The sequence below is a fragment of the Lycorma delicatula genome, chromosome 1 (assembly GCF_047948215.1).
Source record: "Lycorma delicatula isolate Av1 chromosome 1, ASM4794821v1, whole genome shotgun sequence".
Taxonomy (NCBI): domain Eukaryota; kingdom Metazoa; phylum Arthropoda; class Insecta; order Hemiptera; family Fulgoridae; genus Lycorma; species Lycorma delicatula.
The window spans coordinates 122091490-122163578 of NC_134455.1; the positions used below are offsets into that span (position 1 = coordinate 122091490).

General features: G+C 30.5%; 2 protein-coding genes across 3 annotated transcripts; both read right to left on the reverse strand.

Moving 5' to 3' along the window:
• Window positions 1-4843: 4843 nt before the first annotated feature.
• LOC142318173 (trypsin-7-like) lies at window positions 4844-28393 on the reverse strand. 2 transcript variants are annotated; one of them, XM_075354718.1, is made up of 6 exons: window positions 28309-28393; window positions 28048-28166; window positions 26484-26566; window positions 12953-13205; window positions 10335-10475; window positions 4844-5212 (listed from the first exon to the last, which is right to left on the reverse strand). In XM_075354718.1, the coding sequence occupies exons 1-6, from the start codon at window positions 28349-28351 to the stop codon at window positions 5048-5050; spliced, it is 804 nt and encodes a 267-aa protein (XP_075210833.1). In that variant the 5' UTR covers window positions 28352-28393; the 3' UTR covers window positions 4844-5047. The 2 variants fall into 2 exon arrangements, with proteins under 2 accessions (XP_075210833.1, XP_075210834.1); XM_075354719.1 differs by having other exon boundaries at window positions 28048-28163; window positions 28309-28379.
• Window positions 28394-46719: 18326 nt separating this feature from the next.
• Window positions 46720-55486, reverse strand: LOC142321799 (trypsin-7-like). Its single transcript, XM_075360202.1, has 6 exons — window positions 55345-55486; window positions 54728-54846; window positions 52478-52560; window positions 50302-50551; window positions 47357-47497; window positions 46720-46986 (listed from the first exon to the last, which is right to left on the reverse strand). Exons 1-6 carry the CDS (start codon window positions 55385-55387, stop codon window positions 46822-46824), a joined length of 801 nt encoding a protein of 266 aa, XP_075216317.1. The 5' UTR covers window positions 55388-55486; the 3' UTR covers window positions 46720-46821.
• Window positions 55487-72089: the final 16603 nt, after the last annotated feature.

Below are 72089 nucleotides of genomic sequence, written 5' to 3' on the forward strand. Positions count from 1 at the left end.
AAAAAACAAAAAAAACTGGATTACTTTTACTCTAATGCATGTTCTGCTGATGGATTAAAAAATTAACGAATTACATTTGAAAAATTTAAATTATTTTAAAAAAGAAGAAAATTCATAAATTACTTATGATTTTATATTTTTCATATACTAAAATTCCATGTTTAGGTGGTAGATATTAGGATTCTATTTGTAAAACGGATTACTGAAAGAATATATAATTTCACGATAATCTGAAGAAAAATTTTAATAAATACTCTCAACTTTATTTTTCTTGTGTTATTTTTTTTCAATATTATATTTATTTGTATGGTATGTTCATTAGATTTCATTATTATTTTCATTTTCCTTCAGTGAAAAATTTAAATTTTTCTCATTTTCTTACAGAAACAAACATTTTGTGTAATTATTTGTACGTTAACATTGTATAAAATAGAAATTGTGTACTCGCTAAATATTTAATAAAATTAGTTTATTTTATCTCATTTTTAATTAAGCATTTTCTTAATTTTCTAATTTTCTTAACCTGTATTTTTTGGATTGTGATGATTGATGAAAAAGAATATGTTTTACAACGGCATAAAAATATAATATAGAATTTTTTATTTGCTTTAACAGCATTCTTCTTGAAAACAAAACGTAATTTTCACATAATTTCTTAAACAATTTATATAATATTATATTGTTTTGGTGAAAAGCAAGTGAGATCAGCATAAAGAAAAACATGAGCAACGAATTTTTACACTACTACCCAAAAAGGAGTGTAATTTTTTTAGAGCGTATATATATGTATGTATTTATATATATTTGTTCCACCGTAGCAGCTCAACGGTCCAAACGATATAGATGTATGATTCCACGTTAGAATCCTTCCGTTACGCGTTATGTGATAGGCCATAAAATATGTATATAAGTTTGTTTTAATTGAAACCAAACGGCTACAATTGAAACAAAAGGCCACATGGAGTTTGATAACGGGTGATCATGTGGGAGGTCAGCTCCTGATAGCGGGGCTCCTCGGAGTGGATCACCTCCTGGAGACACCTTCCGGTCATCCAGATTTGGATAGTGGAGTGCCTGAGTGATCATACATTTGCTGTACGTACCGTATGGTTTAGATTCAGCCCCTGCATGATAAGACGGGGAGGTGTCTTAGCGGGGAAGAGCCTATACGATTCTAAATGAACAGTCTACGTAGTATTTTTAGTATCCATTTATTTGTGTCGAAAATCGTCATGTTTTTAAGATCTGCTACAATATTGAGTGACTGAATTATGGAAATAAAATTAATAATTTTTTTTTTAATAATTATTGTTACTTTTGTTGTTTGATGTGTTTTAAACAATTAATGATTTTAAACAACTTGTGATTTTTTGACGAGCAATATGTTGGATCATGTAAGCATTCTTTTTCTTCTTGCTCTTATTTTTTGGAGTTCCTTCATCTTATTGCAGCTAAATATTAATTCTAATACGTTTATTTTATTATACGACTTACACAAAGAACTGTAATGTATTTAGGGTTGATCTTTGGTCAAGAAAAAACCACGTTGATGTTGTTGAAGTGCCGGCTGACCAATTTAAGCCGAGCACAGGTTTCAATGCCCGGCCGTCCAATTAGTTATTTTTCTGATCAGATATACTTGGATGTAGTCTTGATAACGGAACGGAACGCAAGAATGGCGGGAGTTTCAATATTTCTTCCTACATACCGCAGAGCCTGGACAATGTCCCTTGCTGGTGTATCTTTCTATTATCGGGCGGATTTCATCGGTTATTTAATAGAGGTTACAAATTTTAAGTTTTATTTATGGACGGATTTGGTAATTTTCGTTCCTATCCATATGGACCATCGTGAAATTTATTTACTGGTTCTGACCGTGAGAGACTAAGCTTTTGAGCCTAGTAATCCCGGCTTGATTCCCCTTCAGTCCATCTGCTGAAGTCCTTTCGGTACCAGCACTTATGGGCCAGCAGGAATGTGCCTACCGGAGCCCTAGTTATTTGGAGGGAGAAATACGTCCCGTTCTCCGGAGGGAGTCGAATATGCTGACTAAACGAAATTGTGGTCTCTTCGTGGGACGGTGTAGGGTGTTGTCTAGGTTTTTATAATTTTAACAAAATTTAATTGCGAAAACGGTCACTATCGCGGCCGGAAGTTTTGTGCGGTTTCCATTTATAGGTTACGCAATATAGAGACTCATAAGCCTGGTTTATCATTTTTTTGACTCTCGTGCTGCCTCTTCACGGTGGGAATTCCTGATAAGAATCTTCGATTCAAGAAATACCTTCAATATTTTGCTAAGAAGGCTTTTGACGCCTTTTTTTGAATTTTAGAGTTATCCATTCCGATTGGGAGGTTGAATTTCCGTACCATGCGTATCCTCTAAAATGGTATAAGTAAGGCTATTATGTTATACGCTGCTCTTGTCTGAGCTCATCGCATGATCTTAAGGTGTTATACGAACATTCCTTTGAGACCCCAGCGTCACCTTCTGTTAGCTATTTTCAGCAGTTGAAGGACTGTGTGGTAGCAGGCAGTCTTTGTTATTGCTGGCATTAAGCCAATAGATATTCTTTCCGTAGAATGTGAGGAAGGTTATATTTCCAAACAGGATAGCCTTCTTATTTCGGAAAGTATGCGGGAAATCGAAGACCAAGGTTTTACAGCTTGGCAGGTCAAGGGAAATGACTTCCCTGTTGGTCATTACACGCATGGCATATTTCCAATGGTGTCTGATTTGCGCGCAGTTAGGTGGATTTCCCCCAATCGGTATATTACGCAATGCCTTTCCGGGCATGGTGCTCTTCGGGAGAGATTTGCTAGGTTTTATTTAGTAGATTCAGGTCTATGCCCGGATTGTGGAGTTGGTGACGTGGTGGACAACGTTCTCCACGTCTATCCCCGTTTTTGAGGCTGAACAAACCAGAGTAATTAGAGAACTTATGAGAGTGAACACTGTTCTGGATCTTCGTGTTAATTGTAGATCTGTTGGGAATGGTCGATAGATGCTGGTTTTCTTCGATCCCTTGAATTACATAGATCGACTGAAGGTGTTTAAACGGAGTAGTATCCCGGGTGGCTAGGGTTTCGGCGAGATATTTTATTGGTCGGAGGTAGCAGTTTTGGCAATGAGCCTCAGTTAATTCAAAAGCAGTGATTGTTGAAGTCGAGTAGCGGAGCCGCTGTCGGCAGCGGGGTGACTGCGTTACCAAGGGATGGTTATCCATAAAGCCGTGAGGTGCGGCACTGTATTGCCAGGGGCGATCTTTAAATGTCGTAAATGTCACGCGATTAATTAAAAGCAATTGTTGTTAATGCTGGGTGGGGGAGCCGCTGTCAGCCTTGAGTGATGGTGGCGGACGGGGGTGACTGCACTACCGAGAGCATGATAGTCCTAGCAGCCGTGAGGTGTGGCACTCTCTTGCCATGGACGGTCTTCAGGTATGATGTTTAGAGTGTGGGTGAGGGATGTGGGTTTTACATTGTAATGACTCGTTACTTAGTCAATAGTAGCTTCATTTACGGCAGCAATTAAGGGATTAAATTTGGCCTTGGCACGGGGTTCGCGTTTTCTGGACTTGGTTAGCTAGTTCAGATGGTGATATGTAGGAAAAAAATAGTGAAGATGTCCGAATGAAGCCTAAAGCGAAGGCGTTAGCTGAGATAATAAATTTTACTGATGTAAATGACTGCCGAGGCATTGCATCAATCGTATCCCGACTGAGGCCTGGATGGACTAGGAGATCTAATCAGTTACAGGGTCTAAAAACGATCTCCAGTAAAGCCCCTCAGGGATCAGAACGGAGAGGGTGGTGTGGTAACCCGAATCACTGCATGGTGGGGGGTGTCTTCCCAAACGGAGTTGGGATATATGTTTATATGTATGTTTGTTCCACTTTAGCTGCTCAACAACTGAACCTATTTAGATATATAATCCCGCGATGAAATCTTTACGTTACCGGGAGTGTCATTGGGTATATAAATAAGTGTATTTATAAATATATACATATATATAATATATATACACACACATATATATAAATATTTATATGTAGACGTGGAGATTATCCGGTTAAAGCACATGTTTTAATAAATTGATTTAATGAACTCTGCACTGTGAGCCTCTATAACTGTGTGAATTGGATTTGAATCAGTTGAATGAATAATATTTCAAAAATAATAGTAATAAATATAACAATATTACATAAATTTAAATAATTTAATTTTAAATAAATATATTTTTAACAATAATAATAATGAGCTTTCCGTTGAGGACTGCCTGTAAGGCTATGGTAATGGAAACGCGAGTACCATGTGCGAAGCTAGACCTAACAATACCAACTGGTAACAAACGGGGTGCCCATCGGGCGCTGTTTTGGGAAGAACAATTTCTTTTGCATGAATGTGCTTCACCTTCGATCTAACACATCACAGTTATTCATTAATGTTATACCAACCAATCTTCTTCCGATTTTAAAAATTCAAACGATAATTGCTAGTATAATATAATTCACGATTGAATCAAACCAGTACAAAAAGAGTAATGTTTGTCAGCAATGTTTATTTCTTTTTTCGGCAGTCGTGCTTTTTAATATTCATCAATTTTCCGTTATGGTTTCTGGAATCTGTTAACTTTTTTTTTTTTTTTTTTTAATAAAATATAATTAGAGTTAAAGTTAAAGGTATAGTACGCATATGGTTTTATTCTCCATTAATATGGCAGTCAGTATCGAAAAATGTATTGCTCAATACAGGTGTTAAACAAATTATTTTCGTAACATTTTTGGAATTTAAGAATAGCGTAATTAATGGAGAACATATTTTTTAAATAACTTACAAGAAATATATTTTAATTGAAAATATTTATTTTCATACTTTTTGGGTCTTGTACAAACATATCAAATTTATATATTTGAAAAACTGAAATATTTTATGAGAAAAGAGTCGATAAATTAAAAATATATAATTTTGTTTCTTTATTCATTAATGAGATTTTGTATTTAAAGAAATAAATCTGTCTGGAAAGGTTTTTGCATTTCTTTACTTATCATTCTTCTTTTATAATTTTTTCAATCCATTGTTTAAAAACTGTTAGATCAGTGAACAGTACAGGACAGTACTGTCTATCTAAACAGTATCCTAGGAAATTAAAATAATCAATATTAACACCAACCAACTTTCCATCTTGAACTAATGGATCACCACAGTCTCCCTGAAAAAAAACATATTGAGAAAAATTGAATGAGAAATTTTATTCCCACAAAATGACAAAAATCTTATCATTCAATGAATCCTGTCAATAGAAACATTTTCTTTGCATCTTCAAAACAAAAGAAAAAAATTTACGAAATTTAGATGTAATATTTGATCTATTGAAATAAATTAATCTGTTTATAAACTTTAATTTTGACAAGCAACAACCACATTTGTTTTATGAGAATGTTTTATCCATGGTAATATAAAATTTGAGCATTAAATAAGGCACACGGATTTTATTACAATCTAAATGAACTCAATTTATTGTTATATTCCGAAATAAATAAATAATTTTATCGTATATTTTAGCAGAAAATCATAGTGTGTAACAATTTATTATTTTATGCCGTGGATTTATTTTTCGTAATCTTTAAACGTGACAGTACTCTGTACTAGTCACAATGTGATATGTTTTCAAGCAAACATTAATAATATCTATGATGAAACGTTAGGTGTAGAACGTAAATATCAATAGATATCAAACAAACCTTCTGATATTATAAAGCATTAATAGTCCAGACGGAATCTTTTTTAAAATGGGGATATTTGGACTTTTTCTGTATGATCGCTAATTTTTGCTTTAATGTCGTCGGAATATCATCAGAAATAATTATTTCTTTATATGCTAATTAAAACGATGTGCTTACATTTTTTTGAACTAAATGTTAAATAAAAATCAATGTTTTTCTACTTTTTACCTAGATAGCTGGATAACTGTTCGTTTTAGAAAAAAAATATGAGAAAAGAAAGTTTTGTCTTTCAATATTACACACAATATGGTCATTAGTTGCAAATCAAAAAATACGTTACGATTGATGCTAAAATAGCGATAACTGTCAAAAAATAAAAAAAATATAAGATTTCTTGGAAATTATATAACATTATATTATACATAGGACCTATAGATTTTGCTTCAAAGAACTTTTTGGTATATAAAGCAACACCACAAATTTCAACAAATCCGTCCGACTGTTTTTCCACAATAATTTTGTAATCCTGACTAAAAGAAAACCATACGATTTTTCCAAATTGTTTAGAGCCTGTAATAATGTATCTAGATACATGAAAATATAATTGCATATAAAAGAGCATTGAAACTTTCAAACGTATTTTTAAACATTCAAATCGGTAAATTAATAGAGCCTAGGGATTTTTTCAAACATATTTGCAATCGTTAGCTTTTAAACAAACAAATCTTCATGAATTTTTATATAAATTAGATTTAAAAAGCACAATTTCAAAGTGCTCCGTAGTACACTTTTTTAAAAAAACGTTTCAATTCGTTTCTTCTCTCCGGAGATATAACCGATCAAATTTGACTGCCATTGGGCGACTTTAGGAATAAATTATCGATAAATTAATACACCAATATTTAGCTATAATTTGCGTTTCACAGTATTGTTAACCTTATAGCTTGTAAGACATCGATTTAAAAAAAAAATACGTAATTTTGTTTCTTAAAATTCAAATTTTGTTTAAATTGTAAGTATGTTTGAAAATTTCCCTAGGCTCTCCTAATTAACCAATTTAAATTATTCAAAATCCATTTAATAGTTTGAGTGCTTTTTAAAACAAAAAGGCTTGTTTTTTTTTTAATTTTTGGCAGTTATTGCTATATTTGCGTCAATAGTAACGATTTTTTGGTTTGTAACCTATGAATTTGTGTGTAAAATTTAATAACAAAACGTTTTTATTTTCTGAATTTACCTCTAAAATGAACACGTATAGATCTAGAGACAAATGAGAAAAGTAATGAATAATTTTTAATTTTTTCTATTTTAATTAAAAAATTTTAAGCGTACCTTTTTCAACTGGCGCAAAACGAAATAGTCACTTTTGATGATATTCCAGTGGCATTAAAGAAAAAAATAACGATTATACAGAAAATGTCCAATCTAAAACAGATACCTTCTGGATTATACAAGAAATAGCATTCACAGTTAAAGCATTGCTTGATACGTTATTCCTTTTTCAAAAAGGAAGATTATTGGTATTAATTCATTTTTATGTTAGAAAAACGAGGGGATTTTTTATTAGTCATGATTTTGACAAACGATGTCAAAATTACCTGTGAAAATTAGGGTCAATAAATTATCGATGAGAAAATGTAATGTTTAGATTAACTGATACGTAAAATTGAATGAATGAAACTTGTTTGTGTAATTTTCATTTTTATTAAATGAAAAGACTATATTAAAAGAACATGTACGTACAGAATATAAGTGTATCTACCTTCTTTTTACTGTAAATATTATTAAAAAAAAGCTAATAACACAGTTGTGTTCTCAGCATTTTTAACCGTCGCGCGTCTAAAGCCGCGTTTCGGGGAAGTCATACAACTCAGGGTTGTTTGTGTTGCACGGCTTACACACACAGTTTAATATAAAATATTTATAATTCATTTAAATGTAATATTTTCTTTGTCTATACTATTCAATAATTGTAACTAAAGTACGCGCGCATATAGTAATCAAATTTGCGCTGGTGTGGCGGTATCTATCACCATCAGCGGCGATGGTCGGCACTAATTTAACTAACGTAATTTCACAACTTAGAACAGATTTCGCTTGTACGGTCGGCAGACTAAAAGGTAGCCCTAATACGAGTAGTTTCCGCCTACCGCACGGTATCGTACGAGGCCCTCTGCGCTCTCGCTTCAGTTCCGCCAGTCGACTATCAAATGGGAGAAAGGTTGGATATAGCTCATGGGTCGAGCAGGAGAGACGCAAGAGAACGTATGGTGACCGAATGGAAAAACAGGTGGGGTGCAAGAAGCTTGACACAATGGACCAAGCGAAGTAAACATGACCTAGACGCGTGAAACGACAGAAACTTTGGTGAAGTAAATTTCTACATAGTGCAGATATTAATGGGGCATGGTAATTTTCAAGATTACCTGCATAAAATAGGCAGACGTGCGTCACCGTCATTTATGTTTTACCAAGACAAGGACTTAGTTGATCATACAGTCCTCAAATGTCGAAAGTGGGACATACAAGGGAACAAGGCGAGTATCACACAGTACACACCAAATACCCTTGTGAAGTAGATGTTACAAAGCGAGAAACATTGGAGGAGAGTCAATACATATGCCAAGGAAGTAATCAGGAGTAAAAATCAAGAGTAGCGGCGCCGGGCTATTAGTATAGGAACGGGAGGACTGTCCCAGAGGTGAGGGCTGGCATGCCCAGGTGTGCCAGTGCATATGATCCTCTCGGGACTCCAGGGGATGGTAGGCACAATAAAATAGAAAAGATTCGACGCTGTGTTTTGGGCAGATATGTCAGGACACGGCGTCAAGAAAGGGCATAATAAAGACTCCTCAAAAGAGCTGACCGGCGAGCCGACCTTCCATGCCTGACACAGCCGGTTGGTGAGAAGGCTTATGTTCCGTTCCACGTTGACCTGTCCGGTGTTGCAATCTAGTGGTTGCTACCGCTCACCGGCGAGTTAAGCTACGATCATTTTACGTCAGAATCCCGCGCAGAGCGGTTGTGTTTTCATTTCAGTCCAAGGGAACTCATAATTTCTTGATAATGTTTAAGTTCAATTATGACTAAAGTATCATACATTCTTAAGTTTAATGTAACTATTGTAATTCAGTCAAAATTTCAAGGGTGACAAGAAATTAAATATAGCGATTCAAGAACATAGCGTTGCTTCATTTCATCATCTACCATCCCATTAAAAATACAGTCCACACTAGCTCTAATTTCTACCAGCTCGTTAACCAGACACTCCTCTGGGTGGAGTTATACCAAACAGTCCGGACCAACCTAGAGGAATAGAGGAAAAAAAAAAGGTATTGAGTTAACCGCACGATTGATTACGGACCCCGCCCAAATTGAGTTACTATTATAACTTAAAATATTATTAATTTACATAATTCGACCGCTCACCAATAACGTCACAAATTAGAAGTAGTTTAAAGCATTTTATTGGACCGGTATGCAATCTTGAAAAATGTTTTGCAAATATTGTTATTTTTTTAATTTTTAAAAAGTTTGCTAGAAAAACGACCCAAATTAGTTGAAATATCGAGATACTTACGATGAGCTTACTCTAGTCTCAACCCTACTGATAATTTAAGTTGAAAATTTAATCGCATCAATGCCCCTTTATAGAAGCAATCTGATAAACTTTGGTAAAAATCTGTCCAGGATTTCTGGAGATTTAAGGTGTTTTAAACACCGAACACATGTACATACGATCATAAACATTCGAATAATTTCCAGCAATTTTTTTTTTGGTTGTTTAGTTGATAAAAGTGAAAATCCTGTGAAAACTGCTTGTGCCCAAATTGAAATACAATAGTTCCCTTCTAGTGCTATAACGCTATCTAGACGGGAAAGTAAAAATGACAGTGTCTTCTCGTATGTGTAAATTTCATAACATAGGTATTAGTACGACTCAACAAAAAAATATCGATTACTTAATTAGATATACAATTTTACAGACAACTTTAGTGATCTTTAAGGTATTTTCTTTAGTGAAGTGGTCTGAAAACTTTATTTATCACATTGAAGTACTAATTTTTTTGCAGCTACGAAATTACAAAAAAAGATCCATTAACATGAACGTTTAAAATTAATTAAAGTTAACAGATGGATTTACCAGAAGTTATACTTAATATGAATTGCATTATCGTAGATGTAAACTTTTGAATTTATTACTCGTAATATATAATAGTACCAAATGGAGTACGGTACCACTTTTGTACTTTGTAAGTTAAAATATATATGCTTTTTCCATAAAGTAAAATATTATGAATTTAAGGATTGCAGCGAAATCTGTTAAAAAATTATTAACCCCAATTAATTATTCGAGTTAAAAAGAAATATATTGTTTATTATGACATATATCAATGAACATTTTCCCAAATTTTTTTATGATATGATTTATTGTTTGATGTATCTACCCACAACTTGGTTAATGTAACGTAAGGAAAAATATATGTATTCCAAGTACAACGATTGCGTTTATCACAATCGAAAGCTTATAAATAACTATATGTATTCATATTGAATACAATGTGAGAAATATGTTTAAACAAAATAGTAACTAACAAAAATACTTACCTTATATGCAAAGGTAGTCGGGTTTTTGAATCCACAAATTGATGTGTTTGATACTAGTGATGCAACATATGCCTTTTTGCATGTTTCTTTGTCTATTACTGATAAATTTGCCTTGAGAAGGGTATTATGTAGATAAGGAGTCTACATAACCATAAAAATAATTATTAACACATATTTAAAGTTCATTACAAGAATAACATTTAATTAAATTTTTAAGTAATCATCATTACATCTGTAAATTGTAAAGATTGACTAGTTATTCAGAGGAGATATTTTGTTATATTGATATTTTATTTTTTAACATTAGGTTATGCAGTTTTTTATTTATTTTAGGCAAACGAAATAATGCCTTTGGCTATATCTAAAAAACTTATTATTTACTGGTAAATAATAATAAGTAAAACTTATTATTGGTTACTGAATGAGAATGACAAGTTTCTTGTTGTAATAAAAAGCTGTTGTTTTAAATCTAACTCATAAGATGTAATTTTATCTATTTAGTGTGTGCGTTACATATGATCCTAATAAAACTTAGACCATTAAATATTTCTACTCTGTCTGTCATATTAATATACAAATGTAGGACGTTGGTAAATGTTCCATTTCCATTTCCAATTTCAATAACCAACATCATTAATTACTTTACTGCTGAGTTTAATGCTGATTACTTTAGATTCGTTTATATTTCTTTCAAAAAATTAACTTTCTTCACTTTAAAACATTTATTCCCAAGTGCTTTATTGAAAACAGTTTAAACAACTTTAAGGAAAAGACATAAGGTAAATTTTTACCTGTAACTAATAGTTATTTCTTCAGTTTTTGGCAAACCCGTTTTATTTTTTTTTAAATAATAAATATATATTGCATTAAATTATTTTTAATTTTCGCTATTAATTTTTTTTTTAAATTAATTTTATATTTTGTTTTATGTCACGCATTTGATATATAACTGAATATATTAATTGTTTTGTATTTTAGTGTTAAAAATGTAATTGTAGTAAAGAAATTTGTACTTAATTATATGATTAAGTTAATTTTTTTTATTGTGTTGCAGCAATTTTTTTTATTTCATGTATATATTATAAAAAACGTCAGCTCTTATCTCTTTCTTACAGTTGTTTAAACATGTTTATTCAGAGTGAAATTTATTTTTACTTTCTGTTTCTAATTGTGGGAAGGAATTTATTATCAGACACTATAGAATTAATAATTTTATCTTCTCTATTGTGATAATTTTTGTTGTTAATACATAGATAACTTCTTTCGGTTTATTAAATGAGAGAACGATTTAGGCTAAACAACTTATTACCTAGTCGGTTGCTATAAAACCGCTAAGTGTTAGTCCTGGTAACAACTGTGAAATGGGGTGTGTTAACGCTTCATCAATCACTACGAAACGCGTCTTTTTAGTTTATTCCTCAAAGGATCCTACGAAAATAATCTACGCAAAATGATCAGCAATACCTCATTGAGAACAGAAATGGAATTTCAGGAAGTAAAAATGGATAGAATTTGCACATCATGATCCTTCAAACGTACACTCCTGAATGATAGATTCCTGTTTTACGCACAGAAAAAGCTAGGTGATGTTAATGACAATTTATTTCTTACTAAATTTTACGAGCATCTTCCGATGGAGGAGACTTCCACATCCGTTGAACAGGCAGAACATGTTAAAAATCCTCCTATCATGTTATACGGAATTGCTGACATCACAAAGTTAAATTAATTAGATCCTGTAGTGAGGAAAGCTGATATCAATATACGAGCTGTAAGTAGCAAAAGCATTTGTTCTTTCTGCAGACATAGAAACATATAAAAAAATAATACAGGGATCCGAGAAAATTATCTTATAAGTTGCAAATACACGAGGCGAAATGAAAGAGCATTCAGAGCAGTCTTGAGAAACTTTCGCCAATCTATTCCTTTGGTTGTAATGAAAGAAGATATTGAGAGTAAAGTCATTAAATTAGGAGTACTGTCAATGTCCTCCGTAGAACTACTAGAAAACCATTACCCACATTCTTTCTGATTTTAAAACCACAAAGCCACTACAAGATTTGTTTGCCGTATATTCGGGATAAGATTGACCGCTTCAGTTATGATACATTGTTAGGTTAATTAGACATGTACGTGTAGATGCCATTGTTCTGAATTTACTGGGTAACGGTGTTATAATAAATGGACCTGAATGATGATTGTTTAAGATACTATATTTAATTTGATTTTTTTTTGGTACTTTTTATCTTATCCATTTGGATAAGTATTTTAATATTCCTTTGTTTCAATTGTTACCTATTTACTTATTTTGTTTCATAGCTGTTATATTTTTCGTATTCTTGCTTTGGACACATGTGTTCCATTGAGTGGATAAGTTACAGAAACCAGTCATGATAGTGCTTATGATATAATATGTGAATATTAGTGCTTACTTTTGACTAGAAGTATGTTTATTGACCTAGACGTTTACTTATTTTATCCGTAGAATATCAATGGATGGCCCTTTCTAATGTGATATTTTATCCTATTATATACTAATTGTTTCGTCAGAAGAAAGAGGATTTCATTTTTTTTCTACAGCGAAAAAAAATAAAACATGATAAGTAAACAAATTTTACCCAGGTTGTATTCGTTCCCCAACCAGTAATCACAGCAAGGCTTTGGTTTTTTGGAGGTTCAGCAATCGTTATCTCTTGCACATTTTTTGAAAACTTCAGAGCTGTTTTTAGTTTAAATAGGGATAAACAATATCCCGTACCAGCAGTCCAATTGGGGTGAATTATAATTTTTTCTATTTCAGTCTTTTCTAATTGTATCTGTTCGTTGATTTTATTGATTCCAACTGCTACTTTCAGGAAAGTTGGATCAGCGCTGTAAAGTAAAATTCAATATTATTTGGTTAATAATAAATAAATATCTTCCTTATACCATATATATATATATATATATATATATATATATATATATATCCAGTTAACATTGTCCATAATGATTGATTGTGTTTTATTTAGAAATTTTATATTATCAGTACGGTACTAAGTCGGTCAAGACAAATGCAATTTTTTTTTCAGGTACAATCCATGGAGGTTGACCAATGCAAAATTGATCATTCCTGTGTTTACTTTATAATAAACTGTACACTTTCTTTATAATAAAATATATCTGTTACAAACATTTTCTTTAATAATGTAATAAAAGTTGTTACTAGATTGCTTCTTTTTGTGTCGCAATGTCTTTCTTTTTAAAATATGTAATAAAAAAGGAACCAAAATTAATTAAGGTGCAGATTGTAGTTAGATTTTTTACACGATTTCAATGCAATGATGGGTAAAAACAGTGGAAATGTATATGATTTATTTTATTATCACAGTGCAGTAATCTTACATGAATAAAATAATAGTAAAGTAACCACCGTTTTAAGGCATTGAATTGCTTTGTAGGAACACTGAAAAAATATCCTCAACCACAACTGAACGTGGTTCACTCAGTACGTAGTTTTCATAATTTATTTAATAATTATTGTAATTGCATTTTAATGCGGAGGATAACGGCAAAACATGATTCATATTTGGTTGGGAATCATTAGCACATTATTGTAATTACTACAATCGTTATTTTTTAAAATAATAATCTGCTTTGTTTTATTATTTTATATATTAATTATTTTATAAATACTTATCTTTAATAACTAATATTTATATTTCTTTAGTAAAACAGGAATAAGGATTTTGTGTTTATTAGGACTTTCATTTTATTGTAAATGACATGCACCTTATTTTGTAAGCTCCGATCACAAACCGCTTAGATGTGACAGTATTTTATAAGGCCATTTCACAAAAGCTTATGACAAAAAAGCAATGTGAATGTTTTGTGTGGTTTTCACTTTCTTCATTAATTAAAATTGAGATTATTTATTACTGAAATAAGTAAAATAAAAGGATAAAACGGATCAAGTAAAAATATTAAGTAATATCCATTAAAATATTAATCTTTATAAATACAACGAAACTTATTTTTATAGTTTATTGTGGATTAAAAAAACAAATAATTTTTTATAAAAATTAAATATTATGGTTGGTACTCGTTACTATTATTATTATTACAAAATATATAAAATTAATAATTTATTAACAAAATAAATAGTACTAGTATTTGGCCAGAATATATTTTAATTTCCTCTTTTTTGGGGGTCTTAAAAACTGACATGACAACGAATTTACCAGGGAAGGATGGTAATAGTACTAATGGCTAAGGTGCCAATACTATATCAAAATGTTCGAGGCCTTCGTACTAATTCTGCCGAGGTTTACGCAGCTTTTACTGATTTTGATTATCACTTCATTGCACTGACTGAAACTTGGCTGTCGGACGTCCATAGTAAACTTCTTCCCGGAGTCATAAAGAATTTCGTTCAGACAGAAACTATGAATCTTCCGTTACTGACCGTGGTGGAGATACTTTAATCACTTTAAAGATAATATCAAATGTGTTAGACCCAAAGGTCTGGATATGACTATTGAATTGGTTGGATCGAGATACCAAGAACAGCATCAATAAGCCTAATAGTGTTCATTATTTTCCACAACCTGTGTACCCATCTGTTTTGAAACACTATTTTAATGATTTAATTATACAAATAAATTTCTTGAAATACGACTATTAATAACTGGTGACTTCAATACACCCGATGTAGTTAGGGGTGATCGTTTTTTTCTTTCTGGTTGCAATTATAATTCTAAAAGTCAATCTAAGCACATTTTCATTCTTCTTGAATTTTGAACTTAGGATTTTAAAACCATAACTCTGCACGTGGAACTAACCTAGATCTTGTATTGGCAAATGTCTGTTTCATCGCTTTCTTTGCATGGTGTTCTGCACCCGGACAAACTGCATAATCCGTTTACGATAATCATACATGATTTGTCGTTCATTCATGATCATGTTATGAATCGTCCCACGTATAATTTTAGAATGGGAGACTTCAAATCTCTTTTTACAGACGTGACCAATGCCGATTCTTCTCTGTCCTAACCTTGATAAGGCTGTGATAAATTTCCAGCACGTGATTAGCAACGCTATCGCTAAGATTTTTTCTGTCAGTCGCCGTCGAAATGAGGTTTCCGTCGTGGTTTTCAGCCGAACTTATATCACTGATTAAGAAGAAAAACGTAGAACATCGACGATTTAAATTAACGAGACTTGCTTCTGACTACCACACGTTTTCAGAGCTACGGAATAATGTTAAATTGATGCTTTCTAGGGATAAGTTTAACCATGCAAGGCTCGTCCAAAGCGATCTAAAGTTTAAACCATCAACATATGTCTCAAAACATAGCTCTAATGCAGATAGCGTCGTCGTTGCACTTCTCCTCGATAATGTACCAGTCACCGATCCTCAAGTGCTATTTACCCGCTTTGGAGAGTACTTTCAATCTGTGTTTCAGTCATTTTTAGAGGATGTACAACCGGATGCCTCTTCAACGTCTAAAGATCAGATGAAATGTGATAAGCGTGACATACCCTATGTCAGCACTGATTTATTACTATTTGCCATCAACGAAGTTAATCCCAAGGTAGCCATTAGACCTTATGGCTTACTAATATTCATCATCCAAAGTATGAGCATCGTGATCGCCCCTATTCTTGCCTCATTATGAAACTGGAGCTTAAAATCAGGTACCTTCCTCAGCCTATGGAAGAAGGCGATCGTTACTCCTATTACCAAGCCTAGTGCCTCGTATATTTCTAATTTCCGTCCTATCCTCCTTTCCTAAAATTTTTGAATCAATCCTATCAACTCATATATTTCGTAATATCCAACATAATATCTTTGCTTCTCAACACGGCTTCATGCATTCCCGTTCCACTACCTCAAACCTTAAATGTTTCCTTGAACAAATCAGTCCTGTTGTTGAATCTCAAGGTCAGGTGGACGCCATAAATTTTGACGTTCAAAAAGCATTTAATAAAATACCGCATTACCTGCTCCGAAAGAAGTTGGCCGTATTTGGGTTCAGAAAGTGTATCTTGTTAGGTGGATTTCTTCATACTTTAATAACAAAACTTTTGTTGTTGGATATGCTCAATGTACTTCCCGTCGTGAATTCTTCGCAATCTCTGGAATTTAGAGGGTTCCAAGCTTGGCCTTTTGCTGCTTCTACTTTTTATCAATGAAATTACTGAATCCGTCTCCGCTGGTCTAAATATATATGTCGATGGCCTTAAAATTTTTTCTCCGGATTTAAAGCAAACATGATCGCTTACTGTTACATAATAATATTAACTCTGTCATTGGGCAATAAGAAATCATATGCCAAAAAGTTTTTCAAAAATAAAACACATTCCGTTCTCCCGTAAGACTAACATTAGTTGCTTTAGATACACAATAAATTATCTTCCGATTAATACCGTAAACCCCGTCACCGATCTAGGCATACTTCTTGACTAAACTGTACTATTCTGAACATGTAGACAGGATTGTGAGCAGGGAAATACGAAATCTTGGTCAGTCAAACTGGCTTGCGAGACCTTTTTATGATCCTCGCACTTGATCAAAGGCAACTTGAATATTCCATCTCAACCAGGAATTTGCGGAGAGACTATGCTTGGAAAAACATGAATCCATTCAGAACAACTTTCTATCTTGGCTTTGTCACGAATTTAAACTTCAGAATCCGGGCCAAGAACAGCTTAAGTCACTTTATAATTTACTATCTCTTGTATGGCGAAGACAATACTTTGATTTACAGTTTTTTCATAAAGCATTGCATAGGTGTAATCTTACGGAAAATAGAATACAGCTACGTTTACCCGCAAACAATATTAGAAACTTTTGTCCTCTTGTATATTTTACGCAACTTATTTTATCCACAGAGATGCTCTTTTACTGCGGTAAACAAATATGATAAAATAAATTTTTTCCATCCAAGGAAGAATTCTTTTTTTTTTAAAGAAATTTTTCTTAGTTTTTGAACTAAGAAGTTTATATTACAGTATGATAAACATTTGAACAACTGGTGCTATAAAACTGGATTGCTACAAAATTGACAAAGACCCTCTTCTGCTTGGCCATAGTTAAATAATTTAATTTAAAACTACTTTCTATTAATAAATAAATAATTATTTAAATAATTAAAAAACAGTTAATTATGTTTGATAGTGATATAAATACTTTTTTTATTATTTTTACCTACACATATATTTATATATTGATAGTGTTACGTAATTACCAGCAATTCTATTTAAATTACAATATAAATGTAAATGGATGAACGATGTAAGATGTAAACGTAGAAATGTGCTGTACAACCACTTAGTTATAAATAAAATTATTATTAATGTTATCACTCTATAACTACCATAATTAAAACTCTAATTTTTATTTTTGTTGTTATTGAATTTATAATTATTATTATTAAAATGTAATATTTAAAATTGTTTTCTGTATTAGTATATTTTTAATTATATGGTTTTTTAATTTTTTTTTTTTTTTGAATTGTTCACTATGTAATTATTGTAAGTACATCTTGACCTGTACCTTTGTGTATATACAAAGACTAATATAATAATAACTAGTGTAATATAATTAAAACTCCAATTATTACTTTCATTTTTTTGAATTGATAATTATTATGTGGTTTCTAATTTATGTGTAAATTGTAACTTTGAATGATAGTATATGTTTTTATGTACTCTTGTATAACATACAAAGGCTGTAACTAAGAAGCTGTTCTATTGCACATACAAACAAATAAATTAATTAATATTATTATTATTTTTATTATTAGTATTGTTAACATTATTATTAATATTTTTGATATTTTTATTGTTATCGTTATTATTCTGTTGTTTTTTTTTTGTTTGTGTTATGGCATCGACTTTTAAGGTCATTAGCCTTCGTCACATTCTATAAAAGGGGTTTTAATAACCATCACCTTCATCATATGGAAGGGTGTAAAGGGTACTTACATTTTATTTAAAACACCAAAAAACAACACAAAACACTTAGACCATCACATATATTAAAGACACAGTTAACACTTACAGAATATAAAGAGCCCAGATATTAAAATAAAAAATAAATAAATAAAACACTAAAATGAAAAATAATGTCTTTGCAATAATAATATACTTTTTTCCCTTTTCTTAAGCACCCCCGGGGCAACTGGAACCGCGGTTAAGCATTGCATCAGTCGCACTAGGATATCGTGGTAGTTGACTACCCTCCTATAAATTTCCCCGTAGGACTTAACCCATCGGGATCCTCCCTGCGTCATAGGAGCAATTCGACCACCTGTTTAGGACAGCCAAAGAAAACCTCGACGGGGAGGCTTCCCTTGCCGGTCCTGTTCTACCTGGTTAAAGATATGCCTTGCACATACCCTTTGGCCCGCGCCATCCATACACCGACGAGTGTCCCCATGCCATCACCGGATACGACCCGACTCCGCCGCCCTTTCATGCAGGCGACCTGGGCGCCGTAAGCAAGAGGGCTACCTCTCGGCTCTATACATGCCACGCTTCAAGACACCCCTTTTTTTCTAAGTAGAATTAAACTACTTCGCTTAGAGATTCCCTAACACAGCTTGAATTTTCTTATAGACTCGTTAATAGTCCACTAGCGTGCAAATACGCTACTATTTTTTCTTCATTTCCAATTTCCAAATCAGCAACAATAATATTTCTTAGACCGAACCTCTTTATGAGATCCTCATATATGATAAATTCTTCCAACAGATGCTTGCCTTTAAGTGCTTTATTATGAATACCGCAAATTGGTCATCCTTCACCTGTTAACAAATATGAATTTATTAACCGCTTTGTTCACCGCCACATGTTCTCGGCGAGTTAGCTTCACGTTGCACTTGCTTTTATATGAAGAGGTTTTAACTGAGTTTATTTTGGTATTTAATCTTCTCTAATCATTACTCCACCGCTTTATTATTGTTGAGTTAGGCAAATTTTAACATCTGCTACTCGTAGAGAAATTATATCCAGGTTATCACAGACTGTCGCCTTCCAGGCAACTTCGTCTGCTCTTTCATTCCCTGAAACCAGTGTGCCTTGGAGTACATACAAAAATACATCGCTGTCCTCGTTGATATAAAACGTACAAAATGGACAGGATGCTTGCAATAAGAACGTACATAATGTTCTTAATCCGAGTGCACTTACACAATCGGACATATAAGCACACAGTTTTCACAGTAGTGTTCCGAGTAGCGTAGAGCTTGCTGTATAGCAATAAGTTCTGTCGTTTAAACACTTGCCATATGTGGCAGTTTCCAAAAATTGGATTCTCCATTTATATACATAGAGCATTCAACACCATGTTCGGTTTTAGAACAGTTAGAATAAATTTTAATGTATTCTTCGTAACTACTTACGGTTGATAAAATCATGTTGGATAATAAAGTGCAGGCTTCTGTTTTGTTTTGTCAAGAGAGATATCCAGTCTTCTGTTTGCCGCTGGTAAAAGCCATGGCGTATTCCTCTTATAGAAATTTCTAATGTCTCTATTAAAGATATTTCATATTTTGTTGTCAATTCGTGATAACTTATTCCGGCTGATGCACATTCCGGCTGGAATAGGTAGCACAATGTTCATATAATACAGCCAAAGGATGATTGTTAAACGTTTTATTATTTATATGTGTACAAAAGCCCCATATATTTGCTGCATATCTTAGCAATAGGATCTCTCATCTATAATGTAGTTGCTTACATTATAATCCGGCTTACGATATTAGACTACTCGCCGGACTTACAGAGAACGCGCCTGTGGCATATCTTATTCCGCTGTTATGTATTAAATCTAACGTTAGTAAATGCGACTTTTTAGCGAATGAATTTACAACACATCCGTAGTCGAGGCTTAATTGAACTAGTACTTTATTCAGCATCAGTAGTATTTCTTTTTTTTAGCTCCTCTAATTGATGTTTGATAAACATTTAATAACGTTTAGGACCTTTTTGCAACTAACACTGAATCTTCTATACGATTCTTCTATATGTAATCCCCATGTAAGGGATTAATTTAATTATAAACCTAAAAATCGTACATTGTCCTTGAATTGTATACAATGGTCAAAATAGGACTTCAGTGAGGAATTCTCTTCCTAAAGAAGTGTACGCAGACCATTTTCCCCGGTGAAAATTTAAAACCATTATTCCTCGCAACATCATTGAGGGCGTTTTTCGCTCGTTGCAATATATACTTCACCATAGCTACAGTTTTGTTGGCCTACACAATTGCCAGATCATCGTCATAAACGCTTTTGCTGATTTCTACTGGATTGACTAATAATAATTTATTGATGGCGATCGTGAACAATTACCGCTAAACGGCGAGCCTTGAGGTACGCTACTTTTCAGTAATTTTAGTGATGAATATTCATTGTTAACACGTACTTGGAAAATAAGGTCGTTCATATAGTTGCTGAGTAAAACTGGCTGATTGCCGCGAATGCCCCATTCTTATAATTGAAGCATTACTCCATTTGGCCAGGACATATCGAATGTTTTCTGCAGATTGAAGAAGACTCCGACCTAATGTTTTCTTGTGATAAAGCTCTTATATATGATGTTCTCTAAATTAAGCATTTGATCAGTAGTCGAGTGGTATAGTCGAAAACCTGCTTGATGTGAAAATAAAAGATTTTTTTTTATAAAACCCAAACGAGTCGGTTTACCATTTTTTTAAAACATATTTCCCATAGCCCACGTCAAAGAAAGAGGATGGTAACTATTGGGATCTGTTAGATTTTGATTTTTCTTTGAAACAAGAACAATTAGTGCTTTTTACCACTGCTGTGCTTACATTCTATCCCGCCATATTTGATTGTGTAGTTCTTACATTCAATATTTTGCAGTTTTATTCAGCTGCCTGATCATGACATAATGAATTTCATCCGAACCAGCAGCTGTATTGCAGGCTTTCACCAATGCTTTCACAAGTTCTTCTATTTTGAATGGTACAATATATGAATAATTCATTTCAGTTGTGAAATTTAATAGACCGTCAAATTCTTTTTTTTGTTTTCTGAAATATTCATCGTTGTTAGCGGTTTTGCTTGCTTCTTCGAAATGATTGGCTAGTAACTTTGTAATTTCTGTTGCAGTATCTCTAACTTTATCTTCACATTGAAGGAAAGTTATGGAAGTAAAGTCTGTATGCCCACAAATAGCTTCCACTTTCCTCCAAACGTCTGTCGCAGTCGTATTACTGTGAAGGGGTGATAGGGAGACGACACGCATTGCTGCGTGTCGTCTCCCTATCATCCCAACGATCCAAGGATCGTTTTTTAGCACGTATCAAAAATCTTTTTCATACGACCTTTATTCTTTGAACGCGATTAGATTTTCTAATGTTGGAAGTTTCTTAAAAGAATTATTTGACTCTCTTGTTTCATCTTTCCACCACGGAATGGGGAGCATAAATTGATGTTGCTTTACGTTTGCGGGCGATTACAATCTTCTTTGCCTCAAAGTAGCTGACTTACTCTCGAAAAAGTTTCATCTCTCGTAATTACCAGATACTTAGGTTTTGGTTTTGGTATATTACTCTTGAGTATAGCTCTCTGCAAATTCTTAACCTCCTTTCCCATTCTTGTGTCAAAGTTCTTTCTTCGTTTCTCCTCAGGCAAAACAAATGGTTCTAGACGAGGGTGTTTACGTGAATCCTCTGTCACTTTTGTGATTGTTTAGGCTTTATGATATTTATCCTTTCTCTAGCTTGCTATACCACCGCTTCAGTGCTACCAACCCTGGAGATCCGGTCAGTTACTCTGGTGGAACCGGGATACATGCTAACAGAGAGCGGATGCGCAGTCTCTGGACTGACTCCAGGCCCATACACACCGAGGTTTTCTGGGCTACCATGCACCGACATTCATTCGCACCTTAACTACATACCTGCCGTGCCTGGATACCCGCCGTGCACAGACGGCGGCGAGTGCGCAGCTACCTTGCAAGTGTTGGAATGGCGCATGAAGCACAGAGAGAAGGTGGAAATGTGGGCCCGGAACAATTCGACCGGACTATCAAAACTGGCTGCGATAGAGTCCTGTAGCGGCTTCGGCCAATGGATGGACCCTTAGTTAGCCAGTCTGCTGACCAAAGAGTGCCTGGAGCCGTCATGACCGCTGCTTCCAGGGAGCCATCTTTTAAACGCAGGAAAAGATGTTGATCTTCTGACCTCAGCGTGCTGCGCGCAAGATTCAGGTCCGCTAGAAGAAAATACCAGCGTCGCACCTAACAGGGGTTATTATTGATGACGTGCACGATGTCGTCTGCAGATCTACTGGTACGCCCATAATGAGTATGTTCATGCTACCAAGGAAATCAGACTTAAGTTATGGCAAGATATTATCCGCTGACTCAGCGCAGCTCCTGGCAGCTTGCAAAATCATGTTACCGGCCAAAGCCATTGCACTATTGCCGTTATGTAACAACGGTAATAGCAGTAAAATGTAAAAATGGCGTTAGGGTGGAAGCTACGCCCTTCTCTGTCATACGGGCTGTGGACCCTGTAGATATAGACCGTGTGGTTTCTCGAATATCACAGAAAAATGCACTGGGGACTGACCAACTTCACCTGGATATATTCTACCATCGGCTGCCTGTCATAAAAGAACCGCTTGGCAGGCTTGGTGCCTTAGCTGGAGCTGCTTCCCGACTAGTTGGAAAGTGGATTTGGTGAGGGTGCTCTTAAAACCAGGAAAGAATAATAGTGAGGTCGGATGTTGTCGAACTATCTGCCTGTTGCCGTTAATCGGCAAGCAGTTTGAAAGGTTGGTTGTGGAACGACTCTGGGAAAGCATTGAGATGAACTGCTTTCTACATCAAGGCCAGAATGGCTTCACGAAAGGGGTTGACCTTAAATGCTCTTGCCGAGATGGAAAGCGCCGATTGTAAATATGTTTTGAAAGTTTTTCTTGACATAGAGGCAGCATTTCCTTCATTGAGATGAAGTTCTGTTTTCTATACGATGGAATGCCGCAATATTCCCGTAGCCCCGCAGGCAGTAGTACGTGACTATTTGTCTAATTGTACGACTCTGTTTTAAGATGCGCACCTAGCTGTGGAAAAATACGTCACCAGGGGAATCCTGCCGGATTCCGTTCTTGGTCACCTGCTGTGGAACAAGGTATTTAACTGGTTTCTGGGATTGACATTTCCAGAATGGGTGACGGCCCAGGCTTTTGCCGATTATTTTCTCCTGTTAGTTCGTGGTAACTCACAACGGCAGCTACAAGACCGACCGCAGGCGGCTTTGTCAACTGCAGAGGGCTGGATTGACATTCAAAATTTAAAGATTTATTCTCCCAAGACGAAGTTTATGCTTCTCAAGTTTGGAGAGAAATTATTCCATAGTCGTAACCCCCATATTAAGTATAATGACTATGTAATCAGCCGAGTTCATATGTACCTAGTTAATTTGTTTGATGAGAAGTTGCTGTTTAGCAACCACATTAGGCAAGCAGCGGCAGACGACTTCACAGTGATGCACAAACTTAGAAAGATTGTTAGGGAGTACGACGGATTGTCTGACCGTCAAATGTACATGGTGTACTAAGCTGTCTTCGAAAGCATGATCTCTTACACTCATAAATTAGGCGCATAAATTGGGTTTTAATAGAGAACTTTTACAAAATTTAAGGAGTTCCCAGCGCAAAGCCTTAATTGTATGCACTGGTGTTTTTAAAATAAACTCTTACGAATCTACCACCATACCGGTAAAGGCTCTCCAACTCAATTTAGTGGTTAAGTTCGTGCAGTCATTTGGAGATTGCGAAGAGGCCGGGAGCCAAAATATTTGTGATGCGGTTTCTTTTAACACTTTTATAACTGTTAACGAGAAAATTTTAGCCAACTGAGCAGAGTTTTTTTTTGGAACAGATCGTCATTCACCCTAAATACTAAAAATAATAGTGAAAATTTCCATTCATGGGCGATTATATCCTCTGAAATTTTGAATGAATACTAGTTTTGTAAGAGATTTTTTATATATATTAGTCAGAAAAAAAAATGTGTAATGAAAAAATAACTACACATATTTTTTTTATTTCTGCTGAATCTGAGGAACATCCATCATTTTATGGGTGAAATATCTGGCTCGCTAACCGGTTCTACTAATGTTATTAAAGAGCGTATGTGGGCCTGCGTCCTACTGACTAAACGTTCTATCTCACCAACTCCCCCTTCCGGGGCCAGACCGCCTAAACATTACACAGCCTTAGAAGGTGTCTTCGGGCTTAGGGAATTCAGAGTCTCCATGCATCATCACCGTCGCCCATCTAAGCAAGCACAGACTGTAATATATTTCTCCGTCTGTACGGACTGTACTAAACCATCAAGAGTTCAGACTGGTATGGGCCCAATCCGTCGTCATCCGTCATCGGTACCATTAAAATCTTGATATGAAATAGCTGGAGGCTGCTAACCCTCAAAAAATTTCTGATCCTCAGAATGACCCTATTGTCTCTGTCTGCTACCACCTTCTCCGTCCGTGCTGAGATTACTAACGCGAGATCATCAGCAAAATCTATAAGAGGAGCGTACCAGGATAATCTAACTCCAGCATACCATGAAATACGTGGTTCCAAATTAGGGGAACCAGGACGTAGCTCTGAGGCATCCAACTTGTTATCTGGAACCAAATATCTTTATCATCCATTCTCTATACGAGATTTCTAACTTGTCGGTAGCGTTGAACCATTCTTTTATGATAAGTCTGAATGTCCCGCTCTCCAATCACCTGGAAAATTGATTCGCAACTGAGGGAGTTGAAGGCATTCATTACGTGAAATAAAATTACCACTGGTATTTGCTGGGTACGCTAAGTGCTCTCCGCAGCGCTGTTGGCATTCCTCATGAACTCTACCAAGGCATCAGTAGTAGACTTGCCAGCTCTGAAGTTGTACCGCTTCGAACTTAACCCTCCTTTGGATTCAATATCTTGCCTCATCCTAGACTCCAGCATCCTTTCCAGGAGCTTACTCATACTGTTGACACGACAAAGCGGCCTGTATGGATTTGGTGTTTCCTCCACCCCTGACTGTTTAATTAATATCAGCCTGGAAATTTTCCAGCTATCAGGAATGTAATCTTCTAGGAGCATATCATTCAAAACATTGAATACTGTCGCCAGTGAAACATTCACCAGGATCCGGACGATCTTAGCAGATCTTAGCAGATCTTAGCATTTCTACGTATAGAAATTTTGGTTCTTTACAGCTCACAATAAAGTAATAAAAAATTTAATGATTCAATGGTGTTTGTTTTCCAGTAAATTTTTAATTTTATTTATAGGAGATTGCCTATGTGTATTACTCCCTCGTCCTCACACACTCTGTCTCACTCTCTCTATATATATATATATATATATATATATATATATATATATATATATATATGTATGTCTGTGAACGCGCGCGTGTGTATGTTGATACGTGTAAAAATTTCAATATATTATTAACATTTCATACAAAAGATTATTATCCTTTCCGTGAATATTTGTTACAATTAAGTGGATATATATTCTTAAATATATATATATATATATATATATTTAAGAATATATATCCACTATATATTCTTAAGAATATTAGTGAATATATTTAAGAATATATATATTCTTAAATATATATATATATATATATATATTTAAGAATATATATACAATATAAGACAGCATACAGTATATATACAGTTAAGAATATATAAACATGCACATTATTTTATATATAATTATATTTCTTTCAGATTTTTTATAAAAATTATTACTAAAATTTGCATTAAACATGTACCGAAAATAAATTTTTAAAGACGAGATTATAAATTTAAATAAAATTAACGTACTTTGGTTTTGTTGTGTAATTTAATATTTTGTAAACCGTTTAATAACCACATCTATTCTCATTAGAGAGAACAAAAATGATAGCATGATTTGTCCCATTTCATCATTTTTTCAAGATTATATTAAAACTAAAATTATATTAAATTTTTAATTTTACAATAACAATTGTAATGACTTCTTTCATTATAAAAGTAAGAGATTGTTATTTATCACAGCAAAGGATGATTTATATTTTTATATAGTCTAAATAAAATCAGTAAATAATATCACTTATATTGGACTTAACTTACCCTATTACAATTGATACTATCCATTTCTTATTTAATATTGCACCAGAGCAAATAAACTTGTCTTTTCCATAATAAATTGCAGCCTGAAAAAAGATAGTGGAAATATAATGAATAAGGCCAATTTTACACCGAAAATTTTAAAACTAAAATTGACAGAAATGTTTGAAATCTGTAACATCCTTTTCCTAATTTCTAGTCGTGGAAAAAATATATGTACATGTATAATAAACAAGATTAGCCTAATGCAGAAGCTTTATCTCGTAAACAATATAATTTAGAATCTCATTTTATTAATAATAAAAACCACTTGAAAGCATAAAGGCTTTATCTAGCAATTTAAAATTATCTCTGCAACGTTTTCAACAACCTTTTTTTAAATAAATTTTCTATTTCGGGATTTTTCTTTTTTTTATTATATTTAGAATGATAGTGTTAGTACAAGAAAATCCCATGTATATTTAAAATATTAAACCAATTATTTGCAAAATTTTAGCAAATATTAACATTGATGATAATGTCAAATATATACTCCTGGTCAAAAAGAATTTTAGATAAACACTCAAATAAAAATACAAGAAATAAAGTTTTAATGGATATTTCTTAAAATTCATCAATATGAATTAATTCAACTGGAAAGATTGAGAGAAATATTTAATACTTTTTGGGGAAATATTTAGAAAGTTTATAAAATATTAGAAAGGAATATTTTATAAAACACGAAATTTTAATCGTTTGGAATAATTAATTTTTTTAATTATAAGTTAATTTATTCTTTTAATGATGATAATAAACATTAATTCTCAACTAGGTAGTTTGAGGGGATGGCACCACTTGGACCCGTGTAAATGCTCATTTGCGCCTGTCCGGCTCCAGGGGGGGGGGGAGATAAAAAAAACTGAACTTGTAAAACAAAAGTAATAATAAAAAAATATGATTGCCTTTATTTATAATAACAATATTCTTATTACTTTATTATTTTCGTTCATTATTATTATTTTTATTACTATAATAATATAATAATTATTATAAAAATATAAAATATGTTTATAATTTTTAGTTTTAAATTTTCTTTTGTAGTGATAACATCCATTAAACTACAGAACACATGATTGTAATTCCATTTCTCTTTTTGTTTTTCTGTAAGTAAGCAATCTTTTATAAATTAATTATGTACAGATTTATATACTGAATATATATATATATATATATATATATATATATATTTGTATTATTCTATTTGACAACTTTTTAAAATTCGGGCGAGAAAGGATTTACCAACTTAAACTAGTCCAGCTACGCTATTAGTCAATCGGGTGTGTTACTTGGGAAGAATTTTATCATTTCATTGGAAAGCAAACTTGACGTAACCTAATTTTGTGAAATCAATTGTTTTTTTTTATTGATTGCTTTTTTTATATTTTGCACGATGCTTGTAGTATGCGATGAAAACAAGCTACTCTGTGTACTAAAGTTTATTAATAGTAAGTGATTTTAAGTGAAATTAAAATTACAATCTGAAAAAGTAAAATTTACTGAAGTATAATCATAATGTATAGAAACAAACCTGATATGGGTGATGTAATAAGTCGGTGGGAATACCGTGAACTATTTTATATGATCCTTCATTCTGAATCTCTGGTAAATTATTTAAGTAAGGAAAGTTTAAATTCAAACTCCCTACTGCTGAAACATAGAAAAATTTTATTGTAAATAACTTTTATTTATGTGAAATTTTATTAAAAAAGAGTATATTAGTGGTAAATTCTTATTTTTATATAATTTTTAAAAACATTTTATGTTAATTGTAAAGATTTAATTATCATACCTGTTGCGATCGAAGAAAGAGCTAAAACTGTTGCAGCAATCATGTTAGTTTGATGTGGAAGTGAATTCTATCTTTCGCCTTTTTTTGTTCTATTTTATACCTTTGATAACATAAGCAAAATATATTACTTCAAGCGTCACCTGCAATGATTTACTTGTATTTAATGTTATTTATAACAGTAAAGTAATAAACCCTTATTTATTGCCGATGTAAGTTGAGTAGTTGTAGGTTTTCTGTGTCAATAATATTTTAATTTTTCTTTTTTTAAACACATGTATTTTTTAATACACTTGGTGTAGAATAATTCGAATGACTTCCTTCCTGTTTATTTTTATATAAGCATATTACTTGTTGACTTTTTTGGCGGAATAGTTAAAATTTGAATACGATGTGAATCTCAGTACTATATTTTTCCAAAAGTAGAATATGTAATTAATTAAATAAATCTTTTATTTTTTGTTTTTAATTTATAATAAATTAAATTTATACAATTTTTGCTCGTAGCCGCGTCAATGATGAAAATAATTAGGGACTTTGACCAAAACTAAGTGTCCACAAGTAAATAGTATTCGAGATCAATTGTACAGTATATTTTACTTGCTGAACATAACTGCTTTATATTTAACTATTTTTTCTAAAAACTTCAGAATGATCGAAAAATCCATAAGAAAACAAAACTTTTGTGTAAATTGCTACGCAATAATCTTTCTCATTATTGGTGTTAGAACATTTTAATAAGTGTGTTCATGAACGTAAAACAATCTCAGTTAATCATAGACTCTTTTGAGGAAGCAAATAGATCGTGTATAGCAGCGCTGTCCAACATTTTTACAACTAGGGTCGCATCTGAACGATCACAAAGATTACGCAGGCACAAGGATTCGTTTCAACTATCTCCACAGTACTGTTGCTATTAAAAAAATCAATAATAATTATAAATTGTAATAATAACGAAAACATTTAAAGCAAAGTTTATTATATTTACTCAACGCATAATTAATGTGAAATTTCACACTGCATGCTTGCTGCAAGTTGAAAAAATCTGGTGTGTAGCTGGACCAATCTGCTCTTAACGCGTCGTCAAGGTCGCGTTAAATACCAATCTTGCCTGACGTCTGTCAGGCAGGAACGGTACTTGTTTTTGATGATGTTTATTGATGTAAATGCAACTTCACAAAAATACGTTGAAGCAAAGTATGAATAAATTTTCAGTGCAATACTAAGGAGAATGGGGTAGTTTTCTCTGTCCCCCAGAATCCATATATTACTAGATGTTGCATATGAGGATCTCAAAGAAAGGTATTATTGAAAATTTAAAATTTCTATTACTAATTTTTCAATTTTATATTTCCCAAATATTTCATAAACCCTATTTCCAAATTCACTTACGTCAACGGAAGCGAGTGGATTACTGACAAATATGATTACCTATTCAAATACTGTAAACTGGATAGATCTATTGTCAAATTCAAACACAAGAGTTTCAAGATGCTTGACATAAGAGGAAAGATCAGACTCGCCGTCATTTACCGTTTCTAAAATTATTTTGAAATTTATAACGGTAAGGGAATTTCTGTTTATATATGTAATCCATAACTTCACTTTCTTTACAAACGCCTTTATAACACTTATTATATATAAAATATTACGATATTTCTCATGCAATTCGAGATTAAACTCTTTTAATTTTGAGGTGATATCTGCCAGGGAACATAAATCTAGTAGCCATGATATAGTATCAAATTCGTGATAATATGGTCCGGGAGATTATTTCAAATGATCTCTTATTTCATCCACCAGACAGCAGAATCTTTGTAGAGTTTTACCTGTACTATGCTATGTTACATCTGCATGATGAGTTACATCACCATACTGAGTATCTGATATATTCAAAATACTTCGAAACAACCGATGACTTGTAGAAGAAAACTTCCTTTGGAAAATCCAGTAATAAGAAATATAGTTTGGAAATGATTGATCCGTAGCACGAAGAGATACAAATCCGTTATTTCTACCAGTCATAGAAGGTTACTGTTATAGTATCTGATGTGTTATATCATCAAGCTTTGAAAGTGGAAAGTTACTGTTTTTGACAAATTTAAGGAAGGCATTAAATATGTCTACTCCCCTAGTTTGTCCATGAAATGGCAACAGTTTGACAAATTCTTTCTTTACTGTGAAATCGTAGAAAACAATTCTAAAACACACAACTCCGGAATATCAAACATGTCAGTACTTTCATCAAATTGGAGTGAAAAATATTTACGTAATTGCAAATCCTGATGTAATTGAGATTCCAAGTGATTAGAAATTTGTTCAACCCGTCCAGCAACAGTTTTGCGAGACAATTGTAGTCCTTTAAAGAAGACATAAGTGCAGATTTCTCTTTATGACCTTCGAGCACTAATCATTGCTTCTTTTATTACTTCCCCATCGTTTGTATAACAGATTTTGAAAGAAACCTCTGTCAAGTTCTGGGGTCCTGAACAGTTTTCGAAAACAGAGATTGTTACATTTGTAATTTGGATTTAAGGTTTTTCATTTTATATTCAGAATTCACAGGAAATTCGTTATTAAAATTTTTTGATTAGCCAAAAAAAAAATCGCTTTACATTACTTCTTTTAGAAACAGACACGCTAGCATTACACAGTAAATACACAGGTTTTCCCCTATATTCAATAAAACAATATTGTGTCTCCCATTTACTGTTAAAGCTGTAAGTTCTTTGACTTTTAAGCATGTTAAGACTATATTAGATAGTGTGTTAAAATAATTTCTAATAATTTAAATAACTTCACTTTAAAAACAGTGATAACATGTTGAATCTATAACATATTACAATAAGGTAAGAAACTGTACCAGCAGAACGTATGCCTACTTAACAATTCCCAAGTTACAGTGAATTTAAAAAACAAGAATGGAATGACACTCAAAGAATCAGAATTGTTAAAACGTGTAAATTCATTTCCTTATAGGGTGAAGACTTAATTATGTTGAAAGATAGAATCTCATTGGATTTTCTAAATAACAGAAAATTCATTCGCCACATCCACATGCAAATTAATTAAAAAACTCTGCACGAGAAATGTCCTTTTTTTAAGACCGTTACGTTAAAACTTTATTTAAAAAATCGATAAGGAGATGCAAATAACAAAAGGGACTCAGTTTTACTGAAGAAATATCATTGTCTTTTAAAAGTTTCAGATTTAAATTTAATAACAACTAACTGACCAGAAATGGCTCACAGTAGTTTAAATAATGTCTGAAAATTCTGTGAATAATACCACAATTGCTAGAAAAAAACATTGTTTTAAAGATGTCAGTTTGATATTTATTACAAAAAATGCTAGGAGCTTGAGTGTAGAGCAGACCATAAAATGAATGACAATCAGATAGTTTTTTCTGTGGAGCTAGACCCTCCCTGTTAGGAAGTTGTTATATCTATTCTTACCATTACAAACATGGGTTGTAAGGAAATTGGTTTGTCAACAGCAATGACAAGAAATGAACACGTGTTACAAGGGGCGGCAGAATTACTTCTGTTGAAGTTTAGAAAAATGTAACGGCTAAAATGTATTTTTATATCGTTTTTAAGAAGTAAAATTAATGTTATTTTGAAATATGAATTAGTATAAAAAATTGGCAAATTAGCAAATGGGCGCGGACGCCAAAGACGAAAGTTCGGAATGGCGGCCGCGAGCCCCAGGTTGGAAAGAGCTGGTGTATAGCATGTTCAGGTGGTAATCGTATGTTGGGAAAACTTCATTCTTCCAGTGCAAAATATATTCCTAACTACAAAATTTTATATTGATCATTTACTCACCTTTATAATTAATTCTAAACAAGTTATTCTTATGTAACTAGCTAGTGCTTACGTGCCGATGAACGTCAGATGGTTGCCGGAAAGGTACATTTGTTTTGTGCATATTCAATGAGTGAGATGCAGATGTTACTTCGATAGATTCGACATTTTCCAAATGATTTATGGTATAAAACTTTGTTTTGGGGTAGAATTTTATTTATAGGATACTATTTTTCTAAATATTCTTTACTATCTCTTCATTGTTTTACCGTCCTATGCAATTCTTTGAACATTTGTGTAAATGTTTTTCTCTAAGAAAATTGTGTAATTTAGTTTTATAATCTTTTTATCAGGAATATGGAAACGCATACTGTAATCATATGGTGATACAGAATTATTGTTTCTTTTTTTTGAAAATAACTAGTGTTACAGCTATCGAGTATACTGACTTTAGTTTTCAATAAAACGATTTTAAAATATTTTTACTTCATTGTACGAAGTAAAGGAAGTACTGTGATCGCGAAAAATTTGGTTTTCAGATTTCATGTAAATTCCATTTTGACCATTCCTGAATCCATTTTGACTATTTTCGGCGTGATGTTTGTACTTATGTCCGTATGTGCGCATATATGTAAGAATATATCCCGCATAACTGAAAAACGATTAGCCGTAGTACGTTAAAATTTGGATTTAGGACTGTTGTAACAAGTGTTTGTGCACCTCCCCTTTTGATTGCTATCAACTGGACTAAGAGTGCCAAAAAGTACAAAATCTAAAAGATAATTGGAATTTGAACTTTTCTTAATGTTAGAAATAAGCCCTCATTGAGAGCTTTTCAAAGATATATTCATAAGTGGTACTTATTTCTATTGGTTCCAGAGTTATAGTAAAATACATTTCAATTAATGAAATATTATTATCTTAGGGGAAGGCACATCGGTTCGAATCAGACTTCATCTCCTTATTTTTTAACTTTTTTTTTTTAAATTTAAATAGATTGATTTATTAATAATTATTAACCTGTCACTGTAAAAAAAAATTTAACTATGAATAATAATTCAATAACAAAAAAAAAATATGTATGAAAACATAAAGGACGGTTTTATGAAATAAAATTTTATGTACTTTTCATTTTAAAAAACATGTGTAAATGTAATTTAATAGGCGTACAAGGAAGTATGTTGTCCGCAACATAGTTTTCATAAGCTATACGTTAGTGCCAATCAAAGTCTATACAAGTTATGCGGTAGGCTTTTCATCTATATATATATATATAGCGACATAGATCTATTAAAACATCTTTCATTCGACTCATGTTACATGTGCGTTAAGAAACACGGTAAATCCAACACTGAGTATATATATATTTGCTTCTAAACTAGGGTAAAACATTTTACTCGATGCCAACGCGGGTTTTTCCTTAAATCCAGGAAATAGTAACAATGCTAGCTAAAATTTATGCTTTCCGTTCACTTACATTGCTGTATAAATATGTAAAATATAGCGCGTTTGGACCGATAATTTAACAAAGATGTAAAACTGTTGATGATGTGGAAATGAATTTGATGTTCAAGTGAAAAACCACGTATCGAAATTATTACAGACATTATTGATCTCATTAACTAAAATGGAAGTATTTGTAACTGTAACAAATGAACAAGCATTCAATACAACATATTTTAAATATATCTGAAAACAGTGTGGTTTTTTAAATTTCAAACATTTTATTCCTCATCCAGTTACAAATAGTTTATTATTATGCTAACCTAATGATATTAAGGAATGAAAGTTTGCCAAACACAAGGGTGAATAATAACACTAAAAAGCGAATAAATTATTTATTAATATTAATATAAATATATTTTATAAATAACCAATAATTGTTTAAATAAATATATTTTATATATTTAAACTCTTTCTTGTTCTTTTTATTTGTTGTATAAAATAACATAAATCAACGTAATATTTTATTGTAAGATATAAGATAAAATAAATAAATTATTTGCTTTTAAAAAAAAAACATTTTTATTAACAATAATTCTTGTTCAAAACGTAAACCACACTGAAAAATTAATTAAATAAAGTTAAAAATAAAAATAAAAACTTTTAAAACAAGTTAGATAAGTTTAAAAACAAATGTTGCCGTAAAGAAGATAATTTTATTACACCAGTTAAAGATTCTGTTGCTTTTAAAACATTATCAATTTATCTTTATCCTTGAATAATAATTTAAAAAATTACCCTTTTTAACATCATTGTTTGTTAAAAATTAAATTTTCCGCATTTGTGTCTTTATTTACACTAAAATCTAGTCTGAAAAAAATTTTACAATCATCTGTAATTAAGTTGGCACCGTCATTTTTTAATTATAACCGTATGCACTGAAGATATCGCAACAATTTTTTTATGGAAAACTGATCTTCCAAACACTAGCCATTAGGTGGATCATAAAGTTAGTTTGAATATAATAAATCATAAATATATTCAATATTTATATCTGTATCAAATTTCCAGACACAACCTGTAGATTGAACATAATATCATATCATATCGTTCATATAATTTTTATTTGGCATAACTTTTATAGATACTTAGTAACGGTAAACCACCGTTGTATTCTTTTAGGTCAAGTAAAAATAAAAAACACCTTCAAAATAACTTATAGTGCATTAAAAATTTTGCTTTCAAATTATTATAAACAGAATTTTGATTCCTGATATAATACTATCTATTACCATAATTAGTTCTATTAGCGTATTTTCTTTTAGTTTTACCTATACTACATCAAAACACTTATATTATTTGCCTTTTCTTCATGAAATACCACAAATTTTCTACGTACTTTTCTTCAGAAGTATTCACACTAAAAATACTTCTATAACAAATTTTACGTAACTGAAGATCCTTAACGGTACATGTATTTACAATAATATATTATTTTCACAATTCATTTGGTTTGTACGTCAACTTAATTCGGTTATAAAAGCGTTATCTTAAAAATAAAATTTGATTAGTACTTGTATTAGGTATCCTTTATTTTGGATTATAATGCGGTAAATGTTTGTTTACCTCCCTTTAGATTTTTATCTATTTACCAAGTATAATATAAAAATGTCGCAAACTACAGTGTAATTTTCAAAATTAACTTTTAATATTTATTAAAACGTTTTACTTCTACCGTTTATTTTCAAACAAGTTTTAGGTAAAGGTTTTGCTGGCAGTAATAAAACCATATTTCTTTGTACCCTGTTTTGAGAGGATCTGATGGTCTAGGATTGGAAATTTATTAAGAAAAAAAACAAATAATAATAAAGCACATCAACATTATTTAAAGTTTGATAAGTTTATAATTTTACCTGTTCGAATAATTGCCGCCTTGGTTCAATACCTTTGTTGGATTTAATTATTCTAAAAATTTTATTATTCGCTAGTTTATTCATTTAAATAAAAGTCTTTATTTCGTTTAAAATATAAATTATTTTCATTATAATCTTTGAGCGGGCAATTCGTATATATATCATTATTGCATTAATTAATTATACATTCATATATGTAATCTTTGAAGAGTGGAACAAAGACTGACAAACAATAGAGCATTAGACAAAATCATTTATAAAGAATAAGAAAAAAGTGAGAATTTGTAAAAGAAAAACAGAGTGAAAATTTATAAAGAGTAAGAAAAAAGTAAAATTTGTTTTTTTACAAGTAAAAAATTAGGAAATGAAAGCGAGTCTTAACAATACAACCGTAATATAAAAACTATAATTTAAAAATAATACAGATCCTGTGTTTTATATTAGAGCAACCGATAAAGTACAGTCTTATCACAAAAGAATGTAAAGGATATTGAATAAACCACGTTATCACAATGCACCTTCCTCATTTACTATTTTATCAGAATTCAAGAATAGTTTATACATCAACTACGCTTAACAAAAAGAATAATACGATGAATAATATTCATGCTACAAAAACAGAAAACTACACTGAAAATAAAATAAAGTCTGCATTGAATAAGCATTACATTCACATTTAAAAAGTACGGGAATTCATTATTATGAATTCCCATAGATAAATTAAACCTAAATAAAATATCTCCAACAGGGAATTTTAGAAAGGTAAATAATTTTGCAAACACAAGTGTTTATTTAAAAAGTAGTTTTTCTATAATCACTGATTTTCGATAACGGATGTGCATCACAACCGTTTATTTTTCATTAATAATTAAACGTTGAACTTGAACCCAGCTTAACAGTGCATCATCATCTTATTGCGTATGAAATACACCGCATTCATAGGACGCATTTTCTATGACTACAGCAACATCTTCAACGAACTGATCTTACCTACAAAATTTTAATTATTTATCTACAACAAGTATACTAAAGCATAAAAGAGTCGTAAGATGGACCCCTGAAGGATTCCGAAATCTATGTGAACTTTATGACTCAGTTTTTTACAAACTTTTTCACAGAAATTGCGATTACATAAATAGCTTAAAGTCAACACACGTGTACAAATCCCAATTTTTTTAAGCTTCCCTGAAAATATAGAATGAGAAAGGGAATCAAACGTTTCCGAAAAATCTATAAAAAAATTTAAAACTTGCATTGCGTTATCCAGATTCCCGTTTTACATAATTACATAAATCTGATAAATCTTTATTTACACCTAGGGCCTTCCTGAAGCAAAACTGATTCCTTCCAAGAAACCCATTCTCTTCAAAATATTTATATAATACTTTATATATATATATCGTTAAAAAAGATTATCCAGGATAGAAAGAATTGAAATCGGTCTATAGATGGACTAATAACCGTGAAAACCTGATTTACTTGTATAAATCGGATGTTCTTCTACAACAGTTTTTAGAACATCAGAATAAATAACTTCTTTATCAGGAGCATTAGAAAGTTTACAAATAGCATTTAACTCAACACTCACAAACATTAGATCGGAAACTCTAATTAAATGAACACAGAAGTTTTCTTTTCATGTAACGACCAAATTACCTTATTCCTGGACGTAAAAACTAACATGAAGCAGTATCAAATCTACATGAGATGATAGCAAAACATTGCATTTGTGCTTTATAACGCGGACCTCTTTAATAAAACAATCAGCAAAACGGTTAGCCACAGTCAATTCATCATCCATAAACAATTTTTTAATTACTTTATAAATTTCAAAACCCGACTTTTTTCCAAGACCTTATTAATAGTATGCTAGGTATTTTTAATGTTTCCTTTATCTATGATTAATTTTACAAACTAAAACTTATTGTTCTGCATTTTAAGCGTTTTATTTAACTCATTCCGGAAACTAATATAGCCATTTTTCAACAGAAGGTTATCAGAAGATATCTTCCTTATTTTGAAAAGTTTATCTCTCATTAATTTGACCTACTAGCTCTGACATAATCCATTCCTTTTTCAAATTATATCTATTGGCATTAATATTGACAGATGTTTTTACTAAAAACTAAATTATTTTTATAAATATTTTGAAATATTTTAATAGAATATTACAAAAATGCTCAGAGCTTAAAAATGATTAATCATTAGATTTAGTACTTATTGAAAGATCTTTTAATTATTTTTACATTATAACAAATAACAGAAATTACAATCTCCTTCTTTACAATCGGAAAAATTATTGACGTTATCAGTAATACTATATTATTAATAAATATCATTGCACCGATTAAATAATGATCGGAAAATTTGGTTGACACAACAAAAGGAATGTAAGAAAAAAATATTCCAATTACACAAAATCAATAATTGACTTTTTTAAATCTCCTCTCACACCAACTAGTACATTTATTCCATATTCTAATTGAAAGGAAGATAAGAGGCTCTTATTATTTAAGAGAATCTTATTTATAAGAGACTCTTATTTAGTACAGAAGAGTCATCATTCAAGTCAATATTGATATCATCCTGATCGCCGTAGGGGAAGACACCCACCGTTCCTAGCTCTTATGGGCTTTAGCGGAGGTTTCTTCGAAACCTCGGCTTTTGACATACTCTAGTCCACCTCGGCCAGGATGCCACCGATGGGAATGCCAAGTGTGACATTCCCATCGTGTACTACATTTTAATGAACTCAAAACAAAATACATCTTACCGAGTCTTAAGTAAGACTGAAAGGACCTAACTAAACAAAGCAAATGAATTATGTACCTACCCGTAGAAGGTAAAAGTGAGTACAACACGCAATACGAAATATAAAAGTATTATACAGAACAACAAAAACACAGTAACATTGACACCCAACAAAAAAAGGAAAAAAAACATAATTTATAAAACAAAAATCAACAAAAACAGAATACAAGAGAAATCCAAGCAGAGCTCTAAATACCCACAGCAATACGTTTCTTTGCAAGTGCACTACAAAACTCTCCACTATTACCGATTCAGCCTGTACTCCAGCTTACACAGAGATCCAACTCTGGCCCGATAAGATCAAGCTGACAGATGGTCTTCGTGCGCATTTCCTCGTACTTCGAGCACTCATAAAAACATGGTATGTGTAGCAATTGTTCACACTGAAAACATATCCCAGAATTTATCAGGCCGAATTTCTGAAGTCTGTCCCTAAAAGCGCCATAGATGAAAAGAAATTGCGTCACATATTTGTTAGGGTGCACCCAAAAGGCGTTCTGCAAACCAACACAATCTGGAAAGAGATCATGCGTTTAATGTCCATACTATGTCTCATCCCATGTGGCCTGCCCAGGCAGCCGGGACTCGGTTTTCCTTGCTTGCCATGCCTCAAATGAGGGGATCCCAAAAGGTTCCCCTCACCGGGACTGCGGTCTTAACGGCTCGACTATAATGAGGAACCCCAAAGGGATCACCACCGGGACTACGGTCTTTCTTTCCTCCAAACGGCATTGCAAGAATGACCCCATCCGATCATCGAAGATGAGACGCCGGAGCCCTCCAACCCTCCCGGATGAAGCTGTATTTTAGATACCACAGCGCAGCTGTGTAAATATTCATGGTGCTGGCGCAGGTGAGACCATCTCGCATTCTCGACCTCCGTGTGCATGTCCGTACGATTTATATGACAGACAACGAGGTTCCTGTATGTAGTCCTTCCTCTCGTGGCCGGTCACACAGCAGGCAAAACAATGACCACTTGATTAATATCTAATATTAATATAATCATACATAATGTTTTTTTTTTCTTTTTTACTGTTTTTTTTTGGAATACATAAAATTAATTTTTCCGTAAAGAAATTTCGTTAATTAATAATTTTTTTGTTATATTTACCGAAATAGTTAGAGGGTCCAATTTTATTTTTTATTTTTTTCAGAAAGAAATATCCATTATTTCAAGCAGGAAGTTGTTTGGAATTGAAAAAATCTTTTTTAATTATGCACATATTTATTACTATACAACATGTTACCCTATGGCTTTCACGGACATAACCATATTTGAAGAAGTTATCAAACACGAATGTCAGGAAACATATAAATAAAAACCCCATGTAACTTCCTTTTCTTGAGAGTAAGAAATTAATTAATGAATATACGAACAACAGAAATTTAGTTGAAGCAGTTTGATTATTGATATACTTTTTATTATAAAATAATAATAATAATAATAATAATATTATTATTATTATTATTGTTCGATGGTATTAATTGTAAATAATTGTACAACATAAGCTTGATTTGAATAAAGGTTTAAAATGAGAAATTTATTTCTTAATTTCCACAATAAATTACATGGAAAAAGGTTTTTTCGCATATTTATACATTAGTAGCAAGAAAGTAAGTTTCCAAGTATTGATGGTTATTTTCATCTCAAGTAATTGTCTACGTACTCTTTTACATATTTGCTTCAACCGTAGAGTCAACAAATTATTTTTTCGAATAAAAACATCAAATACAATAAACAGCATTCTTAAAATAGAATTAGATTAATTTTATAACCAGTACTTAATAATTTTTTACCTATTGCACTTTTCAGTACTTCGAAAAAGTATTTAAAATATTTGTCTAAAAAAAATGTTTTTATCTTCTCATTTATTAATTTTACATTGAGATTCACGGAAACGTTTGTAGTTAAACAGTATAGAAAATTTTCAACTAGTATTTGTATGTTTTGTGGAGATAAAACATTTTTTTTTCTATATTACATTATTTCGATCTTATGAATTTTGTTAATACTACTAAGAAAGATCTGTTTTCCAAAAAAATGTCCAGAAACAAAATTTAAGTTCACCAAATTTATTTAATTCTTGAAAATTGGATTTAATAAAACTAAACGTGGTAAAATTGAAATAAATAAAACGTAGAACTGAGCGACGAGAAGTTTTACGTAATTTTAATATTCCAAAATAACCTAAATTTACATTTGTGTCAAAATTGCTAACTTGAATCTCAATGGTGAATATTCAATAATTTCTTTGGATAATAGCCGATGGTAAAAAATACACAAACAATGATTTATAGCATAAAAAATTTAACAGCCTGGACTTCATTTGCATAACAAATAAAGTTCAGAATATACTTTTTATAAAGCATAATTACAAAGATTTTTACGATACATTACCGTGAATTTATTATTTTCCCATTAAATTCGTTTTTTCTTAAAAAAAAAAAAACAATTGTTTGCCGACTAAATATGTGCGTTAACAGAATTCGGGAAACGCATAAATATTAAGGTATTTCACTGTACAAGTTTTAACAACCAATAATTTTTTGTTTTATATTTTTATTTATACAAATTTGAAAATTAATTTTTGAAATCAACTAATATTTATTATACATAAACTTAAGAAACGTTTGTATAATTTATTGATACAATAACGTTTCATAAAAGATACTGGAAATGAGGAAAAATTACTTGAAGAAAATTAAATTGGCATGCTCTTCAATTATGTCCATTTTAATCAACTATCATTGTTATTCGTAAATACTGTAAAAAATTCGGGCCCATGGCCCATAGCAAAAATGATGCACAGTTAATGATGTTTCATTACACATGATTTTATTAAATACTTTTGTCAATTGTAACTAAATATCATTCATGAATTTGGCGTAAACAACAACAAACATTTTTACGAAGAAAATCTTCATAATCCTGAACATTTTGAACTATTTCTTGTGTTGTGATTTTTTAACACAGCTCTAACCCCAGTGTCTTTTTTTATCCATAAAACACTAATATAACTTTGAATAAATCGTTCATATCAAGAAGTGTAAATCTTTTGAACAAATGACTCGTTTGAGAAATGTAAATCATTCGATCCTGAGTCGTTCTTCATGCGCTGCGCGCAGCCATTCAACGCAGCACGTGGTGCCCTGTGCGCCAATAGCAGCTAAAATAAAAATGTGAGTACCTACATAAAACAAACCCACACCACCATCATTTTTTATCGGAAATATTTTAGGGGGAAACGTTTTGGTATGAATTTCAGTTTTATTTATTTATTTAATTTTTTTTTTTTTTAATTTAATTTAGACAAATTAGTAAATTTTTTTATTATTTGCTGTGTATGTTAATCAAAGCAAGTGAGTGATATTTTTAGTATATATTTAAGAACATAACACAACAAAATCATTTTGTGGATAAAAGATTATAATTTTTTATTTAATGTAAAAAATTGTACTATATTAAATAAGATGATTTAATCTGCTAGTTTAACTTAACAGTAGTTGATATTTTTCTATTAATACTTGAAATAATGATAACTACAGAAGTAACTTCACGAATATATAGAACTTTAAATTGTGTTTGAAATTTATTTTTTTAATTTTTGTTTTATTCTTCCAGTGTTTGACTGACAAGATTTTTTTGACACCGTATCTTTCAAGCAAAAACCGTTTTTTTTTTGTTTTTTTTTAATATTTTATTTATACTTTTTTGTAATTAAAATCTTTGACTAATTTATTTACTTTTTGCCTCATTTTCTTAATAATAAATTTGCAGCATTGATACTTAAATCATTCATACCTATAAATCATTCATACCTGGCCAATGCATTAGTCAGTAATTTATTATAAGTAAGTAGCGATTATTGAAAATTTGGATTACAACTTCAAGCACTGGCTAGATGGACACTACGGTGACCACTATTACAACTTCAAGTAACATAACGCAAAATCATGTTATAGAAATCTATAATTAAAGGGCAACATCTTCGTAGTATAATGGGTTCAGGTAGTATTACAACCCAGAAAAAGGAATAATTTTTCACCTTTAAATAAGTTCCTCACTGAAATAATTTATTTCATTAAAAACACAGTGTTAGGGTGGAATGTAAAATCAACGCAATACATATATATGAAAGAACATTCGTTGCTTAAGAGAGTGTTTTATGTGAGGCAATAAAAATATGTTGCAGTACTGGAAGAGTAGCTAAACAGGTTTTGTTTTTTTCGTCTGTAATCTCCCCGCTCCCCGGAGCCAGATCCGCAATTACGCATAAACTCAGCTCCAAGGGCTCAAAATACCGTGGTAGGAAGCAAGATTCTACCTAGGTGGTCGGGACTTGATCTTGGTTACATGCCATGCCTCTAGCGGGGGAACCCCAAGGGATTCCTCTGCCGGGACTCCTAGCCTCTGATGGAGAACCGCCGACGGGATCCCCACCGGGACTACGGTTTCACAACCCCCCCCCCCCCCCCCAATAGCGTCTGCAAGGGAGTCTCCACCAGATCAATGGTGGTGGGACGCTTGAGCCTCCTACCCGTCCCGGATGGGGCTGTCCTCTACAGACACCGTAGCTTCGTTGTGCAAATTACAGCGAATTCATGACGTGGGTGTAGTCGCCTTACATTCACGGCCTCCAGGCGCATATCCATTCAATTTGCATGTGACACACCGAGGCTCCTGCATACAGTGATTTCGTAAGCGGTTAGACTCGCCATAGGTAAAACAGTGGCCGCTGCGATCTGGTTCAAGATACAATTTGCCCCTGTGGCCTGGCTTCCAGTACCAAACATAAGTGATCAAAGGGCGCCTCATCACCCGGCAGGCCACCCACCCAGCGAATCAGGTTGCACTCAATATTCCTTACTTCGTGTGATCAAAATGTGTCACACAAATCAGGTTTTAATCAGGGTCTGATATTCTCAATGTCACGTTGTTATTTATAAATTTAGCAGTATTACTTTTAAAACTAAAAAATCCTAATTTTCAGAAAATTATTTTTTTTTTAAATTATTTTTATACTTTTGGTGAAGAATAATATACTTATTATCACAGTATAAAAATGTTCTATAGATAATTCTTTTAACAAAAACAACATTTATCATTTAAAATGTAAAATTTAATGAAATCCAAAAAAAAATTATTTCAGTGTTCACATTTCCTAGCAAATATTGTTTGGAAACCTTTATTAAAAAATCGGTATTTCTTTTCTAAAGTGATCTGCGATTTTCAGCAGACCATCCTATTAACACTTTGATCACGTCAAAAGTATATGCAAACTATATAATACACCTCACGTGGTAGTACAGTCGATCATTTTTTAACATTTTTAAGTAGAAAAATATATAGTTCTAGCACAAATTTCAAAGTCAGCACAGATGACACTATGTTAGATATGGTGTCTGAATTGATGTGATGTTTTATAGATACTCGGATCGTTTTATAATATATTTCTTTATATTCTCCAATAAAAATTTATTACCTCTTCTAAAATCTAAACCGATCGTGATTTTTCTACTGGCAATATCATTAAACGCAGATGAAGTGCTAACAATGCCTTAAGATTTCGTAACTTAACACCATTATTTTCAGAATAATAAATTTATAATTTTAATTTTATTATTGAAAAATTTTGAAAATACTCTCTCCATACTCGCGTTATAATATTTTAATTAAATTGAGATCTGTTATAAAAATATTTTCCAGAACATGTGCGTTCGGGTTTTGATTAAATAATGTATCGTGTTTTTTTTTTGTTTCTACTTCTATTAAAAAGTACTGATCGTTCGAGAAGGATATTATTTTTTATGAGTGTTTAATTTTTTCTCAAATTTTAGCAGTAACCAATCATATTAACGTTACAAAATTATAATAAATATTCTTGTTTAAATGGATTATTATAAACCAAAACTGCCTGTTTTCCATGTTTCATGGTTGCAGGAAGTATATCGCTGATCTACGTCACCTTGATATGTTCTGTTTGCAAAAAAACCGGTGATTTAGCTTATCTCCATTAAGTGTTTTAGGCTCTTTCAGATGTTTAGTGAAATTAGAAACGCCCACAAAACAAAAGTTAATTAGATTTTTTTGAAGCAATTCTAGCATTTACGTCTAAAACTATTTTTCATAGAAAGAAAATATGCGTATTTTTAAGCAATTAAAATTTTGTTTTTAGTTTGATTATCTAACTATAGTTTAAATTTATTTTTAACTATATTTTAGGTGTATTAAATAAATGTAGTCTATTTATAAGAAAAGTTAACAATATTATCTAATATTGCAGGTTATTATTATGTTTATATAAAAATAAATACAATAATAAACAACACAGAATACGAAAAGAAATTATAAAGATTTATTAAAAAATGTTATAATATATTAATAATAAAATTTATTTTATTAATACCTATTACGTTTCTATTTATTACAAAAATGAAATCGTTGTTTGAGTTAACTTTATGAAACTTAAGCAATGAAAAGAATTGATTATCAGAAGTAACAATAAATATCTAGAAAATTTTATTATTTTTTTTTTTTTAATTATTTGTTTCGTAAAGATAAAGCTATTATAAAAAAGAACCTTAAAATTAGTTAATAAATTTCATGTTCCCAGTCTTAATATCACGTCACCAATCATTTTCAATATTTATGGTAAACATAAAATTATTAATATTTTTTATAAACGTAAACAATCATATTTGATTAAGATAATTACTGTTATTATCCATGGTTTTCAGGTGTAAAGATTATTCAAAATCAGGATATTAATTTAAATCTTAAACTGAAAATTAATAAGGAGATGGCAAAGATTGTGATTGTAGGAAAAACAAAGGAAGTTTTAAAGGTTGACATTAAATTAGACGGCACTGTTGTAGAGAAGATTGACAGTTTTTATTTGGGAAGCAGCGTCACTAACGATAAGAAATGTGCCGCAGAAGAAAAAAGAAGAATAGCGCTGGCAAAACGAGCTTTCAAGGATAAAAAGAATTTACTGACTGATAATAATATGGCTATACAAATAAGGAAACAGTTCACTGAAAGTTATATCTGGAGTTTTCTAACATGGATGTGAAATATGGACGCTTAGGAAAGCAGAAAGAAGAAGACTGGAAGCAATGGAAATGTGGGTTTGGAGAAGAATAACAAGAACAAGCTGGGTGAATAGGAAAATAAATGATCAAGTGTTAGCAAAAGTGAACGAGAGGAGGTCCTTGCTAAATGTTATACGAAGAAGAGCGAAATTGATAGGACATGTAATACGACATGACCAGTTCTTGACGAATATATTTGAGGGCAAGGTTTTTGTTAAAAAAACTGGAGGTAGATCGAGAGCAACCGTCATCAATAATGTTAAAGAAGAGATGGACCTTGGTTCATAGAACGACTTGAAGAGAGAAGCGGTGATGAGAGTGACGTGGCTAAATCGACAAGGCGTAGCATTTAGTAAATCTTGATGATAATGATATTTTAACTTAAATTGTAGAAAACAGTGTATAAGCTGACTCATAGAAGAATTTTACATGAAAGCACTGTCCTTTCCAAGGTATGGCTAAAATCTTACTGTCAATTTTCCGGCAATATTTAGTGGAGTGGATGTGGGATGTACTACCTCACGTTAGAGTTCGGTGAATCATTTAACCACAATTTCGTTGAGCTTTTAAAGCACTATAAATTTTTGTATAACAATGATCTAGACTTATAAAGTCAATTTATTTTTAAATAAAGGTATTCACTCTTATCACTTATTGTTAGAGTGATATATTTACGGTTTATATATGACTTTTTTCTTTATTGATTTTTTGAATCTCTCATGTTGCTTTTTGGATGATAAAAACTTTTCAATTAAAACAGAACCTAAAGCCAATTCTGAAGGAAATATGTTACGAAATGTTTGAGCAGTATTCTATCCATATTGATATCTCAATTTTCTTTCTATTGTTAACTACACCACTCTTCTTTGTAATAACTTTACCAAAATTACATTACTCTTGAAAACAAAATAAATTCATACAAAACTAAAATTAGTTTATATTTACTCTTATTATATGTTTATTTATTCTGTAAATGTAATTATATTGCTTAAATTATTAATTTTCTTAGTTTTTCTAAATAAGTAATAGTTTTGTATTTACAGTACCTTGCTTTACTTGCTCTCAAAAGAATACCTGTAAAGTTTTCTAAAGGTCTCCAATTTGAAAATAGCGTATGTAATAATTTTACACATCTGGGGTTAGAACAAAATTTAACTTTGGATACTAGATGATATAAAGTATTAATATCTGCAGTAATGACAAAAGATCCAAAAAATTACTATCTAAGTAACTAAATTACTACGACAGACTTAAAAGCTATACGATAATACATTCCAACTTCATACTTAACAATCATTATCCATTGAAATCTGACGGATAATTAAGAAATAAAATATCAACAAAAATAATATTTACCTAATTTTAATTTTTATTGAGCCATTCCATTTACAAATACATGAATGAGAAATATTTTATACCATCTTTGAAAGTCGTGCAATGCCTTTGCGTTACTCGTTCTGTATGACGAGTTTTATCCAACTTTCTAACTTAGCAACATCTGAGAAAACTGCAGGACAGTAATTTGCATCGATGCAAACAGTTGAATACCCAGTGAATCTTATAAAAATCCCAACTAATTTTTTCTTTTGAACGAGGGGATCACCTTCGTCACTCTGTAAAGTACAGTAGTAGAGCATTAGATTTATAATAAAAATAATAATTATAAAAATTACAGAAATGTATTTTAAAAATTATTAAGATTTAAGCAACGAACAATATTAAATTTTTTACATTGAAATTAGATCCTTGTTTTTAAATTAATAATTATTTTTTCAATATTTGATGAATTAATATAAAATAAATCGCAATAAAATGTTGTTTAATTTAGCAATGTTAGTTATAATGATAAAATAAATTCAGATTAATGACATGTCAGAAAATTTATATATGCGGACATATTTATTTAATATTAATAGGAATAATTTCTCTTATAAAATAAAAATAACATAACTTGTTTTTCCAATGGGAGATATCAACACTTACCAAATATGGATACACGCCATTGGAATTAAATCCGCAGAATGTTGTTTGTGAAATCAACGATGCAATATATGCCGATTTACAAGTTTCTTTGTCTAATATGGATAAATTATCCTCTCGAAGAACATTACTGGGTAAAAAACTCTGAAAAAAAAAATATATAAGTTTCACAATTACCTTTCATGAGTTTTAACTTAACAAATACGAGTAAAATTTACAGTTCACTTTTCAGGTATCGGTATAGATTAAGAGTAATATTAATAAACATAGGCTTCAGTCAGTGCCAAGTAGAAAATATATAACTAGTGGTAGTAAATTTATATTCATAATATAAAAAAACCGGAATAATGTTAAATCTCTCAAAACTTACATTCCAGTTATGCAAATGAGTATCAATGAAGTTTCAATTTAAATCCCAAAATTCAGTTTAATCGTTACAATTTAATTATGAATAATTTTTTTTCTCTTCAGTCAATTAATTGGTTTGATGCAGCTCTCCAAGATTCCCTATCTAGTGCTAGTCGTTTCATTTCGGTATACCCCCTACATCCTACATCCCTAACAATTTGTTTTACATATTCCAAAGGTTGCCTGCCTACATAATTTTTGCCTTCTACCTGTCGCTCTAATATTACAGCGACTATTCCAGGATGCCTTAATATTTGGCCTATAAGTTTGTCTCTTCTTTTAGCTATATTTTTCCAAATGCTTCTTTCTTCATCTATTTGCCGCAACACCTCTTCTTTTGTTACTTTATCCACCCATCTGATTTTTAACTTTCTCCTATAGCACCACATTTCAAAAGCTTCTAATCTTTTCTTCTCAGATACTCCGATCGTCCAAGTTTCACTTCCATATAAAGCGACGCTCCAAACATATACCTTCAAAAATCTTTTCTGACATTTAAATTAATTTTTGAAACAAATTATATTTCTGACTGAAGGCTCGTTTTGCCTGTGCTATTCGGCATTTTATATCATTCCTGCTTCGTTCATCTTTAGTAATTCTACTTCCCAAATAACAAAATTCTTCTACCACCATAATATATTCTCCTCCTATTTTTACACTCAGTGGTCAATCCTGGTTATTTTTACGATATTTCATTACTTTTGTTTTGTTCTTATTTATTTTCATGCGGTAGTTCTTGCGTAGGACTTCATCCATGCCATTCACTATTTCTTCTAAATCCTTTTTACTGTCACCTAGAATTACTATAGCATCAGCAAATCGTAGCATCACTATATTTGTACCTTGTACTGTTACTCTGAATCTAAATTGTTCTTTAACATCATTAACTGCTAGTTCTACGTAAAGATTAAAAAGTAACGGTGATAGGGAATATCCTTGTCGGACTTCCTTTCTTATTACGGCTTCTTTCTTATGTTCTTCAGTTGTTACTGTTGCTGTTTGGTTGCTGTAAAGGTTAGCAATTGTTCTTCTATCTCTGTATTTGAACCCTAATTTTTTTTTAATGGTCAACATTTTATTCCAGTCTACGTTATCGAATGCGTTTTCTAGGTCTATAAATGCCAAGTATGTTGCTTTTTTTTTCTTTAATCTTCCTTCTACTATTAATCTGAGGCATAAAATTGCTTCCCTTGTACCTATACATTTCCTGAAACCAAATTGATCTTCTCCTAACACTTCTTCCACTCTCCTCTCAATTCTTCTGTATAGAATTCTAGTTAAGATTTTTTATGCAAGACTAGTTAAACTTATTGTTCTGTATTCTTCACGTTTATCTGCTCCTGCTTTCTTTGGTATCATGACGATAACCCTTTTTTTTAAGGCTGACGGAACTTCCCCTTTTTCATAAATTTTACCCACCAGTTTATATAATCTATCAATCGCTTCCTAACCTGCACTACGCAGTAATTTTACAGGTATTCCGTCTTATCCAGGAGCCTGTCTGCCATTCAAATCTTTTATGCTCTACTAAATTCAGATCTCAGTATTGTTTCTCATTTCATCCTCTTCAAATTCTGTTCTTCCTCTGTAACACCATTTAATTCTAATTCATTTCCTTCGTATACCTCTTCAATATATTCCACCCACCTATCGACTTTACCTTTCGTATTATAAATCGGTGTACCATCTTTGTTTAACACATAATTGGATTTCAATTTATGTACTCCAAAATTTTCCTTAACTTTCCTGTATGCTCCGTCTATTTTACCAATGTTATGAATAAAAAACATTTTTAAGCTAAATTTTGTATTATCAAGAGGCATTTTTAATATCTGTATCATATTGGAATTTTCTAAATCTGACGATTGATGCATTGGTGAAATACAGTGATGTGGTTAAGTTGAAAAATACCAGCTTTTTATTTCATTTGAAATCACTCAGATTAAGAACTTCGTAGGAATTAGGTATATTTATTTTTTGCAATCATTTACCAATTTATTCTAAATTATTGCAAATAACTCTAAATATAAATTTTGCTACTACTCTGCTCTTTTTAGCAAGCAAATGAATTGATTTTAGGCAATAAGTTTTAACTACACACACCTAAAAAATTTAAGTGCGGGTAAAAAATATTTTTTTTTGACCTCACTACTGCAATCGTTGAGATTACCTCTTGTGAATCACAATTCATTTCCGAAATACGGCAAAGATATTCTAAAAATAACCAAAAATTTACTCCAAACTAATTATAATATATGATGAATAAACAAGCGAATAAGGATATTAATTACAAACTGGTTTCCTATATACTGAGCTCAATATGTTGTTAAAAAGAACGCAGATCTCACTGAAATAGAGTAGATGACGTAATCTTAACAAGTGAAAACATTTATATTTTCACAAAATTAGAGCCATAAAAGTGACTGGAAATAAAAATTTACATATCCTCTACGGTAGAAACATAATCACTGTTTACATTGCCATGACTCAGCTGGGAAATGTGCACGCTTGAACTTAAAATACGTTTTTTTTTTACTTACAGTTTCGTCAGTTGATCCCCATCCGGTAAGTACAGCAGTACTTTGATTTTGAGGTGTTTCGGAGGCAATTGTTATTTTCCGTATATACTTAGAAAATTTCAAAGGGCTTGTAAGTTTAACAAGAGATAATGAGTGATTTGTTCCAGCAGTGAAATCAGGATGAAGCACAATTTTTTCTACTTTCAAATCCTTACCCATCTCGCTTAGTTTTGTAGATCCAACACGTACGGTGATACTAGACGAAACAGTTCTGAAAGAAAAACAATTCTGATGTAAGAACGATTTCAAATTTTTAAAATGCCCTGTTCTATACAAAATAAGAATTTTTTCGAATGTTTTATTCAGATGAAAAAAAGGAAATAATCTCTTTTACTTTTCAAAAAATAAATTCATATTTGTTAAGCAAATTTAAATTAAGAAAGTATATGAGACAAAAAAAAAAATTGAAACTAAAAAAGCATTATTTCATTTTTGAATAACGCGTATTATTTTATCAGTAACATTAGTAAAATACACCAAACAGTTTCGACTATTATATAATTTTCCTTTTTTTTGAAAAAGAAAAGGTTAAAGAGGATACAAAAATTAGCACTTCAACAGTTTTTTCCACTCATAACGTAGGTTAGCTACTAAAAAAAAACAGAAAATAAAATATATTAATAATATTATTTTCTATTTGGCAATAAATAATGCAAATAAATCCGCATCCAATATAATATTTTCATTAAAATCGGCTTTTATTAAGGCATTTTTTAACTCAAACAACTAGTTACTGGAATCGATATGTTGAGTACATGAAATGTGCTCAACATATCGAAAGGTAAAAGTAATTAATTATTTAAGGTAAAGGTAAAGTAATTAATTAAGGTAAAAATAATTATTGGAAGAAGAATGGATCAATAAAAACCGTATTGATTGTGAGCGTAATCGGTGATGAGAACTCCTACGTGAAATCTACAAATTTCCAGAAATATAATCTAAAAGCAAATTAGGTAAGGAGGAAACACACATTTGGATTTATGAAATAATTTTACCCTCATTACCCTGCATCAGAGCTAAGAACAACATAATCTCTGGACAAGCTGGAAAGTTATCAAAAATCATTTAATTGCAGTAGATGAAAATTCATGAATTTTGGTGTTTGTAACGTACTTGCAATTGTTAAAAATTCTTCCTCAATTATTTCAGCCGTCATTAATTCACCAGTGGGGAAAAGGGAACAGAAATTATTCATTTGATTACCAAGAAAAAAGACGATATTTAAATCGTTTTTCAGGCATGAAATTAAAGAATTAGGATTACATGAAAAAAGTCGTGAAAGGCTTAGAAATAAAGTAAAATATAAAATATAATTTTCTACGGAAAACCGCCTTAAGGAATGATTCAACTTAATCATTATAATTATATTATAATCATTATGATTAATGATTAATTAATCTCTTAAGAGATTAAATTAAATTTGATTTAACTTTCATGCGTGACCGGGTTCGATTCCCGGTCAGGCATGGCATTTTCACACACGCTACAAATCATTCATCTCATCTTAGCAATACCTAACAGTGCTTCCGGAGGTTAAAAAAAAGAAAGCAAAAAAATTTTAATTTGATTAAATTCTTTCTAATTAAAATATCAAATCGTAATTTTTATCAACGTAAATTTTTTTATAGTTTTATTAAAAAATTAAATTTTCTTTGCGTTACGACATATTTTTATGAAACTATTTCCATTAACTTTAAATTACATATATATAAATGTTGTTTTAATAAAACGTAAAAAAAAGGATAGCATAATAAGAAAACAAATAATAAACAGCATATTAAACTATCCAGAATCTTTGGAATGTCTAAACATTCGGAAAAAAATACGTAAATGAAAATAAGACGTTCTATGAAACGAAAAGATAATATTACAATTGTCTGTTTATGTATTCTCATCCAATGAGAACACAGTTGTATGATGAATCTCAGCCCAAGAATTTAGCTCTCTTATTCTAAACGCATTATATTTTATTATAAAAATAATCATAACGTAATATTAGTTACCTAATATTTAATTTTTTTTTGTGGATTTGTAGAATTGGAAATCATGCAAATATTATCATGCTTACGTCTATGTCTGTATTTATTATTATAAAACTGTAAATATTTTTATCCGTTTAAAGATAAAGAGTACTTACGGTGGTATTGGTGATGTCAAAATCCACTTTTTATCTATTATGGCACCGGATTGCACAAAAGTATCGTAGAAGTAAATTGCCGCCTAAAAAAGAGTTTTATTATGAACCTGGTACATCTTAATTGACTATAATCTATCTAAAGGTGTTTAATTTGCATATCTACCATGTACACATTTATAAAATTATTCCTAATAACTAGATATTATTTGTTTTAACTTTAAAATATATCCAAAATTATTTTGTTAGCAATTAAAAATGAGGATTTCTTAAATATTTATGTATTCTGGTTGTTTAATAACATCAGTGTACGACAAAGAAATCCATGTATTGTTTGCACGATAATGCTTGTTATAACATCCATGCGATGGCGATAAAGAACAAAGGTATTAGATAAAAGTCCTCAATAATAAAATAACAAATAAATAATTTGCATTCTCATTATGTTAATACATTTGAACTTAGCTGTTCAATGGATGAATTTTCTTAATATATCAAAACACAATTTTTAAAAATCTGAATATGTTTTCTCGCAATACAACAAATATAAATAATGACAAGAATACTCTTATCAATTATTTTACTTACACAGCTATATTTTATTATATAAAATAAAGAAAACATGTTTCTCAACAACACTTATAATATTTAGTGTTAATGACAGATATTTACAAGGCCAAAAAAGACATATTTTTAAAATAAACGCTACGGAATTAATTTCAATGATTACAACGGTGGTAGAAAAAATGTACTTTTATAATGTAAAAGTTAAAGTTATCAATTCCCCCACAATGAAAACCTGAAAATTTTCCCATCATCGTAGGGAAAAATAATTCATGTGAGATAAAAAAATTTAGCACAAAAAATTATTATTTTAATTATATATTTCATTGAGTTATTCTGAACTTCAGAAAAAGTTTATTTCTTTTATGTTACATTTTGATGCATCATCTTGTTAGTGTACAGCATTCCTTAAATTAATTTCTTATTTCTGCTGTTAATTTTTATTAGTAGATATAAGTACTCATAAATTACTTTATGTTCTTCATAAATTATAACTGGCAATTTTTCGATATACTCATATAATAAAAATTTAAGTAGAAATTCGCTTGGATGAATTATAAACATGTTCTTTGCTTTAATAACGACTAAACAATAAAAATTAAGGAAAAATCATGATTTTTATATTTCTGATAGAATAACCTTAAAATACAAATAAAAATGAATTGAAATGAAATGAAACAATTGAATTAAATGTTTTTTTTTTTTTTTTTTTTTTTACAGTTTCATTATTCTATTTTGATGTTCTTAGCACATATACATTTTTCTTTCACAATTTTTTTAAATATTTTTTGATATAATCATATCTTTATTTTGTTATTAAATCCAAATCCACCATACTAACATAAATACCAGTAACTGATTATTTGTTGAGAGAAAATTAAACAACCTAGCATTCAATATAAAATCATTATTTTTTTAAATTATGGGTCAAATAGCTATTACGTGAAAATACGACTAATATTTCCAAATCTTACGGTTAAAAACATCCCAACATTTGAAAAGTTGATTAAAATAGATGAGATATTAATAAGTTACCGTTTTAAAATTATTGTTAGCGTTTTGTACGAGCGTATGTTTAAACAAAGAAGAGTAGTCGAATAATTTTATTTTCCTTTCGTTTTATTTTTTTTTTAATTATGGTAATCCCTTAAACACGCAATATATGATTGACAAAAGAAAAATGATTCCAATTATTAATATTAGATTATGGAGCAATAATTTTTATTTATAAAATAATCATGTATAAATTATCATGACTGACGCCTGGCGTCAAGAATGGGCCACAAAGCAGAATAACCGAATTCCATGTATTACTCAAAGGCAGCCGGGTTTTGACTTGCCACGTAAGACATGGTCAACGCTAAACAAAATACGAACTCAGCATGGTAGATGCCCCTATTTCCTGTATAAATGGAGTAAAACGCCGACTCCCCTTTGTGAGTGTGGTGAAAATCAAAATGTTAAACACATCACAGAAATTTGCCCTAGGACAGCTTAGGAAGGGAATCCTGAAGATTTCCTGATGGCGACTCCAGAATCAGTAGCCTATATTAATTTGTTAAATCTTTGTTTGTAAGTTTAGATTGTAATTGGTGTTGTATTTTGGTGCCATACGTTAAATAAATAAATATCATGTGCAGAGAAATATATATAATATTGTCCGGTAACTAAATCACACTTCTAACATACCTGATATGGGTGCTTTTTAATAACAGTTTCAGTTCCATTAATTATCCCGAATGAGCCATAATTCATTAAATCTGGATCAGTATTTTGGAAAGAAAAGAAGGGAATTCCATGTGCTGCAGCTGAAAATAATAACCAAAGAGGTTTGATTAAAAATTCTATTTACTTAAGAATTTAAATATACAATATTCAACGAAATGCTTCTGTTACCTTTTTATTTAAACTGTAACCATTTCGTAGTATGACAATATCAAACACTATTAATGGCTTATTGGAATACTCAGATTTCTATAGTAGTCTTGGTGCATATAGAGTTCCTTTTTAATTTATAATTATTTAAATATATACATTATTTTCATTTATGCATAAATATTTTATGTTTACATAATAGTATTATATTTATAAGGTAACTTATTCAAAGTATTGACCGGCAACGAATGAAAATCTATCGCCAGCGTAGGTGACCATAAAAGATATGAATAACTATTTCCTCATTGGATTATCCTACAAAAAAAAATCGTTATACTAAAAATATAAATGAAAAGAATGTTAATTTAGTCTATATAAAATAAATTATAACTATAACAATGTTCACAAATTTACATTCTGTCACAACATACCTAATGATATGAATGAAATTCCTAGAACTGTAGTCGCAAACATGTTTCATTCATGTGCTAAATTCACTTTACTCTCTTTTATTTATAGGGTTATCAGTTATCAGTAACTACCATACTTGAATCTGAATGTCGTCATATTGCCACCTGATATAAGAAATAAAAAGCACTTAAAAAAATGAAAATGTGTTAACTATAAAAACGAATCGTTGCTATTGGAAAATGAATAAATTCATGTATTTTCATTCGTTTATCGTTTTGCACAAGAATCAGTTTTTAAAAACAGATATACTGATAAATCGGTAACCTATAAAGAATCAATAAAGAGGTTACACTATACCATTTAATATATGTTGGTTTGTTTTTCTCATGCAATTTTTACACGTAATTGTTTATGATATCATTATAAACAATAGTTTTTTAATTTCTAGATATTTAACAATTACTTCGTTATTATTTAATTTGTTTATTGTTTTTTTAAATTAAGTAAGTAAAATGTATGTTATGTTTAAAATTTTTGTAAAATATATAAAAAATGAAAAAAGAAGCTATTACATTTGCAAAATATTCAATTCAATTTATAATTTTATAAATAAAAAAAAAAAAAAATCTTTAATGAGAGTATAAATTACTCACTTTTATTGTAAAAATTAATTATGTTGTATAATTGATACTTCTCATAGGTATACATTGTGTAATCTTTCAAAAACCCCCATTATTGTCTTCTTGAATGTTGCTTTTATTCTACAGTCTGTTATTGCCGTTTAAAAAGCATCTAATCATACGAAATTTTTACGATGAAACTGTCCACGGATTCAGTTTTTATTTACTTTCGCTACCTATTTTGTCTTTCACCATTTCTTTATTCGCTTTATATTTACCCAATAATAGATTCATTTATTCAGATTTAATAACATTCCATTACTTTAAAAATAGAATACAAATTAAAATACTGAACTAAAAATTAATTATTATTGCTACTCTCTAAGTGAACGTAACCGATAAAACTAAACATAAAATTAAAATTAAACATCATATTTTAGGTTAATTTCTGAAAAAAAAAGGATAAATAAAATATGAACATTCGTTTTGATAAGAAAACTGCGGAATCAGAATCGATATTATCTAATCATCGATTCTAAATAAACAAATGAATGAATGTTTGTTCCGACCGTGAGACACCATTTAGATTTTAATATTACAGGCAGAAAACAGTTGATTCATACGTATTACCCAGTTAAAGAATTTCGAATCAAAATTGCAGACAAAATATTTTTTTCCTGAAACTTATAGTAGGAAATTTTTTATTTTTTTATAATTATTATTATAACGATACAGCAACTTTAAAACCAGTTCAGCAATATAATTGAAGAATACGTAAATAAGATCTACATTTGAACAAACATTAAGTAGTTAAAGACCAAGCGGCTGGTGACTTAACGATAACAACGAAATGAAAGAAATGAAATGAATTAGAACACTCCGTTCAGCCAGACTGTAAAGTCACCTAATTGAAACGATAAGGCAAACCAATAACATCATTCCTTAGCAATCTTGAAAAATGACAGACTGTGTTATCCAATAAATTGACCGCTAAATAATTCGGGTGACGATCCAAACTATTTTGATATTGTAAGCTCACCAGAGAGATTTCCTGCCGAACGGTTCGTAACTTAAGATCATTCATTATACATGAGGTTGTTGCTTATGTACCAGGGTAAGTTTAGAATTTTTCGCAATATTTTTGTCGGATAGCGTTAAAATATTTCAATACTGGAGTTGCACGCTGTACCCTGCAATTCAAGCCCGTAAGTCCAAACCGGCTTCAAAACTGATTTATAAATCAATAATTTACTTTCTACTGAAAGTCAAAATCTATGTTCTATCAGCCAGTACATGATTTTAAACTTGAGATCCAACTGTTTCCGCTTAGATTTGATATGTTTCGCCCAAGTAAATAGTTAGTTGGTCAAGATGAAAACCCAAATATTTACAGTCCTGAGATTTCAGAATCAGAACATTGAAGATAAAAACAGGAGGACAATATTCCTTACGAAGGGTGAACGTGACGTGCTTTGATTTTGTTACGTTTATTTTTATTTTTCAAAATGTAAGCCACGATTTGAGGATAGTGATATAATCTTGAATAAAACGAGACGCAGTAGCCGGATTTTCGTGAACAGAAAAAATTGTAGAATCGTCAGTAAACGTTGCAACGATGGTATCTGCCGTAATTGGCAATTGAGCCGTAAAGAGAAAATACAAGATGGGTCCGAGAACGCTTCCTTGAGTATAGAGAACTTCTTCCTATGAGAAAAGTTTCCTATGAGAACCTCTAATTGTATAAAGAACAAATCCGTCAAATCCTCTCCATGTTTAACCTGAAAATGACTGTATTCTAGGTAAGATTTCACCACTACGTAGAAAACATGCGGTTAAATCTTTTTCAGTATATAGAGCAACAATACATGGCAAACCTTGTCAAACGCCTGACTGACATTGAGGAAAACCGCTGAACAGTACTCTTTCTCGTCTAGAACATGTTTTAGAGGAAAATAAAATCATTCTCCGAGAAACAGACACAAATACCTTATCGTATATTTACATACGTATTAAATTAAATTGTTGGGTAATCGTATAAATATGTCGTTCTACAGGAACGTATAACTCTTTATTTGAAAAAAAACATCGGAGAGATATTTTATTTTTCAGTTAGAAGATGTTTATTCTGAAAAAAATAAAAAAAATAAAAAATAAACTAACAAAAATTACGCATTTAATAGATAATTCATCACCTGAAGAGCGAATTTCAAAGAATTATTAATGCTTTAAAAGTATGAATGAAGTCATAACAAATTTAAACTATTAAAAGTAAATAATACAATTAAAGTGAAATAATAATACATTATTTTATATGTTTACATATACTTATTTTCTTTAAATTCTTAAAACTTGAGAAAGTTATTCTAAGTTAAGATAATAAAGATGAACGAGAAACTACAGCTGTATTAATATTTCTAATTGATAATAACAAGAAAATTAGCGTAATATAAATTAATTTCTGTATAATGTAGGTTATCTTTTAAGTAAAGGATGACAGTGAAAATGTTTAATTTTCTTTCAAACGAAAAAATAAATAAATGTGAAAAAACATTTTCAATTAATTTAAGAATGAGAAATTATACTCTGTTAATCATAAACTACTTCAATTTAGATTTAAGAAACCTTGTTTTTTTCCATAAAATAAATTGTAATTATTAAATTTGTCGCTTTAAAAAAATTTTGTTCTATATAATCAGAATGTTTAAAATATTATCTGTTACTTCATGTAACTCAAATACTCTTTCCTTAAGAGTACAGTCATAACATAGATAATAAAAACACCATATCGAGAGTATTTTATCTATCATCCTTTCACTTACATGACTAGAGAGTATGAAGTGATTTTCTTGATAATAGATTAAAGTAACCCCAAAATAATATATACCAAGTCTATTTTTATTTTTCAATTCTATTTAATAATATATTTAAAAATCGGAATCGTCAAACATAGGAAAATAAAATAAGTACAATAGTATTTTCTTTGGTAGAAATATAAATTTTATATTGACAAACAGAAAGTATTTTTAGATACAAAAGCCGTTTTAATTTTTTTTTTTTTTTTTGACGTTTTCAATCACCAAACAGCATATAAATATAGTCTAATATTTTTCATATATATTTGTTCGTAGATCTGATAATTTTTGAGTGTGTTAGTTCTTTTCTAAAACATTATTTCATTTATTCTTATCTAAGATTATTGTAAATAAATATATACAAGGAATCTTTTTATTTCTGTAGAAGAAATTTTAATATTTGAGTTATGTGATACTTTATGAAGCTGGGTATAAAATGATAGATTTTTCTGAATAAAAAAATTATATTTATCATTGATTTTTATTTCATTTATTTAGGAAATAATCTAAAATTATCCTCCAATAGTAAAATTCCAATTGAAAAAAGTTTTAAATTCCAATTTTAAAATTCTGGGAAAATGCTCTGTTTTATGATAGTTGTATTTTTTAAACTAAATAAAACATGGTGAATTCCTAAATAACATGTATAAATATACACAGTAATTACTGAACAAAGTGATCTCTGAAATCTACTTTACTGAATGGTAGTACAAAAATTAGTTTCAGTGAAAGAACAAACGAAGAAAACAAAACACTGAACAACTTTTATCCGCATCAGAGATTCTTCCTTGCTGAATCGCCGAACTTGACGCCAACACTAACAACAAACTTAAAACTAGGAAAGAAAACAAATTGAAAACTAATCCCTAAGGATAAAATTAAGATAAGAACGACCATCTTTTGCAGTAGCAATTTAGTATTTAAAATTTATGTTTTACTGGTCTTTCTTTATAACATAAGTTCATCTCTGATATAATTTTATTGCATTAAAATATAAGACATTGTATTTAAGTAAGAATTTCCATTAAGATAATGGAACTACAAGAAGTATATAATAGTATATATATATATATGTGTGTATGTGTGTGTGTGTGTGTGTGTGTGTGTGTGCGTTTACAAGACGTAAATAGGAAAAAGAAGGGGAAATCGACATGTGTCCGACATGAATATCAATATGTATATGCGTATATACGATGCCGGGTGATCATTTGAAAAGTTACCCCATTTATTATTCAACATCTATCAGTCCCATCGTATTTTTATTTACAGGTATGTATACGGTTCTCGGGGGGAATCTTTTTAAAATTATTTTCAAAGGGGTGGAACCCACCCACCACCGCTATAAATATAACAACAAAAATCTTAAAAGGCAATGGTAATGTTTAATTACATTAATTGACAACCCGAAAAAAATAATTAATTTTGGTGAAAAGAATTAAACTCCGCCCACCTCTTTGCCCGGAAGGTGCGAAAAACCATTCCGGGTAGTACATATTTCATATTTCAGTCCAACAAAAATAACTATAAAATTACGTGATATTACTTCGTAAACTATTTGAAATAGTGTGTATGTGCGCGCGCGCGCGTGTGTGTGTGTGTGTGTGTGTGTGTGCCTAAAATAGCGGTTGCTGTACATTTTCGAGTATTACGGGTGAAAGTAAACAAAAATTGTAGATTTACTCTTCTTTTCCTTCTTTCTACCATTTTGTGTTCACTAATTTAAAATTTCTATCATATCATAGAACTGAGGAATCATAATAATATTTTGTACACACATTTATCCCGAATTTGTTCAATAAATAATAAATTACAGTGTAAACATTTTCAAAAATTCTAAACTGACTGCCACGTCAATTTTTGAATCTTTAATATATCGAACATGTTAATCATTTTATCGTAAATAAAAAATCAGTTAATTTTTAAAATCAGTTGATACGTAAGTAAATGCATGACGTAATTTTGCAAGGTTTCATCTCCTCTTCTATTCAGATAATTAATATACTATGCTCTTAATTGAAGAAATATTAAATATTTTTCTTTTCCTTTTTTTATGATTAAGAGAATTATATCGCAAAATGTGTGATACCTTTTAACGTACTTTCAATATTAACAAAAATATTTTCAATTTATCTACACAACTTCAAAATTAATTTTCCGTACATAAATATCCGTTACATAATTTTAATCAGTTTTACTAAAACATTTTGTCTTACAGTGTCCTGAACTTTAAAATGAAAAAAAAGTAAAGATAATTTTAAAAACATAATATCTACTATTTTAAAAGTAAGATAATTTTTTTAATTTTCAAGAGCATTTTAAATATTAGTATACAATTACTGGTACTTGAAGTTTTATTTTTCATATAAGCCTAAACGTTTAGTAATGTATTTTAAAGTAAAATTATATGATTGTAAATCGTACTTCATGTTTATTTGTATGTGTTTGTTTGGCATTGCCTAAATAAGAAAGTGTATTGTGTCGTCTTTTATTTCTTGTTTTAGTTTTACTGTAAGAAATATTCAGTATATTTTTAGATGAAATTTTTGACATGCATTTAATTTACGGTTTAAGAAAAAACTGCAACAGGGCAGAGGAAGAAGAGTTTATAAAAACTGATTTCCTATTAGACATCTGGCAAAGGAAGAAAATTTGAAAGACACCGCTTAGGGAAAAAGTTCATTTAGTTCAGTGAATCATGACCGCGGGAGGCCATGAAATACGTGTACTATTGATATAGGAGAAAAGAACATGTTCTAATTCGTTTGAAGATTCCGGGTGACAGTTGAAGGAATCTAGAAAAAGCATAAAATATGATGTAAATGGTACACAGTAAAAAAAAAAATTGCACACACTAAAGCGTTCAATGGTTACCATCTTTACTATTAAAATGTTCAGAGCGTACTAGGGCTAACTACGATGATTCCTCTTGAAGAATTGTCTGTTACTAGTTTCAAAGAAAGATTACGAAGAAGCCTTCTTTTCTGCCAATATTATACTTGCAGTTAAAGCATTTATTAGATAAACCATAAAGGAATAGTATTACAAATATTCACAACCAACAAATCTGGAGTGAGAAGAATCACCATAATTTCTACTAGAACAGTAATTAACATAATTATTATCCCTAAACATAATCTTCCAGATATGTTGAAATACCTACCTGTGGAAATAAGAAAAAATTTAATTTAACCATCATGGTGAAACACACAGCACATTTCAGTTTGTTGGAAATAGATTACCTCCATGAAACTTTTCCTGAAAAACTGATAGGTTGAGATGGCCAGTCAACCAGCTACCAGGCTTAAACCCTCTTCACTTCTACTCTGGGGTGATTTAAAAAATATTGTTTATTCTTTTCCAGTTCTTAATATTCAAGATGTAAATCTGAAAATCTACAATGGCTTTAATCAAGTAAGGAATACTACAAGGAAATTTGAGCGGTTAAGATTTTCTCTTAAAAGTTTTACTTAAGAAAATTTGTGCAATTTCTAACGGTGAAAACTTTCAATATCCTCTTTGATTGATTTTTAAAACAATCATAATAATTACTACTATTTTAAAAATAAAATTAAGTTATCTTAAAATGATTTTAATTATTGTCGTTTTGAAAATAAAACTGTTGGATATTCTCAAGTAATTATATTTTATTACTTTTATCTTGAAAAACTATTACATACTTTGAAATTAATTAAAGAAATTAATAATGTTAATAATATATGAAAATAATTAATAGTAATTCAATTAATAGCATAATCAAGTACTTGACTTAATAAAAGAGGAGATGAAATCTGGCAGTAAATTATATCAAATATTTTCTGTCATTAGTTGGTTATTTTCAAAATATTTACAACTCGGGAATTGTTGTTTTTTTTTTTTCAATAAAATGCTCAACATATTTGAAAAAAAATTAATTTGATAAAACTGAGAATTACCGAGGTAAAAAGAATTGAAAATTGACTTGGCAGTCATTTGGAAATTTGTGAAAGTGTTTAAAATTTTTGATCCCACAATTCGATTTTGAGATATAAATATTTCATTAGTTAACAAAAAATTGGTGACGGGAAGGAAATAGAAATATTTTTTGTTGGATATTTTTTGTTAATTTTGACATATAAGTACCCGAAAACGTATAGACAGCCTACTGTTTTAGATATTCCGTATACATATACGGAATATAAAAACAAATTAAATAAATTTTTTTATGTGTATAAGTGTTGTGTACACTTATACACATTCATGTATAAGTGTATTATTTATTTATTCACACAAGTAAATATAACTTCATCGAAAAATGATAGAAATGTTTAGTTTTATTTTACAGAAAATAATAATGATATAACTGAGCAATGATAATATTCTGCGAAAGTTAATCAGGAGATTTGCTTAAATGAAATAATCTCTACAGCTCCCTTTTTAAATCAAACGGTTTCGAAAGAATTCAGGGAACAATCAGAAAAAGAAATAAAATAGTATCAGAGGAAATAATTAATTTTACCGGTTATATTTTTAATGCATCATTCATTAATCTTTTCTCTAGGTAAAAGAGACAAATATCTGTAGTAATGAATTGTTGATAGCGTAGACTATATTGCCTCTAGGGAACTTAAATCCTCATTCAAAAGGAAAATACGTAATCTTATGTTGTTTCCATTGTAACCATAGACGGAACGACCTTTGGGACCCTGGGGAATGGTACATAGTATTGCACTCAGTACACCCACCCTATGTAAGTTGCGCAGAAGTTGTATTATCTGTTGCACTTTCTCGCGAAAGTATCTTATTAAATCTCATGACTATCAGTACAAGAAACTAGTTAGTTATTCAATATGTACAATATATAAACTTCATAATAAAAATTGAATGTTTTGCTTTATGTTTTCCTTTTGAATTACCTGATAAATATTCCTCGATTAATCTTTTTCGATATCATTACGAGTCGTTAATGAGTCGTTTGTTTGCCAATAAACGACTCATTAACGACTCGTAATTCTGTTTTTTAAATTTTGTTTATTCAAAAGTTTAAATATTAGTTTAGGAAAACAGATTTAAAAGACGCTTAGGAATTGACTAAAACGGAGTTATCTCTTGTATGTGAGTTGACTCATGTCTTCACAAACATTCGTGCATTCATATAAACCGTCAGTCACTCTCCATCAAGGCAATATTTAATTTCTATTAATTTCATAGTAAATTTGTAGAGGAATCGTTTCAGTTGATTTGCAAATTCCCAAATATTATTTCCAATACGTTTTTCAGTTACTTTTAATATATTTTCTGGCGTAAATTCTTAATTTTAATAGCAAAATAAAAGTTATATTAAACAATATACAAAGAAATATGAAAAAAATATATTTTCGGATTTAGTCGTAAACAAGACCATAACTAACTGTCCATTTACAGCAAAGAAGATTTTTATAATTACAATTAACTATTAAAGTAATCATAAATCGTATGCGATAAATTACTATCTTAGCGTTAATTATATATTATTTTTACGGTTTTTTTTCTTGATTTATGTTTTAATAAAATTATAGAATATTGGTAAATAATTAATCACAATAGACGGTATGTAAACTGTCCATACGAATCTTGATAATGTATATTCTATAGTACTGTGATTAGAAAAATTATTCAATTATTTGTTATAAAAATCTTCCTCTCAAACAGGTCAGAAAATGCAATATTTGAAATAATTATAAAGCTTCTCAGGCTGTAAGCAAACCAAAGTGATAAATAAGCAGGAACTTGTTACAATAATTTTTTACTGACTGATGAATAGTTAATTTATTGATTTATTAAACTGACGTCTAGCTGTTCATAAATGAGGATTAAAAATTACATCTTCCATTTCACAAATTTATATTAATTTAAAAACTATATTTGGTACAACAGCTAACTAATATGTCAAGAAATCACACGAGGAGAAAATATACGAAAATATCCTTTGAAAAATAAGAGAATGATTAACTTATTAACTTATAGCTGTTTTCTTTGTATTACATCATTTTTACAGTCACAGGAAATTAAATTTATTTGTTATTGCAATATTATGATCCATATCTATCGTTGTAAATTATCGTGTTATTTATCGTTGCAAAAAACATTTGTTATTTGGTTTAAATGCCGTTCATAATGAAATAATAACTAGATGTTATGAAAATACAAATTTCTTTATTATTAGGTGGTAAAACAAAAGCCGAATAAAATAAAGTAGTATAATGACAATAGTGATACTGAAGATAATAAAAATAAAATGAGACTATAAGTATACTATCTTAAGTTTTTATAATAATCTATATTATTATATATATATATATATACACACACACGAGTGATGTTCAGTAAGTAACTTACGTTTTGAAATAAAAAAACAACCAAACAAAAAAAAAAATGTATTATATACATTTGAAATGGACAAACTTAAACTATTTTAATACATAGTCGCCATTTAAATTAAGGCACTTATAATGAGGCACAAACTTTTCAATTCTTTTTGTGTAGAAACCTGCCGCCTTAGATTATTGGCATCCATCTTACACAAATCATGTGATAACCAACCATCCCCGAAACAATTCCATACAGTAAACGTCATGAAATTTGGAGAAAATGAAGCGAGAGTTCCGTAATCGTAATGCGGCGATTTTCACAAATTTTATCGTTGATTTTCATCGTCAGTTCATCAGTAACAAGACTAGGCCAACCACTGTGACTTCATCATAAACACTGGTGCGGCTATTTTTAAACTGAACGCACCACTGCCTCACTCCACCATCAGTCATTATTCCATCTCCAAACACCTCACAAAGTGGTCGATGAATTTCAGTTTGTTTGAGGTATTTTGCCAGTAAAATCCTAATCACTGAATGTACCTCAACTCGCGGGATTTTCTATTAGAGGGGACATTTCAATAATTCACAACGAATAAAGTAGAAAAATCACATTCCACACGCTAAAACAGTTTGATGCGTACTGAGTGTTGAAACGTTTTAACGCCAAGATGGGGACTCTTTCTTTTTTTCTTTTTCCTGTTTAGCCTCAGGTAATTACCTTTCAGGTAATACTTTAGAGGATGAATGAGGATGATATTTAAGAGTGTAAATGAAGTGTTGTCTTGTACAGTCTCAGCTCGGCGATTCCTGAGATGTGTGGTTAATTGAATCCCAACCACCAAATAACACCGGTATCCACGATCTAGTATTCAAATCCGTGAAAAAATAATTGACTTTACTAGGACTTGAACGCTGTAACTCTCGACTTCCAAATCAGCTGATTTGGGAAGACGCGTTCACCACTAGACTAAGCCGGTGGGTTAAAGTGGCGACTCTATCTCCACCCATCTCCACGCTAGGCACAGACGTAAGTTACTTTCTGGATCGTCCTTGTATATGTACATTTTATATATATATAAAATGTAAAATTGTAAATTTTGTGTAGAATTGTGCTGGATACGCTAGATTTAAACTACGTTAATACTGTTAAAATCTGAAGAATTAAAAAAAGAGTCAATAACTGTTACGTATAAGAAAAATCAGTACTTACTTGGTTAAGAAATGTAAATAAGACTAATGGAGTAATCAGTAATGTATTAGCTAACGTTGCAAGGATTTGGTGCTAATTTTTTTTAATTCGTAGTCGATACTGTATGGCACTCTTATTTTAGACTTGAAAATAAATCACATCTACGTTCAATCGTCGGTAGATATCACGCTTAGTTTTATTAATGATATTTATCAATATTCCTTTAAGCACTGATAAATTATTATAACCATTTTTTGTATTTCTCATTTAAGACTAGTGATTGTGTAAAGTAATTATTGATAATTCACAATAGTAAAACAACAGTAAAACGAATAGCCCTTCTATATTATACAACAAAACATGTTTCAGGAAGTTTTAAAACCGGTTTTTAGAAATTTAAAGTTAAGATTTGTAAATTTTTTTTCTACAACTGGATCTCTGTTTCATCCGTGAAAAGTCAATAAAAATCCAAAAAAATATTTCGGGTCATAATTTTGTAACTTTTGCAAATCTGTCTATGTTGTTGAAATTTGTCTAGACAAGGCAACTCTTAACACCAGCTGACCAATGAAATGATTGTTCTGCACCACACTATTGTTCTAGTATGTTAACGGATGAGTGTAGTTTGTCGTTTTTAGATGTTTTTTTATGAAGTTGATTTTTTTTTTTTTTTTTTTAGTTTTTAGTTGTTTTATAATTCTGTATTATTCTTAGTTGTTTTTTTTTTTTTTTTAATAGTTTTAATGAAGAGGATGTAAGTACCCACTGAGCGATTATCAAACTGTTTAGAGAATACAGTTTTACAAACCATATAAGTATGTATTTTAAGGGTAGAAACAAAAAACATAATTGTTGGAGAGGAATGATTATTTAGTTAGACGGCTGAAAAGTTGAAAAAAATATGCTTAATCATAATTTTTCGGTTCTACAGAGAGTTGAAGAAACAAATGTTGGCATCAGGAATGTAGGAGTGGCAGAAGTCAAAACGGAAAAGTTTCCATTTGCGGTAAAAAAAAATAGCAGCAGGACATGACAATTAAGAGAAATCGGTGTTTCTTCTCATGGGAAAAATACCTGAAAGATAAAAGGTGAGCAGCACTTTATCATGTTTTGATTGTGTTGACAGTTGAAAAAGTAATCGGGTCATATTCCTGCATAAATGACACAACTGCTGCTGCTACTATTGCCAAAATCACTTAATAGACTCTCAAAATCAAAATTAAGTTTAAAAATTAGAAATCAAGAAAGATACATTAAAATAATTGCTAATTGATAAAGGCAGAACTGATTCTCTGCCTAATTTAAAATAAATTTTAAACTTCGTCTACAAAAAAATTGTACATCTTTTACAAATTTTTCCAATACACGGTATATGAAAAAAAAAACAAGGATGAAGAGGATTTATACTAACTTCATTATATAAATATCACCATAAAAAAAATTTATAAGAGTCAATGTGAATTAGAAGAGTACACAAAAAAATAGTTTTCTTCCATAGAAAGAAGGTTTAAAGGTCAATGTTTTGTAGATAAATTTAAACGAAAAATCTGCTAAAATTCAAATTTTTTTCAGAAAAAAACAAAAAATCAATTTTTTGATCGATTTTTTTAAGGGCGAACACCCTTAATGGTAATGTATATTCAAATCATACATGTGAAGTAATGTCTATTTGAAAAAATATAATGTCTATCATTAATTTTGCTCTTCCGCTCATACTCTTTTGTTACCAGTCATAGCATAATTAAATGAAGTATTTAATGCGCGTTTTTTTACAGATATAAAAACTGACAATATAAGCTCTTCAATGTCATAAGTATGAGAGACTAGAAAGTATTTATTTTCGTAAGTCAACATTTTCGGGATATGTTTTCGTAGAATTTGCTTCCGTTATAAATATTGTAAATGAGTTTTAGATGAATTGTAATGTTTACTGACGGATGTTTATTTTCTTTTCAACAAGCAACAAATTGAGTGTTTACATATTTCTAAAAGAAATTTAATTTAATATAATTTTATTTTTTCGTAGTATCCACTTTCAGTATAAAAGATTTTACATTGCTTAACAATGTAAGTTTATTTAGTTGAATTGCAATTTACGTTAAAACTATGTTTAACTTTTTTTTAACATCAGTTGAGTATCATTATTCGAAAATATTCCATAAGTTTAAAATAGGCTGAGTCCTAGAAGAAATAAGTCACTGAAAACAAGTTGTATTCTTTTTCTTTTTCGCATAAAATGTGTAAATACTCGGTAGATGTGTAATTTGTCACAGAATTTTCTTTAGCAAGGGATACTTTCAAAATCTTGTTGAAAATGAACCTCACCTTCATTGGGGGTCAACAGGGCAACAGGGCCCGGTGTGTGCACCGACTTAGCTCGTAAATAAAACATAATATATTAATAACCAGACCGGTAAAGATTCGAAATTGAACACACAAGTAATGTATATATGCATAGATTCAGACCAATATTTAGTATATTCATAGATAGACGTTCTGTCTTGGTGGAGAAAATAAAAGAGTAATTTCCAAATAAAAAAACGCGAAATGAATCATACATGTTTATTAACTATATTTCTTACAACCTCAGAATATTTGTATTTTTTTCCAAATTACACTGTCATAACATTTAAAAAAAACATACTGATATTGCTGAAGTGTGAAGTAACATAAAAACTTATTTTCAAAGCTGCAGATGAAGTATTCAATAAAAAGAAAAATTAAGCGCGTTAGGAAGGATATTTACAAATATGGAACGATGACATACAAGTTGTTATAAATGAGAAACGGAAAGTTGTAAAATTAGTTTTATTTCAGTTAGAAAAAATTTAAGTCAAATAATAATATATACGAAAATGAAACGCAATAATAGAAATTATTGTAAGAAGAAAAAAATGCCGAAAACAAAGTTGTTTTACTTTCCAGACGTTGGTTATTTCTTGGTTACATTGATATTTCTTTCTTTCTGATAAAGTGGAGAAATAATGATACATGAAAAGAAATATTTAAGAATTTCTTTTAGGATGGGAGTAATTTTTATGAAGTTTAATTGTAAAATTATCATTATATGTTTGAAAAAAAAATACTTGAAAAAAATCAGTATTTTTTTCTACTTCCCCACTGAAGTAACTAAAAATAAATCGATTTAAAAATGTACAACTAATAAGAAGTTACCTAAGTTTTCTCTTTGGAGGTCAGGGGCGAATTATGGTAAAATTTTATTTTATTATTAAAAGTTTAAAGAAACCAAAATAAATTTTTTACATTGAAAAAAATGATATTTTTAAACAGTGACTGTTCTCAATATGGTCCACAGAATATTTTTGGGTTATTTGCACTACTAACATCCTAGATAAACATAAAAAATATAGCTCTTTTCTGATTTTTGAGAGAGGGAGAATTTTGGGGCAACTTTCCTTTTTAAATAGTTTTTAAGCTCGGTGTACTGAGCATGAAAACTAATAATATAAAGTGAAGTTATGTTACCAAGCTTTAGAGAAATTGATCCCAAAATACTATCTACCCCATCATCTAGAAGTATTGATCCCAATATTTTATCAACAAATTGTCTTATACACTTGTCTGTCTAAAAAATTCATCAAAATGGGTTTATCCAATCTCTCTTTTTCTGTTTAGCTTCCGGAATCATCATAACGTATTACATCAAAGGATGAATGAGAATGATATGTATGATGTAAATGAAGTATGATGTTACATGTTGTATGATGTATGATATTGTACAGTCTCAGGTCGACCATTCTTGAAATTGAAACCCAATCACCAAAGAACACCGGTATACACAATCTGCTATTCAAATCCGTATAAAAGTAACTGCCTTTACTAGGATTTGAACCTCAGAACTCTCGACTTCGAAATCAGCTGATTTTCGATGACGAGTTAACCACTAGATTAACCCTTTGGGTTAGGGTTTATCCAGTCAAAAGTTATTAATGTTCAAACACGCCAACACGTACATTCCTACACAACGTACGTTCACTACCTTATTTTTTTGGTTTTTTGAGTCCCTGGGTCATGAAACGTCGAAAAATGTAAAAAACCCCATTCTGAATTTTTTGACTGATTACCATACTTCCTTCTTGCAGTATAGCTCTAAAGTGATGTAATGTAACGTAATCCCAGAAAGATCAGAGTTTAAATTACTACAATGGTCTGCGTCAGGAGTGTGGTCATCATATTATTTAACATTCATTTGGGTTTAACACTAAACATTTATAGTTCTTTCGGGGAATTCTTAAATCTATTAAAGAGATTTAGTATTTAAATATTTCTCAGTGTGTTTGAATTTAAAAACATCAAAAAAAAATGCAAAAATTGCCTTTTTGGGAAAGATTACAATACGCATTTTATTTAACCTTGAACAAGTATCAAAATTCGACTCAGAATTCACATTAGAGTTATTTATACCTCATATAATTCAGGTATTGACATAAATAAAAAAAAACGTCTGAGATAAAACTAAACGGACTAAGAAACATTATTCAGAGGAATTTCATCGTATAAACCGCAGTATGCGGTTTATACGATGAAATTTTGAACAAAAATGACAAGTGACTTCGTATGTGAATATATATTTTGGTCTTTGTAACTACTAAATATAACTGTTAAGTTAGTATCTGGTATGAAAAGGTTTTATTGAATGATTAATATTTTTAAATAATAGATTATTCTAGATCCTGCCATCTGTCAGTTAGTACATATATTTGTTAGCACTTTAATAATAACTAAATATACGCATTATCTTTATATTATAACTCGCTTTGTGTTATCATAAAATAACTACATATAATATTTAAAATTTAGTTGTTTAAACATGTAAAAACAGAAGGATGTTTTATTATCATTATGAGAATTGTAATTTGCTTGGATATATGTAATCAGTTATATGAATGAAAGTTGAGGATTAAAAAATTATCCATTCAAATATTCATAATAAAAATACCTCAGGAAACAAAAGCATTACTTAATAAATCACTTAGTTTTAACGCTATCAAGATAATTAATACCCTTAAATTTATGTTGGAATAAAAAAAAAAAGAATTAAACAATTATTGTAACATCCGAATAAAATGAAATGTGAAGAACACAGTAAAAATTATAAGACAGAAAATAGGTAACTAAATAACAGAAACAAAAAAAATAACGTAACTCCGGTGAAGATTATCTTTTTTTAAGAATACATACAGAAAAATATATAAATCAAACAATGCAAAGGAATATAAATGTTTTAGCAAAGAAAAATACATCCTTAAAAGAAATAAAATTGCAAATTGTACTATTATTATGATAAACAGCGATGGCCGATGGCTTAACCCATGACCAGGATCACGGACAGATGGACCTAAACCAGTGAGAAATTGGAAAGAGTGCAAAATTCAATCATCTTGACACAAAAGTAAAAGATTTAATATCAAAATTATGTCTAAATAATGAATCAGTTCAAAACAATCTTACTGAAAATGAAATGTTTTATGCGCAATTAAAAACAGTAAATTCATTTACATATATACACTGAATTTCTTGAAGTTAATTATTTCTTAGAAGCAAACTGATACTTCCTCCTCGCAATTTGTAGGACACCCAGCATTACTTTAAATCCCATCATTGACAGAAGAATTCCATTTCATTATAAAATGTAATGCCTAAAACGTATGTAATAGTTTAAAATATTTGGTAATTTTCATTAATTAAATTAGTATTTAAGGATATATAAACAGTCCAAAAATTACGATAATTGAATTGCAGAAATTTTTTTAC

Excerpts from the sequence above, each read along its gene's own strand:
- LOC142318173 (XM_075354718.1), bottom strand. The coding sequence starts at position 28,351 with ATGATTGCTGCAACAGTTTTAGCTCTTTCTTCGATCGCAACAG. Across the intron at positions 26,567-28,047 it reads TATTACATCACCCATATCAG|GCTGCAATTTATTATGGAAA; the intron begins GTTTGTTTCTAT and ends ATCTTTTTTCAG. Across the intron at positions 10,476-12,952 it reads GGGGAACGAATACAACCTGG|ACTCCTTATCTACATAATAC; the intron begins GTAAAATTTGTT and ends ATGGTTATGTAG.
- LOC142321799 (XM_075360202.1), bottom strand. The coding sequence starts at position 55,387 with ATGTTTGCGACTACAGTTCTAGGAATTTCATTCATATCATTAG. Across the intron at positions 47,498-50,301 it reads GGGGATCAACTGACGAAACT|AGTTTTTTACCCAGTAATGT; the intron begins GTAAGTAAAAAA and ends TTTTTTTTTCAG. Across the intron at positions 46,987-47,356 it reads ATGGCGTGTATCCATATTTG|AGTGACGAAGGTGATCCCCT; the intron begins GTAAGTGTTGAT and ends TGTACTTTACAG.